The sequence below is a fragment of the Protopterus annectens genome, chromosome 2.part0, assembly GCF_019279795.1.
Source record: "Protopterus annectens isolate FY-2018-M chromosome 2.part0, PAN1.0, whole genome shotgun sequence".
Lineage (NCBI taxonomy): Eukaryota > Metazoa > Chordata > Ceratodontiformes > Protopteridae > Protopterus > Protopterus annectens.
The window spans coordinates 1,038,781,513-1,038,853,601 of NC_056728.1; positions in this window are offsets into that span (position 1 = coordinate 1,038,781,513).

The window sequence follows — 72,089 nt, forward strand, 5'->3', positions numbered from 1 at the left end:
TCCCTTCATTCTCTCTATGTATAGCATACAAATGCTCTCGTATCCTTTCTCTTAAGGTTCTATTAGTCTTTCCTATATAGAAACAATAACATTTTATGCAGGATGCTAAATAAATCACATTTCTTGACTTACAATCAGCGTATTCATTAAACTCATATTTAACACCAGTATCTGGATGTATAAAAACATTAGATTTCATTATATATACACACTGGTTGCAAGAGCGACATGCAAATGTACCCTTTCTCTCAGAGGAGATCTTATTTTTAGGCACTCTCTCATAACAAAGCATACGTTTTAAAGATTTAGTATTCTTATAGCTAAAGGATGGTTTTTCACCCACTAAGTCTTTTATACCATCATCTAACTGTAAAATGTTCCAATGTCTCTTAATAATGTTGACAATAGAAGCATTATTATTAGTAAAGGGTATCACTAGTCTCCTCTTATCATTATTCCTCACTATAGGTCTCTCATCTATGCTGCCGTGTTTTTTAATAAAAGGACGTCCTAGATGTGTACGTTCAAAAGTGTCCAATGAACGCATATCTCTATTGCAATAGCCTCTATGCCTAAAATCACTTTCTATAGTTTTTAATGCATCAGAGAAAACCAAATCATCACTAGTTATATTAGAAAAACGTTTCATTTGATTACTCACAATGTTTCTGTGTATATGGGGGGGATGCATGCTACTTCTGTGAAGAATAGCATTCTTCCTACATACCTTCCTAAATACTTCTGTTTCTAGAGTATTGTCTTTTTTCCTCAATGTCACATCTAAAAAGTCAATTGTATTTTGTGAATACATTTCAGTCAACCTAAGAAATGTGGTAGTTCCATTGATATATAGAACAAACTCTTTTAGGAGCTCTAGTGTGCCTCCCCAAATTAAAAAAAGATCATCAACAAAACGTTTGTAATATCTTATAGAAGTGGAGTAAGCCAAATGTTCTAAAACATATGTATTCTCCCAGTATGCTAACACAAGGTTAGCATAAGAGTTTGCACAAGATGCGCCCATAGCTACTCCTTTAATTTGAAGGAAGTATTCATTGTTAAAGGTAAAAACATTGTGACAAAGAACCATTTCTAACAGCATTGTGAGTTTAATAACTTGATTGTTGCTAAGTCCTTTGTTTAACAAATATAACCTTAAGAAATCTATCCCTACATCATTGGGAATGCAGGTGAAAAGAGAAACAACGTCTAGTGTTACCATATAATCTGTAGTTTCTAGAATATTGTTCTCATTGAAAGGTGCTAGTGTTTCCAAGATCTGTTTCGTATCACGTAATATAGATCTAGTAGATTCCACGACTGGTCTCAAGTTCTTTTCTAGAAAAATAGATATTGTCTCAGTTAACCAGCCTCTGCCAGATACTATTGGTCTAAGCGGAGGATTATGTGTGGTCTTGTGTACCTTAGGTAAACCTCTAATTACTGGTATCACAGGTTTCTCTATCAAAAAATATTTGTAAAGTTCTTCATCAATAATCCCACACATCAACATGTCATATAAATCTGCATGTACTGTTTTTATTAACTTATCTAGTTCTGACATGCTCAGTCTCTTATAAGTAGTAGTGTCTGAGAGCATTTCTAACATAGTATCATGGTAGTAGCTGGTATCTAGAAGTACTGTAGCTCCCCCTTTATCAGCTTGTCGAATGACTATACTAGTATTGTTCTTTAAATCATGAAGGGCTAACTTCTCTTCCTTGGTGATATTGTAAAAATCAAGTTTTATATTGTCAGATTCAAAAAACTTCAACAAATCATCACTGCAAGCTCTTTCAAAACTTTCCAATAAAGGATGTATAGCAGGCATATAAGTAGAAGGTTTTTTAAAAGACATAACATCAGTATTAAAAACATTGTTGCCAAACTGTAAACCAAGTGCAATATTTCTAACAAAACATTTGATGTTAAGTTGTCAATCTCGCCTTCATTCTTGCTGGATGGGTTCGGAGCTGATCCTCGGCTCTGACTCAGCACTTGCTTAGCTTGAGAACTCCTTTTACCAGCTCGAGGCAGCCCTATATCCCATGATGCAAGGCGGGACTACCTCAGATCTCGTTTGCCACTTTGCGGAGGTCTCCTTTTTTGCCAGCTGAGGTAAGTTTGAGTTTTTCAAACAGCTTAAGTCAGGGTTTATCTTCCCCTTTTCCTATTTTTTAGTGTGTAGTGTCCATACAATCACCCTATTCCCCTTATAGTTAAAAAATTTGTACTTTTTATAAAAAGTTTAAAAATTTTCAGTCAGGCCTAGGCCTCCCTTATTAATCCCTATCTGTGTGTCTGTGTTTGTGGGATTAATTGTGTGACTGTTTTGGGGTGTGTGTGTGAGTATTTTTGTTACTCTTTTCTTGGACTATGTCTAAGGAGGTAAAGGTCTCGGGCTTCAAGAAGTGTGACTCGTGCTGTCAGAAAATGTCTCTGACAGACGGTCACACTTCTTGTGTTTACTGCCTGGGGCCTTTACACCTGCAGGACTCCTGTGCTTTGTGTCACTCTTTTAGCCAGCGAGTCCTGCAGGAAAGGAGGAATAAATTAATCCTCCGTGGCTTGCTAAAGCCGGAAGGTTCACCCACTAAACCTGGGTCCAGTAAGCCTTCCAAGCCATCTAAGGGTCAGGCTACAGCTTCCAAGCCTTCCCCGGTGGCTCCGACTCCTTCGGAGTCGAGATCGGCTCCGGCCGGAGCCGATCTTTCTTCTTCTCAGGTAGGGTCGGTTCCGATCGGTTCCGACACCCAATCTGCTGTTGCCTTGTCGGCTCCGGCTGGAGCCGACACATTATCCAGTATCAGAGCCGAGAAGCCTTCGGCTCCATCTGGAACCCATAGGACACCGGCTCCGATGACTTCATCCAAGAAGAGATCTCGGTCCCCTTCTTTGGAATCTATCCACTCAGCTCCGGGGTCTCCTCTTTTGTCGGAGCGGAGTCATCGGAGCCGATCTTCGAGATCTTCCAGGCTGTCTGACCACGATTTAGAGAGGGTGGTAAGCAGGCTGTTAAAGTCGCAGGCACTGGCCCAAATGCTCCATAGCCCATCTCAGCAGACTTCGGCTATTGCTTCACCCCTTGAACTTCCTCCTCCGACTCCCCACCAGAGTTCGGAGCCGGAGCTTCTCGGGACAGCGACTGTGTCGGCGCCAGAACCGATACATCCTTTTTCGGCTCCGTCGTCTTCGGCTCCGATCTCCTCCTTGAGACCTTCCTTGGAGGGATCCGGTCATTGAGTTTCCCTTGTTGGCTCCGAGGGGGCTAGTGGCATCAGACCCTTGTCTGACCCCGCTCTCCCTCTCGGGGCTTCGGCTTTGGTAAGCTCGGCACCGACATCGGCCTTGGAGCCTTCCCTCTCAGTGGAGCCGGGAATTCCTATTTCCTCAGAACGGGAATATTCCGGTCTCCCGGGGAGGGGAGCCTTTGAGGTGATGAGGAGTGCCCTGGCACCTGAGCCAGGTCAACGGTCCATCCCTCTAGCTCCTCCCTCTTCTGTAGACGCCTCTTGCCAGCCTCCTGCTCTCAGGCCCAGGGATCCATTGCCCCAGGTTTCCCCATTGGGAATATCTTCCTCTTCCGAGGTTTCTCCTGACCCTGCAGGGGAACCCCCTCGGAAGAGGACGTGTAAGAGGAAACACACAGACTCCCCTGAGTCTACTACATCTGATACCGACTTAGATGAGTCGGAGGGTTCCCCACGATCCCCCTCTGAGGATGTCTCCTTTTCAGACATCCTTGAGCTCCTCAAACAGAGGGAGAATTGGCCCTCCATTGACCCCTCCGAGGATGAGTCGGTATACCTGGAGGCTTTTGGATCCCGACCCTCCACCTCCTGGTGTCTCCGCCTTCGACCCACTTATGCAGGTAGTGGCTCGAAGGCGTGGGCTCCAGATTCTGTGGAACCTGTCCCCAGGAGACCATCCAAATTTATTACGGCCCCTACAGACAAGCAGTTTCTTTCCAAGGCGTCTCTGTGGATGCTATGGTGGTGGCGGCCACTAAGAAGGAACTTGGCGGATCCTTCAGTACCTGTCCATCCTCCTAACAAAGATTCTAGGACCATGGACAGGTATGGAAAGCGGATGTTTTCTTCAGCGACCTTTGCTATGCGTTCGCTGAACTACCTTTGTCACTTCACTAGGCTTCAAAGAGATATTCTCAAGGAACTAGGTGAAGTGGTCCAGGATCCTTCTGCTGCTGGGGCTCAAGAAAAGATTGCCTCACAGCTAGCAATCCTGAGTTCCTTAACCAACTCCTCCATGCGGCTCATATCCTATGCAGCCGATGGAGCGAGCAGGGCCGCAGGCACAGGAGTGGCTCTTAGACGTCAAGCCTGGATGCGGCTTTGTAATTTTGCGAACCCCTTTAAGGCATCCTTCACCAATACCCCCTTTGACGGTTCGGCTTTGTTCGGACCTCAGGTGAAGGAAACCTTGACCAGGTGTGAGCAGGACGGTAAAACTCTTTCTGCCGTTGGAGTCCATTTTTCCACCCCTTCTAGACCCTATCCTAAGGGTCAGAAGGGAGGGAAGATGTGGTTCCGCAAAGCCCAAGGAGCTGCACCGGACACACATGGTCAGTTTACCCCCAGAGGCAGAGGGGGTAACAATAATAGACGCTGCCCTAGAGGCAGGGGGGGGTCCTCAGAACCAGGGCAACAGGGAGTCTCTTCCTGAGAAGCCCTTTCAGCACCCCTGAAGTGTTGCCCAACTGTCCACCCTTGGAGGCAGTCGGGGGAAGGATTTCGCTGTACCCAGTAGCCTGGCATTCCCTTTCACAAGATATGTGGGTACAGTGGATCATATCCGAGGGTTACAAAATCCCCTTGAAAGGTATCCCCGCACCTCAACAATCCCTTCCAGACATCTCACCCGGTCAAAGGGATTTGGCAGAACAGGAGGTTTCAAAGCTCCTAGAAAAAAAGAGCCGTCCAGACTGTTCCGGCAGACCAAGTAGGATCCGCGTCTACTCGAGATTCTTTTGGTCCCCAAAAGGACGGGAGATTGGAGACCAATATTAGACCTGAGCAGTCTAAACAGATTTGTCAAGAAGGCAAGATTCTGGATGGTCACGCTTCAGTCCATTCTGCCCTTTCTGGGCAAGGACAACTGGATGTGCTCTATAGACCTTCAGGACGCGTACTATCACATAAAGATTCACAGGTGCTCCAGAAGGTTTCTCCGCTTTCGGCTAGGGACCAGTCATTACCAATTCAGAGCCCTGCCCTTTGGCCTCACTTCAGCCCCCAGAGTGTTTACCAAATGCATGGCAGTGGTCACAGCTCATCTGAGACATCAAGGATTCCAGGTGTTTCCTTATTTAGACAACTGGCTCCTCTCTGCCACCACCAGGTGTCAGCTTCTTCAGACCAGAGACTACACTCTGCAGCTATGCAGGAGTTTGGGAATTTCAGTGAATTTCGAAAAGTCTTCTCTGCGGCCTTGCCAATCTATCACCTTTATAGGTGCAGAATTAAACACCGTCAAAATGTTAGCCAGACTAACAGATCAAAGAATTCTGGACATCCAAAAATACGTTCGGATTTTATTGCAGAGCAGCAAAGTCAAAGCCAGATTGATACTAAAGGTTCTAGGTCTTATGGCTGCGGCCATTGTTCTTCTACCACTGGCTCGCTTCCACATGCGTCTTCTGCAGTGGATGTTATTCACTCAGTGGTCGTTCCACAGTCTTCCGATGAGGCACGAAATCTTAGTCACACAATCGCAGGACTCATCTGAACTGGTGGATATCTTCCCCTCTTCTTCATCAGGGCCGACCTTTTGTTCCCCTCCTCCGGTTGCCACAGTTACTATGGATGCCTCTCTGATCTGGTGGGGGCATTATCAGGGCAGGATGGTCCACGGACGTGGCAACCCATAGAATACCATCTGCACATAAATGTCCTGGAGATGAGAGCGGTGCTTTTAACGTTGCAAGCCCTCAACGACTTTCTTCCCACGGGACTATTGCAGTACAAACGGACAACATGTCCGTGGTCTGGTACATCAACAAGCAGGGTGGGACCAGGTCCTATCCGTTGTGTCGAGAAGCTCTCAGACTTTGGCAATGGGCAATCTCCTCTCATCGGTTTCTGATAGCAACGCACATCCCCGGCAGGTCCAACCTCTTGGCGGACAGGCTGAGCAGATCCATTCTCATGCCTCACGAGTGGTCTCTAAATCAATCTGTAGTGGACCAGATTTTTCTGAAGTGGGGCACACCTTGTTGCGATCTTTTTGCTACACCCCAAAACAACAAGTGCCCCGATTTTTTCACCCTCTTTCCTACCAGGCCAACCCCTGAGAGACTCTCTAACCCAGGATTGGCCCGGGACTTCTGTGCTTTTCCTCCTTTTCCCTTGATTCCACAAGTCATTCAGAAAGCCACCATTTTGAGGGCCAAGTTGATTCTCATTGCCCCTTACTGGCCTCGACAAATTTGGTTTCTGTCTCTGCATCGTCACCTCCTGGTGCAGCCCTGGCATCTGGACCCAGTTCCGGATCTTTTGATCCACCAGTCGGGTCAACAGCACCGGGCCATCCATTCTCTCAACCTCACTGCTTGGTTGCTCCACTTCCTTCCTAGCCAGGCTTCCTATGATCTCTGATCCGGTCAGAGATATCTTAGTGGCTTCTTTGAAGTCGCCCACCAGAACCGTTTATGCTAGCAAGTGGCGGCGTTTTCCATTTGGGCAAATTCCAGAAATATTGATCCCTTTACTGCTCCTGTGCATTCTGTTTTAGATTTCCTGGCTGAAGTTTTCAGTCAGGATCTTCTTCATCTACAGTAAAAGTTCAACTGGCTGCTATTTCCAAGTATCATGTTGGCTTGCAAGATCATAACATTATGTCACATAGACTATGCAAGGCCTTTCTGAGTGGGGTTTTTCTCCTAAAGCCGTCAATAAAACATCCTCCTCCACAATGGGATCTAAATTTAATGTTAGCATCCTTAATGTTACCACCCTTGAACCGTCTGCTTCATGTTCATTGAAATTATTGACCTGGAAAACTATATTTTTACTGGCTGTCACTTCAGCAAGAAGGGTTTCAGATTTAAGCTCTCTGCATCCGTTCCCTTACTTGGTTTTTCACAAGGACAGGGTATCCTTAAGAACGAACCGTCCTTTCTCCCCAAAGTTGTTTCTCAAACTAATATTAATCAATCCATCGATCTACCAGTCTTTTCCCAAATTATTCTGACAGAGCTGAACAAAAGCTTCATTTTTTGGATGTCCATCGTCAGCTCAGGTACTATTTGCATAGAACGAAACAATTCAGGAAATCGGCCCAATTATTTGTCTCCTATGCAGAAAACAGGAAAGGTCTCCCAGTGTCTAAAGTGACCTTATCCAGATGGTTGTCTTCCACCATTTCTTATGTGTATTCACTCAGAGGCAAGCAACTACCTTCTAAACCGAAAGCACACTCAACCAGGAGTCTATCCACATCTGCAGCCTTTCAGGATAGACTACCCATTGATACCATTTGTGTAGCAGCTACTTGGGCCACTCCTCATACCTTTGTCTCTCATTACAAGTTAGATTTGGCCTCCAGAGACAGGGCCAGTTTTGGTTCCACAGTTCTCAAGAGTCTGTTCCATTGAGCCACCGGGGATACAGGTGCTAGGGACGCGGTCCCATCCAGCAAGAATGAAGGCGAGATTGACAACTTAACATTTAGAAGTTATGTACCTACCATAACATTCCATGTTAGTTGTCTTCTCGCCTTCTTTCTTGCGCCCCTCCCTCCTTCCCCCTGGCCTGGACAGATCTTGAAGAGTTCCTCTTCTCAGGTTGTTTCCTCCTGAGCCTTCTTTAGAGGACTCCTTTATTATGAACTTGGTTTTCCTAAGATATATTAGGTTAGTCCTTAGCAGGGTAGGTTAGCTACCAAATGAGATCTGAGGTAGTCCCGCCTTGCATCATGGGATATAGGGTTGCCTCGAGCTGGTAAAAGGAGTTCTCAAGCTAAGCAAGTGCCTAGTCGGAGCCGAGGATCGGCTCCAAACCCATCCAGCAAGAAAGAAGGCGAGAGAAGACAACTAACATGGAACGTTATGGTAGGTACATAACTTCTAAATATCAACAATTAAATCACTTACATCAGTCCCCTGAGAGGGAATGAAGGACAAACCTTTGTTCAAAATCTTTCTTTCGTTGTCCATAAGCATGTGACTGGAAAGATTAATAATCAAGTCCTGGTTACAGTTTTGAAAGTTTTTTTCTGAAGTTCTAACTGGCCTCCTGATATCTTCCTTTTCCTGGTTGTTTGTGGACTCCAATTGCGCCTCATCTCCTGTCGAAAAGGGAGTGGAAAACGAAGAGAAGTGTCATTAAATTCAGCTGAAACAGTTCCACTTGCTGAAACAGGAGTTTTTCTTCTCACTACAGGTGCTGACATGGTAGTTGTATTTAAAACATCAGAGTTCACTGTATTCACACTGGAGCATTGTTCATTGACTGCTGCTTCTACCTGAGAAGAGGAAGCAGGCATGGAAGGAGTAGGAGCAGATAAAGTGTTATGCTCAGAGAAAGGCATTTCAATGTTAGTACGCGTCGCAGCATATGTTGTCCTGGTGGATTCTCTCGGCCAGGAGAAGACGTTCCCCCTCGAGAAATCCATACAGTCTCTTTCTAATTTCTTCTTTTTTGCCAATAATAACTTATTATCTAGCGCTTGCATTGTAGTCGCTATATCAGAAAGAAAATCTTCTTTCTGTGTTTTGGTAAGGGCTGCAGTCAGTTTTTCTTCTAAAGCTATAGCTTCTTGCTGAAGTTCCAACTCTATTAAAGTATATTGTTCAATAAGTAGTCTCATCTAGGCATAGCTCGTATCTAAATTAAGTTGCTGCCACTTAGACAAAAGTTCAGGATAGGCAGAGCCAAAAGTAGGCATTTTTAACAAACGAAGACCTCTAGGGACAACTTTAAAATGAATGCATGCCTCCATATGTCTTTTTTGCCACTGGGCATTCTTAATTTTACTGAGGTTGTCCTCCAGCTTTCTCATTGTTTGTAAAACATCTACATGCCAATCAGTATCTCTGTGTGTAGAGGCTGCTTTTGCTAATTCAGCATAAGACAGTTTTAAAAGTGGATTAATACCTTCTGTGAAGATTTCTGTAAGACCCAAAGATCTGGATTCAAGTAACACATTACTGGTTTCTTCTGTCATGTCCCTTCAGTGAACAAAGTAGCAAAGTTCAGCAAGAAAAGAACACTGTCAGGGTAAGGTATCACCTCCCAAAAAAAGCACAAATCCAAAATAAGAAACGAAGCAAAACCAGATGAATGAAAAGACAAGTCCTTTATTCGAATAAGTAAGCGCTTTCACGTTGCTTGGAACGCTTCATCAGACTTCAACAAACCACAAAATTTAAATCAACTTATATATAAGTAAAACACCAATGAAAAACACATTAGCAAGTCACATGTATGTTACAAAAATACATAATTTCCTTTCCATAAAAATTATATAAATACATCATAAAGATCTCATGTTAATAAATGAATAGTAGAAGTAAAATATTAAAACATACTAAAACACATATTGCATAGTGAGACTTATTACTACTGTTTAATGTTTCAAAGGTTTATCTAATAAAAATGGTCTCAATGAAAATGTATCATTGAGACCATGACCTTTATTCGCAGATAGCTTAATAATCCATTTTGCCTCAGCTTTTTCTGTCTTATTGCCAATATTACCAAGTCTTTCAGTCTCTGTTAACTGTCCTATTACTAAAAATCTAAAGGCATGTGTGGTGTCATTTTGTAGTACATGCTTGGCTAGGGCATTCCCTTCATTCTCTCTATGTATAGCATACAAATGCTCTCGTATCCTTTCTCTTAAGGTTCTATTAGTCTTTCCTATATAGAAACAATAACATGTTATGCAGGATGCTAAATAAATCACATTTCTTGACTTACAATCAGCGTATTCATTAAACTCATATTTAACACCAGTATCTGGATGTATAAAAACATTAGATTTCATTATATATACACACTGGTTGCAAGAGCGACATGCAAATGTACCCTTTCTCTCAGAGGAGATCTTATTTTAGGCACTCTCTCATAACAAAGCATACGTTTTAAAGATTTAGTATTCTTATAGCTAAAGGATGGTTTTTCACCCACTAAGTCTTTTATACCATCATCTAACTGTAAAATGTTCCACTGTCTCTTAATAATGTTGACAATAGAAGCATTATTATTAGTAAAGGGTATCACTAGTCTCCTCTTATCATTATTCCTCACTATAGGTCTCTCATCTATGCTGCCATGTTTTTTGATAAAAGGACGTCCTAGATGTGTACGTTCAAAAGTGTCCAATGAACACATATCTCTATTGCAATAGCCTCTATGCCTAAAATCACTTTCTATAGTTTTTAATGCATCATGAACACACTGTGCCAGCCCCAGTAGGCAGACGGAGGCGTACCCAATATGCCTATGCCCTGGCAAAGAGGGAACGTATAGCACATACTCTGACAGCATAGGCCCCATGGACTGACACCTCCCTACCTGCACACACAGTGAAATGGATGGCACACAAACATGGCCACCCGTAAAGTGTACCGTATGGGTGGCCCCATGTGTGACTCCAACATAGGCAGCACCCAAACACTGTACACCCAACAGCCAGCGGAGCATGGAAAGCCAACACCTGAACCGTACGCGGGTCCTACAGCAGACGGCATTGCTGTATGCTGCCACGTTCGCCGCAAGGTGTATACATATAGACATGTAGATATGTGCATATGCAGATATGTAGACAGATATAATTACATATATAGAAATATATGTACACATATACATATAAGTACAACAGGTAAGACAGGGAATCAGAGGGATGTAAGGTGACAGAGAAGTAACACACGATATCTGTACATAGTATACATAGTGAAAGACAACCTGAGCATCCGGGAGGTTTAACAGAAGAGGAAACCGCCACCCATGGAAAGGTCAACATACCGAAATGCATAACCGTGAGTCGGAATAATCGCCAGGCCACAGTACAGTAACAGTACATGCGCGGGTAATACTATGATGATTTGAGGGGGGAGGTAGACACTGCCGCCGGTGATGTGGCCCACGTAGGTACTGTGTGCAACCGTCCCTGTGACTGCCGCAGTATGTGTATGTGTGCGGTGAGGGTGCCGTGTGTTTCGCTGTGCGAGTGTAATGTGTGTGCCACTGTAAAATGTGTATGTTGGTGCCATGTTAGAGGCGGAGTGGAATAACATGTGTAGGCATACAGTACACTAGCCACAGGCGTATGTACACCAGTAGTCCCAAAGTAGTACTGAGAGCCCCACCCTGGCTAGGTGTGTGGCGACGTATAACGATGCAAAGTGAAAATGTCCCAGAATGTACCACAGGAATATACCCCACATGAAATGGAAAGGACGTATGTACTAATCATGACCGTATGTATGACACCGATATGCTAATTGCAAAACGATACGTCGGCAAAGTTACACAGCAATAGGTATGTACCGCGGAAATATGCATGTGCTACCCCGGTACTGACCGTGGCCACGTATCGGCCCGTAAACACCGCTGTGTGTTCTACAAGTGTCAAACAAGCAATTGCCACCTGAATAGGTGGCAACCACTGGCAAACAGGCCATCCCAAGTACAGGACCACAATGACTGTAAATATCTGGGACAGAATGACAAGGGATAGTCGTCACGTACAAACAACCGCAGATATACCACCGATGTGATGGAGGAATACATGCAGGAAGCACACACGCAGGCGATACCAACACCACATGACAACAACACAACCTACACTCCCAGAACAACAGACAATTAACTGTCAACTCCCCAGGCAGGGATGGAGCACACAGACAAGCATACCGTGTATGTAGAGATGCAAGGCCCACAACCCGTATCCGTCACCTACAACCTCCGATATTCCCCATCGCACATATCAAAGGGATACAAGCCGTAATAGCAGCACAAACATACAGGCAGTCAATGACAGCTGCATAACCGCAACATCTTGCGTGGGAAACACTATCAACAGCGGATGCATACTTGCATCTGTTGTTTAAAGGAATACAACAGCTATGTTACACATCCGAATGCAAAACGCCATCAACAGACGCCATCAGGACAGGGACACCCACATGTCGAACATAATACCATACCCAACACACACAATCCATGGCTAACACCACTGCGAAATGTACCTGTCGCCACAAATAGCGGCTGCAGTTACACATAACATAACACAATACAGACCATCTCCACGAAGGTAGGGCAAATAGCCAACGCCCAGGTGAGGAATGCAACCATACCCTAGTTACGACGCGTAATGTATGAATGGAGTAGATGCACAGGTGATATGCGCACAAGTACACACTGAGGAACAGCTATTGGTGTGATAAACCCACATGTTGCAGGTATCGACGGATATAAGGATGACTCCCAGGATATTCAAACTGTATGCTCATACCGAACCAGTACTCCACAACGGAAAGAGTAACAAATCGGAATACCAATACACATAGAAAACGGAAGGAAACACTGACAAGGTATGTAGAACCCACGATATGTACGGGTGTGTAACGCATGATGTGTATGACGAAGCTGTACTGTATGTGAATGGTGTTTGTAAGTAATGATACTTGTCCATAATGCAGAGAGTGGTGAAAGGTGGTTATGTAGTGCTATCCTGCTGAGCATACCAACGACTGTGGACATCGTGTGCACAGCAGTGGGACATCATGTACACAGCCGGGATAACACAAGGGCTGCCACAGGGGCATAACAGAGAACAATGCCACACCACGCCGATGCTGGCAGTGGATGTCCAACAAGGAAGTGCCATAGCAGGGGATAGGACATGTATGTATACTGTCACAGCACACATGTGTATGGGCATATACCGTCGATGTCATACGTAATGTGCCCGATGCACGTATGCCTTGCAGTAGGGGATACTATGTCAACTATGTGTAATGTAAAGCTGTCATGGTGGATATGACAGACATCATACACAGTATCACAGGCATATCATGCATAATGGAGTTATTGCCTATTGGTATGTACAATAACAGGATACATATGGCCTGTAGATATGGGACAGAGTAGTAGCATAATAGCCATCTGAAATGGAAGGAACACCAAGTAACCATGGCCAAACGATCTGTAGCAGGTGCAATGTGGGCAACAATGAAGTCCGGCAGGTCCATGTGTAAACACATGTGCAGTATACACAGTAGTGTCACCTCCCCATGGTAGTGTCCAGTGAACAGCAGAGGTGGGTGTCAACTGCATGTCTACACAGTACTGCTGCTGTGGTGGTACCATGACTACGTGTCACTCAAACAACAAGGGAGCTATCACATGAACAGTGCCACTGTGTGTCCCTGTTGGATGTGCACAGGACCTATGTTCCACAGCATGGTGTGTGTTGTGTCTGCGGAAGTAACACAGAAGCCCAGCCCATGCAATGTGGCATGTGTGCACATATCCATGAGTGGTCCGTTCACACTGCCCACTGCAATTGCCATGTATGAGTACTACATGCATCAGTAATGCGGAGGACATGGTCCATGTCAGAGCAGAAGACACCCCTGTGTATGTGGTATGCAGATGTGTACAGATGTGTTTTCCGTCTGTCAGCCGCATATGTAAACTGTCTGTGCCTGGTACACATCATGGCATGACAATGCTGTGCCATGCAAAGTTGTAGCAGTTGTGGAAGGTACACCATGAATGTGGTATTGTAACCTTGCCTGTGTGTAGATGTGTGTATGCCACAGGTACAATGGCTACCTATGTACCAGCATCACACAAAGTACAGATAGGTGTGGCCCTGCAGATGTGTACCCATGCCACAGTGGAATACGGTAACCACAGCACCATGTGGGGCATTTGTGTGTACAGCAACCATGTACAATTTGATATGCATGTACGGGGACAGTATCCATGTGATACTCAGTGGATGAATGTTGCTATGCAAAGGTGATGTGCATGCACCATGTGTCATGCATCCTGATGCCATGACACCCACATGATGTATCTGCCACACCGACACCCGTATGGTTGTTATCAGTATGAGCTGGTGGAGCTATAATGGTGCCAGGTATGTAGATGTGGGATATCTAGGCATGGACAGTACTCTGTGACAGCATGTTGTGTATGTAAGCAAATAGTGAACATGAGGGGCCCCATGACTGAGGACTGTGTAATGCCATATGTACCTGACATGTAGTAGGTAGCATGATATGCTTGCACCACTGTGTGTCCTGTCCAGGAGTCATATAGCCTAACATCCTGAGACACAGGGTATGATGTGCAGGTGGATGTGTACGTTGCCAATACCAGAACGTGGAATGGTGCTGAAGGGCAATGTGAGGACAATGTCTGATCTGTTGCCCTCTGTACCACACCAACTACCCATGCAATGGTATGACAGGTGGCCAGCATGTGTATATGGCGTGCTGTGGCACACAGAAGCCCAACAAGGGTGCCAGTAAAGGCATGGAGGTCATCAATGAGTGCGTGAAGCACGTTTGTGAGGATGTGCCCCAGTGCCATACAGAATGGTCCAGTCATGGGTGTATGAATGCAGTCCCACACGTGCAATGCAGTGCCACCCATGTGTAGTGGGATAGATGCGGCAGTGTGACGGTCAAGGTACACAATGTCCGACAACAGGCTAGCAGTGAATTCAGTGGGCTGGTGTGGAGACACATACCAAACAGGTTGGCGGGACATAACAGCTAGGGAGATCAGAAGGTGACATTGGGACAGTGTCTTAGGACATAACGTGTGCATGGCAGTACCATGTATGTGTCCACAGGGACACTACGATGTCCATGTATGGATTGCAACCCTGTAGTGAGTGAGAGTGTGTATTGTTGGTAAGTACACCATTGCCTGGCATGTTGCCAACATTATCTCAGTCTGCAATGCCTGGGTGACTGTTGTACGCAACATCGAATGTGTATGTAGCCAAACAACACAGACATACCACCACACTGCCTGAGGACCCTCACTGCAATGTGCGGCAGTCATGTGTAGGTAGCTAGCCTTGGAGCATGTGATGGACCACGAGGACCCACCATGGCTGTCAAGTGATGCACACCACACATGTGAATATACACCACCGTGCAACAGCCTGCACATGTGCCCATACAGCAGATGTGCATGGAACATGACCACCACCGTGGCGTCTGTGAAAAGGCCAGTACCTCCATGTCTCTGTGTGGAATAGCATGGTCCCTACCATTGCGTACATGCTACAGAAGTGCACTGTGGTATGTGTCAGCATAGTTATGTACACTGTCCATCTGCCGGGGTGCCATGCCATTAACAACCCCTGTCAGCAGACGTCAGTAGTACTGGCTGTAGAACACATGTTCCATGTATGCTGCGATGGGTGTGTGTCCAGGGTGTGGCTAGCAGGGCCGTGAAGCATATATGTTCATCTACCAAAGGGGGATAACCCCAGGTTTAACACACCAGACACATGGAGGTATCGTGCATGCTGAGGGTAGTGTAGGTATGGTATGTGTTGTGTAATGTGTCACCCAGCTAGGTGGAGTGCATGCCTCAAGCATGTGTGGGTACATCGGTGTCCATTCTAGGGAAGTGTGGGTTGCTGTCAGCACATGGCAGTATCAGCTGTCTGAGGCCCAATGTACAGTATGACAACACAGACAGCATGTAACCTGTGGTGTACAATGTAAGCTCTGTTGCGTGTTACAATGTGTCTAGTGGTCACAAACATGGGTATCTGAACATGGAGCACCTATGATGCATTGTGTTCGGCAAATATCCAGTATGTGTGCAAAACACTGTGTGATGTGGGATCCCTCACCTGTGTGTGTTGCAGTCCAGGTATGTGCCTGGGAGGTATGATCCGTGTACAATCTGTACTTGCAGGTGTGCTGTGCAGAGCATGGAGGCAGGTCCCAGGCACTGCAGATAAATGTGAGTGGTGCACTAGTGTGTGTGCCTTGCTTGTGTGCAGCACAGTGGAAGGTGCAAGCATTGTCCCACATGACCCCATGCCGTGCCTGCCTGTTACAGCCCTGCTGGAGACAGTCATGTGACACCGCCACAGAGGCAGTATAGCATGTGAAGATGTACATGTGTGCTCCACACCCCAGGCAGATGTCCGCAGGTCATGTGTGCCACAGCAGTGTGGTCGACCAGGACTGTCATAGTGGTCAGATACCACATGCCTGTATAAGTACAGTATGAGCATAGTCAACAGTTGCAGTGACAGAGTAGGTCAATGTACAGTGTCCCTGTGTTCAGACCACTGCCTACTGTACACTTGGCTAGACACACACCCAGAGGGTGAATATACCGGTGAGCCATCACATGTCCCAGTACATGTAGCCTGTGTAATGCCATCACCGGGCGGTCACAATAACATGTTGTATGACAGATATGTTGTACCAGGTGATGTGTCATGTGTGCATATGTTGAGTTGCACAGCCGTTCACACGTCCGCAACATATCAGTGCATGATGCTTAGTGTAACATGATGTGTGGAACTGCACTGTGATCCACAACAGGGTCATCTGAGACAGGTGTGTTGTGAATGGTGTAACCCATGGTTCCACGGGATATACACTGGTGCTGTTGGCTGCCATGCTGGGGGCCACCAGTGGTGCCTGCACTGGTCATACAGACATACTGCACACATTGTTCTGGCAGGGATGTCCATTGTTGTAGATGATGTGTTACTATGTGAAGGTAGGTGTCTGTTGTGAATGTTACCCATCCAGATGTGACCATCAGGTGCAGTCATGGTTGTCAACAGCATCACACCCATCCACAGCTGTCAGAACCCTGTCCCCAGAATGGGTGTCAGCCGCCCTCGTACTGTGTGAGCTATGTGCAGATGGCGGAATACCTCCTACTGGCTGGCTAACAGTGTCATCTAGGAAGGCTATGTGATGGCTGGAATATGCTGTTATAATGTATAATGCTGGTATCCCAATGAAGTACATGGAATCACACACAGTAAGCCATGGCTGGCATGTAAACCATGTACAACAATGACTGTGTGACAGACACAAACAACGCGGAGCCATGTTGAACATGCACCCATGAGAACACCAAATGAGGTATGTTGCACATATCGATGTACAACTGTCAGCTATGGGCACAGCATGGATGCAGACGCATATCCCTCACAGGCAGTACCACGCCATGTAGGTAGGGGGTCATTGCACGACTACATGTGACAGTTGCTGTACCGCCACATGTACTGCATATCTGTCATGTAGGGGTAGCAGTGGTACGTGACTGTTGGACATGCCTGTACATATGACCATGTCCCACAGGATATGTGTTACGTGTGTACAACACATGTTGTACCGCCATCAAGCTGTGAAGTGTATGGCTGCCAGTGTACCTGTGTGACATGTTCTGCAATGGGTGCAAAGGTGCGGTAGTGCATTGCATGCCCACATGCCCCACACAGGTGCATAGCCTGAACATACAATACAAAGAGGGTGTTGGATCATAGCAACCCACAAGAGGAGATGGGTACGGGTGGCAACCCACTACCACCTGTCCGGGTAAGGTGTGCATGTCCTTGACACATTAGCACCCGAGAAGCTAGCAGTACAGCAGTACAGGGTGGCATGCATATATGTTCACTAATACCCCTGTGTGTCCCACCACTGGCCTGTGGACAGACAGACGCCAACACAATGTGCAGCATTGACATGTGCACAGCACATCACCGCTGGCTACTGTAGAACAGGCTTACTGTGTAGACATGTGCACAGAACATCTGCGCCAGCCACACTCAAACACATTATGTGTTGAACCCCACCATTATTGTAGCCCATGCCACAGACAGATGTTCACGCATCTGTGTATGTATGTCTGGGAATGTCCCTGGCCTAGCAGTATAGCTGTGTCAGTGTTGCGAACAACATACTGAATGGGCTGTGTGTGTGAGGTGTGCGTCATCGTGTATGGTCCGATGGATGATACCATCAGTGCCCCTGCTATGTGAACATCCCTGTCCCCATACATGGATACCTATGCTGTGCCCAACACCACGGTCCCTGTGGGAGGGATGATGCTGTGTGGTGCACCAGCTGACATGGGGGTGGCAGCAGGCACTGGATGTAGACATATGTGGTACCCATGTCAGGCCAGGCAACCATCCATGTGCACGGGATAGCAGTGTGTGGGCACATACAGCACTGTGTTGAACAATATCGCAGCACATAGCACCTGTCAGGGTAATGTGTATGCATGGATGTGCGATACCAGCATGCACTATACACACCCCCACCAAGCAGCATGCTGCCTACCTTGCAGAAGGCCATTGTCCACACCATGATGATAGACATGTGTAATGTCCATATACACATAGCAATGACATATGGAATGGACAGCCACCCTGCCAATATCAGTACCCCCCAGGTGGGACACATCCCTGTGCCATGTATGTGACATACCCTGCCATACCATGCAGCCCTGCCCAGCAAGGCTGCATGTGCTATCACAGTCATACATGGTGCGATGGACAAATGGCACTTGCACTATCAACCGTACAGAGCAGTAATGTGGCACTGATGCACCCTGTGGTGTCACAGGTGCTGTGTGTTGGTGTGTACAACGTGCGCGCACATGCTATGCATGACCTTCCCTGCTAATGTCATACGGTTACACAATGTCCCATGTGTATCACATGTGCAATACAGGTGAGCCGTGGCAAGTTGTCCAACACCCGTACAGTGCTGTGTAGATGTACATGGCACAACACATGCATGTACAGGTGTCCATGTGTATGTGTGCAGTGCCACCACTGACGTTCATAATGGCTGTGTACGTGATGCCTAGTGACATATACACAGCATCCAGGTGAACAGTAGAACTGTGTGCACATTGGGACACATGCCAACTGGTATGAACACAGGTGCAGGCAGGTACACATGTCCACAGCAGGTGACCATCAACATGGTGTGTGTACAGTGTGATGAGTTGACACACAGATATGATATGATACCCACTGCTTAATGGTGTGATGGCAACACGTCAGCTGTGTCAGTGCCATGATGCATCGCAGAGATTACTGTGCAGATGTCGTACATGTCATAGCAATGTATGTCCAGTGGTATGCCAGTACATCAGTGTAAATATGACCTGTCACCATCATTATGTCTTACAGATAATGCCACGTTCTCGGCTGCCAGCCTTCAGCTGCCAGGAGGATGACATAATCATACCGTTGCTCCATGACAACTATGACCTGCTATTCAGCCATGTTCCACAGCAAGCACAGCAGCGGGATGACCTGTGGCAGGATATGCGCAGGAGGGTGAACAACGTGGGTGGCAACAACCACACCTACCAGCAGATACGCCGACACTGCACAGCCCTAATACGGCACGCGAAACAGCGTGCCGCCGCAATCGCCAGAGAACAAGGTGGGACAGGTGGTGGGCCACCAAACCAGCACCCACTCACACACACGGAGGAGCTCCTGGTCAGTCTGGGGACACCCAGGGAACATCAAGCAGAAACACTCGCTGCCATCGTGGAGGTGGGTGTCTCCCAACCAATGAGCCTGGAGCTGCCTGGTAAGTCAGTCTTGCATGTGTGTATGATAACTGACGTAGGTGTGGGTGTCACAGTACACCACATAATGTACCAACACATGCCAGGTATATGGCCACACAAGCTGCATACTACAGTATGCTACGTTGTGTTTGCAGACATATGCATAACACATGCTACCACACAGGTACATGATGTGACATGCACAGTGCTTACTGTGGCTACAGTAATGGATAATGTGTATACTGTTGTGTCGCCCCTATACAGGTACCTCTGGTGTGTCGCACAGCCATGGGTCCGTCGCAGGTGAGACTGTTGCTAGTAACAGGCATGTTACAGTGTATAGATATTAAGCCATGTGGCCAGGTATGACATGCACACCTGGGTCTGCTCCAGTCACGGTATACAGGTTGCACCACCTGACACACACGCCACCCATGTACAGTAGATACAACCGTTAGTATACACCGGCATGACACCACATAACCCATCGGTGTGATATGTGCAGTCAGCTATGCATACAATGGTGGAGGTGTTCTACAATGGCTGCATATGTAGTATGCATCAGAATGCCATTTGCGGTATGCACACAGTACCACATAGTGAGCTGTGATCTGGCCAGCACACAGGTGTTACCAATGTGACCTATGCCCCTGCATTGTGTGCACACGTTGTGACATAGCACATGACATGTCCCATGCACGTGGTGTTCTGTCTGCAACATTGTCACACCATGACATGACCTACGCCCGACATAGCAGACATCCACACTGTCTGCATAGCTCTCGGGATTGTGACACCTCAGACTAGTATGGGTGTATGTCACATGGGCCACCACAGGGATGTGTACATGATGCCCATCACACACAATTGTCCATGACCCAGTCAAACATGGCCATGGGTGATACCCACAGGCATGTTGCCACACAGTACATCTGGAGTGGGTAGTCACCGTTGCACTTTGTCCACACATAGTGCGATCATAGCTGTAGTGGACCACCTGTACATCTGATGTGGTACACCAGACAACCACAATGCCTGTCTGCAGCCACTGGAGGTGCCACCAATGTTTACCATATACGTGCTGTGGAACAGCATGACTGTGTTGCAGACATGGCAATGCAATGCGTCCATGTTACGCATTGCACAGAAACATGCCTGTGTCTTGCTGCCATGCAGTGGCACAGTGCCTGTACTCCCCACTGTATAGCTATGTACACAGCTCACACCAACCACACCTGCACAGACATCTTTGTTACACATGCATTCTATCTGTAGCCTGTACACATAACACTGCACTGTGACGTCCAGTTTGATGTGGTGCATGTGGTGGGACACCATTGTCACATGTCCACATGTTATCGCACATGTTGGCGGAGTACATGACAAAGTGACGCCAGCCATGTGTACTGTTAACCTGCCTGTGGCCACACGGTGTATCATGGTGATGCATGCAAACTACCATGAATGTGTGTACTGCATGCCTACTGAAATGACACCTGCTTGATGTAGTGTGCACCCCAGGGCAGTATGCATACTACCACTATTAATGTCTGGCCTGCATTCACTGAGCTGTGGTGTGGGAATGCTGCATGCCATCTGCAATATCACATGCATGATGTGTCTGCATGTGTGTGTGTCTGCGTGTGTGTGTCAGCATGTGTGTGTCTCTGCATGTGTGTGTCTGCGTGCGTGTGTGTGTCTGTGTGTGTGTGTCTGTGTGTGTGTCTGCATGTGTGTGTGTGTCTGCGTGTGTGTCTGCGTGTGTGTAATGTATCTTACAGTATGTCTTTGTATTCACAGGTGGTGTAGGTGCGTTCCCCTCCTGCGGTCCATCTGATGCTAGTGTCCCCACAGATACTAGCGGTGATGACCATATGCATGAGGCACAGGCAGGGTTGTCACGGGCAGAAGCTGTGCCATTGGTTAACATCCCACCTATGTCCCCTTCATCTCCGCACACGGTTCTGATGCCGACACATACCACATCACCGTTGCCCATAGAGGAAGGACAGTCAGCGTCTGTTGGCATTGAGCAGGAATGTGTGGTGGCTACAGAAGGTGCGGGTACACACCATGTTGCCAGTGTAATGACTGGTGATGTGCCACACAGGCATGTGGCTTATGCTGCTCGTAGGAGGAGTTCTGGTAGACATGCACCTGCTGTACAGGGTGCAGCAGCTGGTATCACCAGACGCATGTTCTAGACTGTAATGACGGCACAGGCACGTGCTGAACAGCAGAACCAAGAAGGGCAGAGGCTGCAGAGGGCCGCAATCCATTCCCTAAATGAGAACATCCAGTCATTGGCGAATGCTCAACAGCAGCTTGCTGATGTTCTGGATAGGCGATTAGGTGAGATGGTTGGAATCCTTGACCGAGGCATGTCAATCCGCGAGCGTGAGCTGTCTGTGCTGGAACACCTGGTAGGGGTGAGGCGTAGGACACGTGGCCGTAGGCCAGCAACACCACCTAGTGCAGGTCGACGTGTGCGTGCCACCTGTCATGCCCACTCACACAGTGCCGGTAGCAGCAGCAGTGCAGCTGGTGCTACACCAACCACACCAGGACACAGCAGGCCATGTGGACGTGGCCCTGGCTGGTCCCAGCGTGGACATGGTTCCAGCGGACATGTGTCATCGGAGAGTGGCCACTCCATACCTCCACCCGGTAGTGCCCGTGCGACCCCAGGCAGGCACGGGTCACGTGGCCACAGACGGACACAGTGAGCCGTACAACCTGCACTGTACAGTCTGGGGCTGCCAAGTATACCCCGTGTAGGCATCACAGATGGCTGAACTGTGTCCACACATACCCACACACAGCAGACACAACTGTAGGGCTCCACCACATCCACATGCATTCTGCACAGTCATGCCCAGTAAATGCACCGGCCCTTACACACAAACATGATGTCATCCATTGGTACAGCCTATGCCCCTGGCACACATATCACCCTGTGCATATGATGAAGCCTCTGTCGCAGCACTGTCATCCACACCATCGGTGCACGGTTATGCAAATATATTCTGATGCACAGGGTGGACAGGTTAATGAGAGGTGTATGTGATACCTGTGTCCGCATAGTGCGTGATGTGTATGTTGCAGTGGTTGTGTATGACAGGTGACAGGTGCGTATGTGACGTGGGTTGTGTACTGACATCATGCAGCAGACATACCATGTAGTGCAGGTGCAGCATACATTGAGCTGTGTACACGGTATGCATGACGGTTACATGTGTAGCACCATGTTGGTTCTGTTAACCTGTATGCCTCATATGGTGTACTTGCATGTGCCTACTGGGAGCACTGTTATCAGTCCCCCAAGTGTAGCTGTGGGTTACCCACAGGCACATCTGGCAATATCAGCATACCACAGGTACCCGCAACCTGCATGGACTCCTACATAGGTACATAGGTGCATAGGTACATACCAGGCTATGTGCCCTACGGCATGTGTAAGCCTAGCCAGAGTGTGTGTGGCTTTCACCACCCCTTAGGATGAGGATACTATATCCATTGGTCCGCTGTCCCTCTGTCCAGCAGTGACACAGAGATGATGCCTGGCGCATACCTACGATCACCCATTCACACGTCAGGATTACTCTTGGACAGGTTCAGTGAGGGGCTCTGCTTCACATGGGCTGGGAATCTTTTCCATGTTGTAGGGGGTCTCTGGGCGATGACCCTGTCCCTCCAGCACGTCCTATTTATGTCCGTGTTGAGGTTTCTGTCAGTTGCTTCTGTGCCCGTGGTTGTTTGGAGCCTAGGAGGTGGAACATGTCCATGTCACCCAGGTCGGACATGGCCGTGTATGTCAGGCACAGATCACCTCAGAGCAGACGGTATGAGAAGGTATACAGCCGGAGTCCCCTCAGTCGGGCAGCGTGTGACATATGTTTCAGCACCTTTATCCCTGTGTTGTGGAACATTTGAGGTCCTTCCGACTGCTGCAGGTGTCAGGTTAGGTACATTCCAAATGTGGCGTTGTACCCAATCATTGGTCTGATGTGTGAAGAGTACAGGGGTACAATGACCTCCCCTGATGTGGATGTGAATCCCTTCATGACCAGGTGGGCACAGTGGAATGTCTTCCCAACCACATTGGCAATGTGAGTGTCGAGAGAGGTTACCGACAGGTTTGGTACCCAAGTCCCTGATCACGTCCACCATGTTTAATGGATTACCACCTATATGGTAATTCGGGGTGAACATGTCTTTCCCAAAGGGTAGGTCTATACCTTCCCTGGCATGTAGCATCAGGCCATGGCTCTGGCACCAGTTATCCATTTCTATGAGACCCCAGGTGGATGTCCGTGTCTGATGGGGTGTTGAGTATGGTGGCCAGTGTGCAGTCATCTGCATACCTTGTCTGCCACAATCCCCCTATGTTTGCATGCACATTGGAAAGTTGAATGCCGAACAGGAGGGGGCCCAGGACTGAGCCCTGTGGGCCACCACTCGGGACCAGCTTGGATTCTGACATGGCACCAGGAACACAAACCCTGTGGGGTTTGACCTCCATCCAGTTGGCAAACCATCGTGTGACATATGTCTCTACATCTACGCTGGTGAGCCTTTCTATGATGCCGATGTGGAGTGTGGTTTGAACGCTCCCGCCAGGTCATGGTAGTCTGTGCAAACCAACGTACCCCCATCAGTGGCCTTAGTGACTCCTCCAAACAGGTCAACCAGGTTTGGGAGGCAGGATTTGCCCTTGACTAAGCCGATGTGGGTATGTTCCGGTATTTGCCATACACCAATGTCTTTATTTATGGGCTCCAGTACGGACCTCCCCACAGCTTTGCAGACAAGGCTTGTCAAGCTGATAGGGCAGGGATGTATAGAGTCCATAAGAGCACTACCCTGGTGTAGTGGGACCACAGTTGCCGTATGCCATCCATCGGGGACGTAGCCCGTAGTAAGGCTAAGATGAAACAGCAGCCTTATGTGCGGGGTGAGGGCCTCAATGAGGTTGTGTAGCACACAGCCGGGGACACCATCTGGTCCCATTGATGCTGTGTTCACTGCTTAACAGATATCAGCTCTCTCCTGGGCATACGGGATGTTTGGGAGGCTGGACTCTGGTGGGATGGATACGTCCCCTCTTGGGGAGGGAGGGTAGATGTATGCACGGAACCTGTCCACTGGTTTGTTGGCAATGTCTGTGGGTTCAGTGATCATTGTACCATTCTGGAGTAATTCCGAGCATAACTGTGTGCTTCCACCCATGTTCCTACCATAGCTAAGGAAGGCCTTATGGTTGTCTTATGTGTCCTTTGCAGTACCAGTCCCACAGGCGGCCTTGGATGATTGTATGAGTGATCGTATGTTAACGCCGGTATTAATCAGTGATGCCTTCCCTGGTACTGATATTGCTCTGTCATGTATTAGTTTTCAACTCTTGTTGTACAGTTTGTCAATGGCTGGGGTCCACCAGACCATGTGCCTGCCTTTGGTGGACAAGGTCCTGATGTTATCAGGATCGCTTGGTGCAGACATTCCTGGGGGTGTTCATAGAAGGCATTTGTAAGGGTTTCATCAGTGTGGCCTGTGTTTACCACTGGCATGGAGGCCTTGTAGGGTACCACACCAGTCGTATGACATGTGTGGTTCGCTGTGGAGAGGTCTTCACTGTGGTCTCCCATGCCGGTGTTGGGTGCAGGATGCGGATCTCCAGTGAGTTCACTATATGGTCTGACCTCACCATTGAGGGATGTACATCCTGTGTGGAGCATGTCGTCCCCATGTGTGATGATCAGAACTAGTATAGTTCCCCCCCTTGTGGGTATGGTGCATGGTTGTTCCACAGCATTCAGGTGTATGAACACCTGGAACCTTTGGTGTAGGGTGTTGTGTCCTGGGTAATGTTCCCGGTCTATGTATGGGTGGTTGATGTCACCCAATATGACGGTGTTGTGAGAGCATTCATACTCACCAGTGTCTTCAGGAAGGCTGTGCAGGTATCCTGGGTTTGGGAGGGTGGTCTGTAGCATGCAACAAACTGTAGGGCAGTCCTACCCATGGTTAATTGCACCTGGATATTCCCCGCTGCTACGTGCATTTCTGCCAACCTGGAGGTGTGTGTATCCTTCATGGAAATGGAGACTCCCCCTCCTTCTGTGTTAGGTCCGGGTTATGGTCCTGAACGCGTGATATGGGGTATGACCTGATAGTGCTGGGGTGCTCTCAGCAGCCCTGAACAATGTTTCAGTCACAGCATTGACATCGATGTCTTCCATACTGAGGAGGGCATTTGAGGGTGTGCAGCTTGGGCGTAGACCACTGGCACTGAGCAGTATTACCCTGTCTGTTCTCCAGGTTTGTAGTGTAGGGTGGTAGGTTTATCATTCCAGCCTTGCCTGCAGTGGGCACTGTGGGGGTGGCAGGTGCCTTAGCCAAACCCTTGAAGACCAGGGGTGACAGGTGCGAGCCATCCCTTGCGAAGGGGCTTGGCATGCCAAGCATGTCATCCCAGGTATGAGGAGTCTGAATCCCCTCAGACTGACACCGGTAACCAGGCACATTATCAAGGGTGACCACTTGGAGCCAGTATAGTGGCATCATACTTGATGAGGGTGGGATACTGCCCAGGGTCAGGGACATGCTGGCCTGGGCTACACAATCTGAGTGGCCCTCTATGTCTCCTTTAATGTATCCCAGGATGGTATGTCTCCAGTCGTTGACACCAGCATGGGCAATGACCACGTCATACCTGTACATGCTGCGGAGTGACCTGAGTGCGTGTGTTACATGGCGGATTCCAGTGCCCGACAGGCAGCCTACTGTGATCATTCCCTTGTTCAGTCTGGTGGGTGGGACGTCGGTGTGTCTGACAGTGGCGTCACCCATTACAAGTGTGTCTGGCATTGTGTGTGTTGCCTTTGGGGCTCTGACTGTTTAGCACACTGACGTTGAGAACTATGTGTTGCATGTCCTATGACTTGTGGAGGCAGTTGCTTGGGTGTCTGCTTCAGAGGGCTCGTTAGGTTCGTGACATGTTTTAACAGTGCCTCCAGGTATGTCTTAGTGTGTTCATGTGTTTGATTAGCATTTGCAATAGTCACATGTGACACTGGGTTTGTGGTGTGCATCGTGTCCTTCCCCTCCCGTTTGGTCTTGCCGGTCATGGTTTGAGAGAGCACAGCCCCCTGTCTGGCTATATAGTTGCATCTGTCACATGTATTATGTTCAGTGGGGGAGGTGCGGCTTGTCCGTGTCCATGAGGCACCTGTAACAGTGCCCAGGATGCCCAGATTCACCATCTGAACAGGAGAGGTCACTAGCAATTGACCCTTCGACATGCCAGAGAAGGTGAATGCATTTGCTGTGTAACTGGGTCAGAAGGCACCTATAGGGAAGTGGCTACACAAGGGGATTCTAGGCCAGTGTAGTACTCCATTTAGTATACATGCATTTTACCTATGTAGGAATATTATGGGAGCAGGTGCAGAGCTTTTGTGATATAGAGAACAGACAGTCAGGATTGCAAGAAGAGAGGTTATACACATAAACCTGCGGAGCACGGAGCCAGATACAGTGTAACGTTGCTTACATGGTACATGACGCACATGTCCACACATACACTGCACCTGATGCCTGTGGTCGGTGCCACAGGCTACGGTGGACAGAGACATCACATACATGGCATGACACAGTACAGGTATGGTGACATTCTGCAGGTGTCGTATGCAGTGTGCTGGCTACTGACCGCAGGTGTCACCTGTCAGCTGTGGTGCACGGTGTGCAGCAGTCGGATGCTGTACCGGTACAGGAATATGTCCGCAATCGCGGTGTGTACACCTCTATGGCACACACCCCATTGTGTGCAGATGGGGACACCTGTCTGTGTGGTCAGCACCCTCACAAGACAATGCACCCACGCGCCATGTCACAGGGAGTGGTCTTGCACAGGTGGCCAGTAAGGCTCACAGGTATGGCATTGACAGGGCTGTACAATGCAGCACCAGTACGGGATGGTCACCCTTTGTGGTCAGTGTCCAGTCACAACACTATATCTGCATACACCCTAACAACAGGCAGCAGACATACACACATGTTGACACACTGACATGGTGGTGACCACACATGTCTACATGGAGGGATGACGTGTTGCATGTACTGCACCATCCACATCCATGCACCCCACACTGAGGTAGGTACAGATCTCTACCATGGTGTACAGTGATGTGTGTCACGTGGCACATAGTCCCCCGATCTGTGGCATACATGGGCACACATTCCTGCACACATGTTGGTGCTAGGAATGCCACACCTGCTATATGGGATATGTGCAGGCGTGCAGCGGTATGTAGTGCATCCTGCATACTACCACTGTATCTGGCAGCTGTGCCAATATTTGCACTTGGGAGGTGGTAGGGGTTATAGTGGCCATGTGACATATGGTCGATGGCGCATGGCCGATGGGTATGCATTATGGCAGCGCTGTCATGTAAAGGCGACATAGCAGACTGTATGCACATGGCAGGGTAGGATGGTGTGTGACACACCTGTGACCAGCACCTGCACACATGCATGTGGACAGGTGTTTAAACACATGGTGTACACACAGACTGCCATGCGTGCTGTTACTATGCCACCATATGACGGCCCCCATGATGGGTATGCATGTGGTAGGGGGTTGCAACTGTGTTATGAACACCGGACAGCACTCATGCACGGCTGCACCGTGCACAGTACACGTGTCACATGTATCCCCTGTTGCCATGTGTGTATGCATTGCTACGTTGTGACATGTGTGTCGACATACATGGAACATGGACTGTGGTATGGTATCACAGCTGTCACAGGCAAACTGTACAAGGGTATGTGTCCCAGTGAACACCGCTACACCCTGTAGGGGGTGCATACCACAGACATGTGTCCGCCTTCCCTTCATGTGTGTATTACCGCGTACACCTGTGTTATGCATGTGGTACATCACAGGCTTCGTATGTGTCCTGCGTGCAGTCAATGCACACAGCCAGGAAATCACATATGTGACATATCCGGACATTGTTTCACTGTGGTACAGCTGCAGTCATGTGTCATATCTGTGTCAGGCCCGTGGTATGTGTGGAGCATGCCTGTCCGTGTATACCGGTATGGGTGGACTACATCACACCTGTGGGATCATTGATAGTACATGTGTACTCTGCATGACGGACGTACACTGCCACATAGTCTTGTGGACATATGTCACATGCTGTTGCTGGACCGTGAGGCATACTGCTGCACCGATGACATGGTGCTGGCATGGCAGCTACAGTGTTCACTACAGTGTGTACATGTTCAGCCTGCACCCGTGACGCCTGTGCTGTCATCTGTGTGTGTGTGTAACTGCATGTGTGTCCACCCTGTGCGTGTGTACGGGTTTACCTGGCCGTGACTTGCGGTGTGTGCACTCCATCTGCATGCCGGACGGCGCGTAGCACATACTACGTGTGTGAGCATGGCCGGGTTGCTGTTGTGTGGGTGGACACACGATGGTCCACATTCTGCCTCCCATGATTTCGCCCCATGTGTATGCATGTCTGCACTGTGCAGATTCTAAGTGTCTGAGCATGCCCAGTAAGCAGCTGTGTAGATGGACACACAGTACAGTGCACACCGCGCCCGTCTGCGTTGATACCCCGTGTGCATGCCTGTTTCCCCTTCGCAACCGCCACGTCTGTGGCATGGCCGGGTTGCTGTTGTGTGGGTGGACACACACGATGGTCCACATTCTGCCTCCCATGATTTCGCCCCATGTGTATGCATATCTGCACTGTGCAGATTCTAAGTGTCTGAGCATGCCCAGTAAGCAGCTGTGTAGATGGACACACAGTACAGTGCACACCGCGCCCATCTGCGTTGATACCCCGTGTGCATGCCTGTTTCCCCTTCGCAACCGCCACGTCTGTGGCATGGCCGGGTTGCTGTTGTGTGGGTGGACACACACGATGGTCCACATTCTGCCTCCCATGATTTTGCCCCATGTGTATGCATGTCTGCACTGTGCAGATTCTAAGTGTCTGAGCATGCCCAGTAAGCAGCTGTGTAGATGGACACACAGTACAGTGCACACCGCGCCCGTCTGCATTGATACCCCGTGTGCATGCCTGTTTCCCCTTCGCAACCGCCACGTCTGTGGCATGGCCGGGTTGCTGTTGTGTGGGTGGACACACAAGATGGTCCACATTCTGCCTCCCATGATTTCGCCCCATGTGTATGCATGTCTGCACTGTGCAGATTCTAAGTGTCTGAGCATGCCCAGTAAGCAGCTGTGTTGATGGACACACAGTACAGTGCACACCGCACCCGTCTGCGTTGATACCCCGTGAGCATGTCTGTCTCCCCTTCACAACCGCTAGGTGTGAGGGCATGGCCAGTGCACCATTTGGGGGTACACACTACAGTCAGCACCGATGTCTGCTACTAGGCGTGTAGCCATGGCCAATGACATCCTGCATAGCCATGGTGACCATCCAGGTGAGTCATATGTGGTTGTTATGCCACAATGGCTGCCTACATCATGCACGCCGGATGCCCTCTCATAGGGTATACTGTATGTGGTGCATCCCGTATCCATGTCGTGATGTACTGCTCCGTAGTTAGTTGGTATTCCCGACTGCAGCACTACCGTGTTACTGTCCGCCCACCTTGGGATGGTAACATGCTGTGTGACTGCGCACTCTGTCTTCATTCCCTATCGGCTGCCTTGCCTCTGCGGATGATATCACCCACCTAGGGGTATGCCTCCTGACAGTGCTGTGCTCAGTAATCTCGGTAGCGCGTTCTGTAAATGCATCATGCTGTAGTGTGTTCATATAGGTAGGCGTAGGTTTGACTCCCGGCCCTTCCCTGTGTGTGTGTGTGTGTGAGGTGTGTGTGTGTGTGTGTGTGTGTGTGTGTGTGTGTGTGTGTGTGTGTGTGTGTGTTTGTGTGTTTCCAGCTGCCTCTGCGGATGGACATGCTTTTAGACGCTTTGCAACACATACCTTGGCTATTGCCAGCTATTCCCTTACGGATGATGTCACCCGCCTAGAAGTATGCCTCTGACAGCGCTGTGCTCAGTAATCTCGGTAGCGCATTCTGTAAATGCATCATGCTGTAGTGAGTTCATGTAGGTAGGCGTAGGTTCAACTCCCGGCCCTTCCCCGTGTGTGTGTGAGGTGTGTGTGTGTGTTTCCAGCTACCTCTGCAGATGAACATGCTTTTAGATGCTTCGCAACACATACCTTGGCTATTGCCAGCTATTCCCTTACGGATGATGTCACCCGCCTAGAAGTATGCCTCTGACAGCGCTGTGCTCAGTAATCTCGGTAGCGTTCTGTAAATGCATCATGCTGTAGTGTGTTCATGTAGGTAGGCGTTGGTTCGACTCCCGGCCCTTCCCTGTGTGTGTGTGTGTGTGTGTGTGTGTGTGTGTGTGTGTGTGTGTGTGTGTGTGTTTCCAGCTGCCTCTGTGGATGGACATGCTTTTAGACGCTTCGCAACACATACCTTGGCTATTGCCAGCTATTCGCTTACGGATTATGTCACCCGCCTAGAAGTATGCCTCTGACAGCGCTGTGCTCAGTAATCTCGGTAGCACGTTCTGTAAATGCATCATGCTGTAGTGAGTTCATGTAGGTAGGCATAGGTTCGACTCCCGGCCCTTCCCCGTGTGTGTGTGTGTTTCCAGCTGCCTCTGCAGATGAACATGCTTTTAGATGCTTCGCAACACATACCTTGGCTATGGCCAGCTATTCCCTTATGGATGATGTCACCCGCCTAGAAGTATGCCTCTGACAGCGCTGTGCTCAGTACTCTCGGTAGCGCGTTCTGTAAATGCATCATGCTGTAGTGAGTTCATGTAGGTAGGCGTAGGTTAGACTCCCGGCCCTTCCCTGTGTGTGTGTGTGTGTGTGTGTGTGTGTGTGTGTGTGTGTGTGTGTGTGTGTGTGTGTGTGTGTGTCCAGCTGCCTCTGCGGATGGACATGCTTTTAGACGCTTCGCAACACATACCTTGGCTATTGCCAGCTATTCCCGTACGGATGATGTCTCCCACCTAGAAGTATGCCTCTGACAGCGCTGTGCTCAGTAATCTCGGTAGTGCGTTCTGTAAATGCATCATGCTGTAGTGAGTTCATGTAGGTAGGCATAGGTTCGACTCCTGGTCCTTCCCGGCATGTGTGTGTGTGTGTGTGTGTGTGTGTGTGTGTGTGTGTGTGTGTGTGTGTGTGTGTGTTTCCAGCTGCCTCTGCAGATGAACATGCTTTAGACGCTTCAACACATACCTTGGCTATTGCCAGCTATTCCGTGACGGATGATGTCTCCCACCTAGAAGTATGCCTCTGACAGCTGTGCTCAGTAATCTCGGTAGCGTTCTGTAAATGCATCATGCTGTAGTGAGTTCATGTAGGTAGGCCTAGGTTCGACTCGCGGCCCTCCCGTGTATGTGTGTGTGTGTGTGTGTGTGTTTCCAGCTGCCTCTGCAGATGAACATGCTTTTAGATGCTTCGCAACACATACCTTGGCTATTGCCAGCTATTCCCTTACGGATGATGTCACCTGCCTAGAAGTATGCCTCTGACAGCACTGTACTCAGTACTGTCGGTAGCGCATTCTGTAAATGCATCATGCTGTAGTGTGTTCATGTAGGTAGGTGTAGGTTCGACTCCCGGCCCTTCCCTGTGTGTGTGTGAGGTGTGTGTGTGTGTGTTTCCAGCTGCCTCTGCGGATGGACATGCTTTTAGGCGGCAACACATACCTTGGCTATTGCCAGCTATTCCCTTACGGATGATGTCACCTGCCTAGAAGTATGCCTCTGACAGCGCTGTGTTCAGTAATCTCGGTAGCGCGTTCTGTAAATGCATCATGCTGTAGTGAGTTCATGTAGGTAGGCGTATGTTCGACTCCCAGCCCTTCCCCGTGTGTGTGTGAGGTGTGTGTGTGTTTCCAGCTGCCTCTGCAGATGAACATGCTTTTAGATGCTTCGCAACAGATACCTTGGCTATTGCCAGCTATTCCCTTATGGATGATGTCACCCGCCTAGAAGTATGCCTCTGACAGCGCTGTGCTCAGTAATCTCGGTAGCGCATTCTGTAAATGCATCATGCTGTAGTGAGTTCATGTAGGTAGGCGTAGGTTTGACTCCCGGCCCTTCCCTGTGTGTGTGTGAGGTGTGTGTGTGTGTGTGTGTGTGTGTGTGTGTGTGTGTGTGTGTGTGTGTGTGTGTGTGTGTGTGTTTGTGTGTTTCCAGCTGCCTCTGCGGATGGACATGCTTTTAGACGCTTTGCAACACATACCTTGGCTATTGCCAGCTATTCCCTTACGGATGATGTCACCCGCCTAGAAGTATGCCTCTGACAGCGCTGTGCTCAGTAATCTCGGTAGCGCATTCTGTAAATGCATCATGCTGTAGTGAGTTCATGTAGGTAGGCGTAGGTTCAACTCCTGGCCCTTCCCCGTGTGTGTGTGAGGTGTGTGTGTGTGTTTCCAGCTACCTCTGCAGATGAACATGCTTTTAGACGCTTCGCAACACATACCTTGGCTATTGCCAGCTATTCCCTTACGGATGATGTCACCCGCCTAGAAGTATGCCTCTGACAGCGCTGTGCTCAGTAATCTCGGTAGCGTTCTGTAAATGCATCATGCTGTAGTGTGTTCATGTAGGTAGGCGTAGGTTCGACTCCCGGCCCTTCCCTGTGTGTGTGTGTGTGTGTGTGTGTGTGTGTGTGTGTGTGTGTGTGTGTGTGTGTGTGTGTGTGTGTGTGTGTGTGTGTGTGTTTCCAGCTGCCTCTGTGGATGGACATGCTTTTAGGCAACCGCAACACATACCTTGGCTATTGCCAGCTATTAAACTTACGGATTATGTCACCCGCCTAGAAGTATGCCTCTGACAGCGCTGTGCTCAGTAATCTCGGTAGCACGTTCTGTAAATGCATCATGCTGTAGTGAGTTCATGTAGGTAGGCATAGGTTCGACTCCCGGCCCTTCCCCGTGTGTGTGTGTGTTTCCAGCTGCCTCTGCAGATGAACATGCTTTAGATGCTTCGCACATACCTTGGCTATGGCCAGCTATTCCCTTATGGATGATGTCACCCGCCTAGAAGTATGCCTCTGACAGCTGTGCTCAGTACTCTCGGTAGCGTTCTGTAAATGCATCATGCTGTAGTGAGTTCATGTAGGTAGGCGTAGGTTAGACTCGGCCCTTCCCTGTGTGTGTGTGTGTGTGTGTGTGTGTGTGTGTGTGTGTGTGTGTGTGTGTGTGTGTCCAGCTGCCTCTGCGGATGGACATGCTTTAGACGCCAACACATACCTTGGCTATTGCCAGCTATTCCCGCGGATGATGTCTCCCACCTAGAAGTATGCCTCTGACAGCTGTGCTCAGTAATCTCGGTAGTGCGTTCTGTAATTGCATCATGCTGTAGTGAGTTCATGTAGGTAGGCGTAGGTTCGACTCCTGGTCCTTCCCCGTGTGTGTGTGTGTGTGTGTGTGTGTGTGTGTGTGTGTTTCCAGCTGCCTCTGCAGATGAACATGCTTTAGACGCCGCAACACATACCTTGGCTATTGCCAGCTATTCCCGTACGGATGATGTCTCCCACCTAGAAGTATGCCTCTGACAGCGCTGTGCTCAGTAATCTCGGTAGCACGTTCTGTAAATGCATCATGCTGTAGTGAGTTCATGTAGGTAGGCGTGGTTCGACTCGGCCCTTTCCCCGTGTGTGTGAGGTGTGTGTGTGTGTGTTTCCAGCTGCCTCTGCAGATGAACATGCTTTTAGATGCTTCGCAACACATACCTTGGCTATTGCCAGCTATTCCCTTACGGATGATGTCACCTGCCTAGAAGTATGCCTCTGACAGCACTGTACTCAGTACTCTCGGTAGCGCATTCTGTAAATGCATCATGCTGTAGTGTGTTCATGTAGGTAGTGGGTTCGACTCCGGCCCTTCCTGTGTGTGTGTGAGGTGTGTGTGTGTGTGTTTCCAGCTGGGTCTGGGGATGGACATGCTTTTAAAGGCTTCGCAACACATACCTTGGCTATTGCCAGCTATTCCCTTCGGATGATGTCACCCACCTAGAGTATGCCTCTGACAGCACTGTGCTCAGTAATCTCGGTAGCGTTCTGTAAATGCATCATGCTGTAGTGAGTTCATGTAGGTAGGCGTAGGTTCGACTCGGCCCTTCCCGTGTGTGTGTGTGTGTGTGTGTTTCCAGCTGCCTCTGCAGATGAGCATCCTTTTAGACGCTTCGCAACACATACCTTGGCTATTGCCAGCTATTCCCTTACGGATGATGTCACCCGCCTAGAAGTATGCCTCTGACAGCGCTGTGCTCAGTAATCTCGTGCTGCGTTCTGTAAATGCATCATGCTGTAGTGAGTTCATGTAGGTAGGCGTAGGTTCGACTCCTGGCCCTTCCCTGTGTGTGTGTGTGTGTGTGTGTGTGTGTGTGTGTGTGTGTGTGTGTGTGTGTGTGTGTGTGTGTTTCCAGCTGCCTCTGCGGATGGACATGCTTTTAGACACTTCGCAACACATACCTTGGCTATTGCCAGCTATTCCCTTACGGATGATGTCACCTGCCTAGAAGTATGCCTCTGACAGCGCTGTGCTCAGTAATCTCGGTAGCGCGTTCTGTAAATGCATCATGCTGTAGTGAGTTCATGTAGGTAGGCGTATGTTCGACTCCCGGCCCTTCCCCGTGAGGTGTGTGTGTGTGTGTTTCCAGCTGCCTCTGCAGATGGACATGCTTTTAGATGCTTCGCAACACATACCTTGGCTATTGCCAGCTATTCCCTTACGGATGATGTCACCCACCTAGAAGTATGCCTCTGACAGCGCTGTGTTCAGTACTCTCGGTAGCGCATTCTGTAAATGCATCATGCTGTAGTGAGTTCATGTAGGTAGGCGTAGGTTCGACTCCCGGCCCTTCCCCGTGTGTGTGTGTGTGTGTGTGTGTGTTTGCAGCTGCCTCTGCAGATGAACATGCTTTTAGACACTTCGCAAAACATACCTTGACTATTGCCAGCTATTCCCTTACGGATGATGTCACCCACCTAGAAGTATGCCTCTGATAGCGCTGTGCTCAGTAATCGCAGTAGCGCGTTCTGTAAATGCATCATGCTGTAGTGAGTTCATGTAGGTAGGCGTAGGTTCGACTCCCGGCCCTTCCCCTTGTGTGTGTGGGGTGTGTGTGTTCACAGCTGCCCTAGTAGAGTGTAGTTATTTTAGATGCTTGGCAACACATACCTTGGCTTTCGGCGGCTATTCCTTTACGGATGTTGTCACCCACCTGGACGTGTGCCTCTGACGGTGCTGTGTTCAGTGGTCCATGTAGCGCGTTCCATACCTGTGTCATACTGTTGTACGGTTTGGTATGTGGGGGTGTGGTCGATCACCATGCCTGCCAGATGTGTGTGTGTGTCTATGCTCCCAGCCGCATGGGTTCATAGGGTATGGCTTTAGAGTTTCTGCAGAACACTTATATCCTGCCGCCATCCCTGTGTTTGTGGATGGTGAGACGCAGCTTGTGGACTGCCTGTGTGCCTGCTGTGGTTGGCGACCTCCGTAGCGTGTTCTCCACGTGCACCCTGCTGTGGTGTGGTGGGGTGGTGCTGTGTACGTTACACTCACGGCCTTGCCACATGTGTCCGTCTGTATCTCTCGTTGTATATATACATACCTATGTTGTGCCCATAGCGCTGCTCTTGCATGGACAGCTGTCTGTCCCATGTATCGCATATTTGCACGGCTGACACATAGAACTGTGGTACGATGCATATCCACTCATTGTCCATGCAACGTCCGTATTCCAGAACGCCCTAGAGACATCTGCTGGATATCGTGGCAGACAGCTATCCTTGCTGTACTGACACTGTACCCGCACGCCATAAACCTTGTGTATAATTCCCTGTTTATGGTGTGTGTATGTCTATCTGTGCTGTATGCATGGTCGTGTGTGTGTCCCGCTATAGCCGTCTTTGCAGGTGTCGCCACTATGGGTAATCCTTGTAGACCACTGTTTCATGTGCACTTCAGCACATACCTGCAGACCGTTACCCTCCTCGGCAGCGGCCTTAGATCGACCACTGCCTTAGGCTATAGGGCTCCATGGCGCCCACCACCACAACACATGGTGCCCCCATCCTGGTGTACCTACATGACATACCTACTAGACAGGTGGCCCTACTAGTGCGGCGCCCTAGGCAGCCGCAGGATTGGCGATGCCTCACGGGCTATGAGCACATCACAAGGCATACGTTTACATTCAGTGTTTTACAAAGGCTAGGTTATAATACCAGAGGGGGGACCTCATCAACTATGCTTTAGAATGCAGATTGAGATGGATTATTAGGTGGAGAGTTGACCACACACCAGGGCTGACTGATGAAACACTGATTAAGCCTCTTTTGAGAAGCAGGTGGCTTAAACCCAAGTAACAGGGATGTAGTTTAGGTACAGATATACAGTTAACACACATTAGTCCACTCTTTCAGTTGTTTACCACTGTATTACATTGATATGATATACATATCTTCTATATATATTGTTAGATCTTTAATTGATGAGTATTAGGCATAGTACAATATCATATAATACATGTTTTAATAGGATGTTTTTGGAGATGTTAATATATGTGTGTGTAGTTAACATTGCGTCTGTGCTTTATATGCTGTGGTTAATTGTTCATTGTTTGCTGAGAAATTGACCAATGAAAGTGTAAGGAGGGATATTTAAAGCCTGGATGCTTTTATGTTATGTGTAAGTCTGACGGAGCCTACGGGTGAAAGCACTTACTTGTCTATGAAGGAACCTTTGTATACCATTTGGGCACTGTCCTGGACAATTTCTACGTTGACTGTTTCATCTACCTATGTCTGTTTTGGATTGTGTGCCATAAGGTGCCAGCGGTTCTTTGATGTTGATTAGGTGTATTCCATGGTCAATTGACATTAATCCTATTAATTCACTGAAGGATGTTCTTTATAAGTGGGAACGCCATAGTTTAACCATCCTATGACCTTCCTAGTTGAAGCTGTTAGTGTGCCATTGGTATGTGTTACACAGGTCGCCCATTTGTTCCGCAGTATGGAAGCGAGTGATCCCCATTTTGGTGCTGGCAGATTGAGTGCTGTATGCGCGGTATTCGACGGCGGTCTGACTTTGTATGGGGAGTGTCTACTGTAGTCCCTATCTGTATTCCCTGTGTTATGCCTTACTGCAGCTGTGTAATTCCACCAGGTTTCCAGTTATGGGTGCCATCTTGGTCGTACGCTTGTCCATCCATGGGAATTGCCTACTGGACACTGGTATAGGGCTGTACACATTTCGCACCTGCATTTAGCATTATCCGGTGGATGCTTTGCATTCTTAGTGGGGAGTAAGGCATGTGCTATACCCACATCCCTCCCACTGGGCGGGACAACGGATTATCTGCCAAACAACACCGAGCCCCATTTCTGCATACCCAGGATCCCATGGCTGCAACCCTCGATGGTACCCATTACACATCCTTCATGTGTGCGGGACTGGGATGTGGACGCACTTCTATGGACTCGACAATCTGGGGATTTCTGTTCATATGTCCTGCATTTCATGGACACTTGTCATCAACCTTAAACACGCTGGTGGTGCATATGTCTAGCTGTGCCGTAGTCACGGCTGTCGCTTCTTCTGGGTAGATCGATCGCAGCTGGATGATATTGCGTACGGATCAATTTTTGGGTCCTACAATGGACACCAATGTGCATATGTAAAGTGTAGAACTTGTTGGACTGTCTCCATCTGGCCAGTGGTTTTGACTGCTGCTGTATGTTCCCCAATCACGGATGTCTGTTTGACTACCCATATTATGTAGTGCTACGACAACCAGGTTTTTCAAAACTGAACCCAAATGGTGTACATCCAAAGATGCAGGTTAGCAACTGCTTTAAATAATCCTCAGAAGTCCCAATAGGACAGATTCGCCACTTTATTGTCAAAATAACACCACCAAAACAAGTAGATCACGAGCACTTTCGCCCGGTCTTACTGGGCATTTTCAAGTGTAATTAGCTAAAACAATAACTCTAGCTTTTATAGCGCAAGTGCATTCTGTTAATTAACTAATTGATTAAAATATCACCATATTGTAAATAAATTAAATCCACTTCTACAAGCATTAAAGAGACAAATACATATTTAAAAATGCTCGACACAATAAATGCATTGTTAAAATGTATGTCTGCAACTTATATGAATTCAAACAAAATTCATTCTTTATGTTCAAAGTTGTTTGTGAACCATTTGAACCAAATAAAACATCAGTACCATGGTGATATTTTAATCAATTAGTTCTATAAAAGCTAGAGTTATTGATTTAGCTAATTACACCTGAAAAAGCCCGGTAAGACCGGTGACAGCCATGATCTACTTGTTTTGGTGGTGTTATTTTGACAATACAGTGGCATCTTTCCTATTGGGACTTCTGAGGATTATTTAGAGCAGTTGCTAACTTGCATCTTTGGATTTACACCATTTGGGTTCATTTTTGAAACACTTGGTTTTCGTAGCACTACATTGTGTTTGCTTGGTGCTCTCGGTTTAGGACCTGGTGGGTCCTTTTCCTAGTTTTTTCTTGGTAAACTGTTCCTTTCTTCTTACCCATATTATGTATTACTTGGCCTATCTATATCCATGTTCCAGTAAGCGGAAATACAGCAGACCCTGAGTCCTGCTCATCTTCATAAAATACATTCTTGAACATAAACCATGCCAAGACAGACGATGACAAAAACGATACACTCCACTGTCATAGGATACTGAGCTCTTTCACCCACTAACATGGGGCAACGTCGGAGTATGTGATACATTAGATAGTCATCTCTTATATACTTCCTTCTGAGTCAGTTTAATGTCAACTAATTAATAGACTTGCTCATAGTTCAGTGGACCGTGCTCCAAGTCCTGATGATAAAGTGACATGTAGAACTTGGTGTTGCATACATTACTGAATGGAAACAATGATACAACAACGCTGTGTTAATATAAATACAATATTGGTCAATACCATCAGTATATTGAAACATAGTTGATAATTGTTGTGAGTAGACCTTAGAATGTAGTGTGTTGGTAATGCCTTTGTTTATCAATGTGTATAATTGTTGCATTAAGATTCCAAATCATGGAATAAATAAGTACAATTACATGCATATTTTGTATAAATATGAATGTAAATAAGGGTCACAATGTTAAATATTGATATGACTGTATTATTAATATATCAATATGATATGGACTAAACTGTAATTGTTCACATCTTGTTTTCAGGTGACAAATCTATGTCCATGCGTCATATATACGGGCCGTCGGACTGCTGTGTGTAGATATATACATGTGAACCCCTCGTTTCATACCTTGCTTTGTTACTGTCTGTGGATTACCTGTGTACACACATCAATTACCATGCCATACCTTTCCACTGTACAGGTTCGGGCATGGTGTACGGCTGGTTGGCCCTTAATGTTGCTGTGTGTTACATTGACCTGTGTCTATCTGGCAATTCGCTGGCGTGTCATGTGAGACCTTCTTGCTTCTATAGGGACATGATCCCATAATTGTGACGTGCTTCCACTGGCCATATATTTCTCTGTCGTCTGTGATCTGTGTGTAATCAGTCCTTTCAGGACACTTTCTATTGTTGTTCTTCTTTGGTACATATATGAGTACTCTGGTATGTTGTGCTATTATTGTGTGTGGAGCATTTCTCCATGGGCCTCTGCTGACACTGGACATATATCCAGCTAGCCTAGCCTGGTCAACAAGTGTGAGCCCACTGAACACTTTTGGTACGGGTGCACCTTCTGACAAGTGGGTCGAGTTACAGATGCATAACCGTCGTCTATCCATACTACTAACGCACACGTTATTCTATCCACATTCTATGTTTGTCTTATCACATAGCGTGTGTTTCTCACTACTTCTAACGGTACTTTACATGGCACTGTCCGATTCCATACTTTCAGGGGCTGACAGTTTTGAGACATGTATGATTGACGTGGAGGACACGGCCTTAACATTCCCTGCTGTGAGCGGATCACACACGCACACGCACACTTGCATTTCCTAATTGTGGGTTACGCGCAGGCGCACATGCATATCCGTATTCTGGTTACATATGTTTACTGGGCCTGTGTGGTTACGTGGCCTGTGTTAGTTGTGACTGTTCCGGTAACATATCTCTGATCCGGTTGATGGACGTGTGCGAAACGCACTTTCACCTTTACACATGTAACAGTCTTTGTGGCATGGACGCATTACGTACACGTGCACATTTATATGTTCTATAGTCGTAATTCAAACGGGACTGCATTCACGTTTGCCGGTTACTGTGACCACTACACATTAGCTGTTCAGTCTCATTTACATGCATACCCATGGTACTTAGCTAAATTTACATATTCCCCCCCCCCACACTCACGTACGTCACAGGCATCCATTCTCCTGCTGGGAAAGGTGCGGTACTACATGTTAAACATTCCTCATTCCCTCCCGCTCATGGCCCAGGATGCATATGTCGTGACTGCAGGGATATTCAGATCACAGGGGCTTATATCCCCTACGCATACAGGCCTTCGATTGTCAGGGTGTTCCTGTGGTGCTTTGGGTTTGGTCTTGTCCGCCTAGTGTACGGAACTGCCTTGACCGTGTATGAATGTCAGACGAGTCACATGGGCACGGTTTGTCCGTGTCTATGATACCATATCCCCCCCCATTATTCCTAACCATGTGCGCTGATTGGCCGGCGTGCCCGTTGTAGATCTTGTTATAGTAATTGCACACGGTCTGGTCGAACGGACCTATTTCCATTACTAAACTTCGGTATTTATAACCTGTATCGCTATATTACATGGGTTTAACATTGCGTGACGGCTTCCACCGAGCCACGGACATGTCCGTTGCTTAGTTTGGGGCAGTCCCGCTCTGCTACACACATTTAACATGGCGGAATAGGTTGTACAGCTCAACAACGGGGACATCGGGCTCTCCGTCGCTGTTTAGTATTGAATCGCTATGTTGACATTATTTCACATAGCGTGACAGTGTCGGCATTGGTTACGGACATCTCGCGCAGTACGTCCGCACCGCCGCGGGTGCCGTATGTCTGCTTTGGGCGGCGGACAGGTATTATGCTGTGCCATTATGTCTGGGAATATATGGTTTCTTTCCATAGATGATATAGCATATTAGCAATGACCCGCGTCTGGGTGTGGGTACTGTAGGTGTGGCCTTGGGTCAGGTGGTGCCCTAGGCAGAAGGACTCCATGGTGCCCCCACCACATCACCCGCTACCCCCATCCTGGTCTACCTACACCGAATAAAGGCTGGTAAGGTGCCCCTAGTAGAGCGTCGCCCTAGGCAGCTGCCTACTTGGCCTATGCCTAAGGCCGGCTATGTGTGTGGTCCCTCGGGCGTCGGGCTCGGGAACGCACCACGTCTGCCGTGGGTATGTCTAGCATTACCCACATCCAGGCGTGGTTTATTGCTATGATGTTCCATGTACGGACACGTGTGTTTGGACAACATACAATAGCTTCTGCTATTGGCATACAATGCTGTGGGTGGTGCCGGTTACCATACATATGGCTTTCTCAAAAGCCAACTTCACACTTCTAAACACTAGTGTGGTCTCCTTTAAGGCCCCTGAGCCAGTGGTAAACATTACTCAAGCCACTGAATCACTTACATATGCCTTCTACCAGCACCTACAGGACTGCATGGATCAGGCAATCCCTTACACAACTGTGAGTCTTTGTACCAATGCCAAGCATCCAGTCTGGTGTACCCCAGCCATACACAAGCTCTACAACGAAAGGAGGTAGCTACTACAAGACAGACCAGAATCCTTGTAAGGTATGACACCCTTGCTCATTATATGTGAAGAACTACAAGCTCTCATGACATCATCCAGGGCAAATCCAACAGATATATCACCAAGGACTCGACAGACAATCATACGGCCTTCTTTAGCTATGTTGGACACCTGGGAGGACACTCTCAGATATGTTCGGACTGGGTTCAGAATGATGTGAAGTTTACTGAAACTACACACATTGCCAACATACTGGCTGACAGGTTCGGTGCAAACATCTCCCCCCCCCCACATGGAGAGATGTCTGTACCAGAGGATTGTGGCCCCCGAAACTTCTGTAACACACAGGTGGGACATGCTCTCTCCAAGGCAGTGAACACAGCATCCATGGGACCAGATGGTGTCCCGGCTGTGTACTCCACAAACTCATTGAGGAATTAGACCCACAGTTAGCACAGCTGTTTAATCTTAGCCTCACCTCAGGTAACGTACCCAAGTTGTGGCGCACGGCGACTGTAGTCCCACTTCACAGGGGCAGTGCCTCCACTGACCCTGGTAATTACCGTCCCATTAGCTTGACAAGCCTTATCTGCAAAGCCATGGGGAAGGATCATAATGGAACTCATAGATGAAGATATAGGGGACTTGCATACTTTGCATCCAACCCAGTTTGGCTTGGTCAAAGGCAGATCATGCGTTTAAAACTTGGTTGACGTTTTAGGAACAGTCACTGAGGCCATTGATGAGGGTCAGGCAGTCCATACAGCCTACCTCGACCTGGCAAAGGCCTTCAACACAATACCCCCCTCAGGTATCATTGATAAACCCATCGGCTTGGATGTGAACCCGTACATCGCAGGATGGGTTGCAAACTGGCTAGGTGACAGAACCCACACGGTCATAGTTGCTGGCACCATGTCAGACTCACAGCCGGTGTCCCACGGGGCTCAGTCCTGGGTCCACTCTTTTTCTGCATCTACATTTCCAAAGTACAAGCAAACACAGGGGGGTTATGGCTGACAATGTTTGCAGATGACTGTGACTGGGTAACATAGTGGGACGGACATCTGACACAGATATTCTTCAGAAGGGCCTCACAGATATGGATATCTGGTGCCAGGGACATGGCCTACGGCTAAATGCCGGGAAATGCATAGTCATACCCTTCGGGAAGAACAAGGTTACCCCTAGCTGCCATATAGGTGGCAATCCACTGAGCACAGAGGGAGTTACCAGGGATCTGGGGACCCAGGTTGTCAGTCACCATTCGTTCGACACACACGTTGCTAACGTAGTTAGGTAGACCTTCTACATTGCCCACCTGATCGTGCAGGGATTCACATCTAGATCAGGGGAGGTCATCGTCTCCTTGTACTCATCACTCATTAGACCTATGATTGAGTACATTGCCCCATTCGGAAGGTATCTGACCCGACACCTGCAGCAGCTGTGAAGGCCCCATAGGTTCATCGTCAAACGGATGCAAGGTGTCAGGAATTTGTGTTATGCTGCCCGACTGAAAGGACTCCTGCTCCATTCAGTCACATACCACTTGCTCAGTGGTGACCCGTGCCTGACATACAAGGCCATGTCGACCCATATTTGATGACTATGCTTCACCTAATGGATCTACATCCCTCAGAACCACAGGGGCAGGTGACGTGAACCTTGACACGGTCATTAATAGAATGTGTTGGAGGGACAGATTCATCACCCAGACACTCACTATGCTGTGGAACAACATCCCAGTACATGTGAGGCAGAGCACCTCGCTGGCCTTGTTCAAGGGGGATCTTGACCAATGGATGGGAGATTGCAGATATACCCCTGGGATTACTTCATTGTCACTGCTTGACAGAGGTACAGCAATATAATAGGCATTGTTATCTTCGGACTGGAGGGTTGGCAAAGGCAACATAACTATGGGCTAGGGTTATAGCTGCCCTTGGGCAGATAGCCTACTATGTACCTATGGACCTATGAACCTATGTTCATAGTTTGTCCCATTCACACTTGTCTATCCCCTATCCTCATTCGTATGTGTATATTTCTGTGGCACATGATTGAACTATGTATTACCTGCAGGTATGCTGTGTACAGTGCACATACGTCACAGTTGATTACAGTGTATCTGTGTACCTACCTCTGTGATACTGAGGACTACCACACATCCTTCACAGCATTACATGCATATGTCCATACTATTATTTGTTGGCCTGTGGGGGGTTGTTAGGGCAATGGTTACACGTGTCCCTGTTTGTGCACGCGTCATGGTGGTCTTTGACCAGCCTCCATTGCTATCGTGGGATGGACCGTAGTGTTGGTGTGTGTTTGGGATGTGTTTCCACTGTCGGTACATCTGTGGGGGGTGGGGTTGGCACATGTTCCTCTTTGCAGGGAGCCCCATCCTGGACATTTGTGTCATGCGTCAACACTTGGCACGTGCCATATGTCCTGTGCTATTCCCACAGTCGTGTATGCCTTCCTGCATTACTACTGCGTGTTACTGGCAGTTTGTATCTGGTATGCATGGCTATTATGTTGGATAGCTTGGCCTATTCCCATGCTATGACATAGCCATTCATCCAGGCATATACATGTTATTCCATCCTTTGCATTGGCCGTGGGTGTTTGGCCATCCGGCAACTCTATTCTCAACGTGTGATGTCCCACCTTCACCTTCTGTGCATGTGGCACCCTGTTGAGGCGTCCTGCTTGGTGGGCAGATGTTCCGCCATATGTGTTGTGTTTGACATGTCTGCATAGCTAATCATCGGTACGGTGGCTGAACATACTGCCTTGTCCAGATGTGTACAGTTATAGGCACCGTGGCGTGTGCACGCCTATGGGGTTTCGACAGGTCCATACCACATGCGGGATGTACACATTCTGCCGACACATTCACATGCAGCCATTTGGATATCAGTACCTGAGGTGGGATGTTGACATGTGGGGTACATATTTGCCCGCGTGGCACTGCCTAGGACAATACTTCTTACTACATTTCAGGTATACCCATTGTGTGTAGGTGTGCAGCTGCGCAAGGCTGCTAGCTGGGTTGGGTGCACGGTCGTACATGGGTGTGGGTTACGTGCTATGACGGGGCTGTTGTGTATTACATTTGCATGCATGGGTTCTGCTTCTGGATATTACGCTTAGGCATACGCCGTCCTATGTGTATCGACGGCACGTTGCTGGGTGTAGTACATGTTGCTATGCACATGTTTGTCTGTGTTTAGGGTATCTGGTTTCCTTCTGGTTGTTATATCGACACGGCTGCCTGGCTGTGTACTCTCACTACTGCTGGTGACCATGCCCATGTGGTTACTTGTGTGTAGGTGTTGCGCGCTGACATGCTGCGGTACACCTTCACTGGGTATGCCCACTGACAGTGCATTGCGTGATGGACACGGTATTATGCGTATCCTTTGTTCCTTGGACGGGTACAATTTGGACTTCGTGGGTTAATGTTTGGTTCTCCGTTTTGTGTGAACGGGTACTATGTTGCATACTCTGCATACGTTTCATTATCCACGGACCCTGGCTGGTGCGGTTACTATTGCAGGCGGCCTGTGACAGTCAGCACTTTAGGTTGCTCATCGCCTGCCGGCTTGGCCACGCCTCGGGCGCATCCTACTTGGCTCGCGCGTGCCCTCTGCACGTGTCTGTGGTTGCGGCGTGCACTCATTACTATGCATATGGCGCTGCTACGCCGATTATACACTGCACTGCCGGCACAAGCCTTACACTGGCCTTGTGCCGAGCTTCATGAATCCCGGGGCAGATGTATAAAATATGACTGTAGAACAAAAGAAATGGCTTATAAAGGTATTAAATGAATGGATAGAAAAAGGTTTCAGGTATAAAATGTTATGTAGAGATATCATTAGGTTTATATGGAAAAAGTAGAGAAGGAAGATATACAGAATAGGAGACCAGTTGTATTAAATAATAGAGAATATAAGATTTTTATGAAAATATTACAAAACAGGATGGAAGAAAAGTAGGTAATGTACATGAATATGTGCTTGACATAAAAGGAAAGAAAGTTCAGGATTTATTGTTAATAATTAGGGAAATAATACATGATATATTAGTTAGAAATGTTCAGGCAAAAGTAATGGTAGGAGATTTAAGTAAAGCATTTGATTCAATTTGTCAGTTATTATTATGGGATATGTTTGTATATAAGTAAGAGGCTTAAAAACTTGTGTATGTCAGCATATAAGTATAACATTTTGAAGATTGTGATAAATGGATTGTCAAGTGAAGATATAGAGGCAGAAAATGGTATTATACAAGGCTGTCCATGGAAGGGTCAATATTACTTCATCAAAGTTTGTTTCCACAAATACTTAATCATTGACCCCTTTACATCAAACATCCATTCACCGAATGTTCATATCAGTGAGCAGTTTTCATAGGTAAGGAAATTACTTTTCCACTGCAGTGATTGGTACACACACTACATTATTTCAAACCTACCAAGGTGGGAGGGTATGCACCCCAAACCCCCTAATGTGAAGGGATGTGCCCCCTAAGCCCCCCTACTTATATATGCCAACTCCAATATCACACTATAGTGGGGAAAAAGGCAACTTTCTAATGATGGTTAACTAACCCTCTTCCCTATGAAAAACTACTTGCTGATGTGAGCACTTGATGAACGGATGTCCGATGTAAAGGGGTCGATGATTAGGTATTCACAGAAATAATACTTCAATGAAGTACTATAGAACCCCATTGAGTGGTACATTATTTGTATTAGTAGTGAAAGCAATATCCTCATATATGAATAAGGAGATGGATATTATGGGCTGTATTTCAAATGAAGGAATACAAATGCACATTTTGTTAAATTATGCAGATGATATTATTGTTATAATAAACAATGAAGCAAATATAGATATAGTGATAAAAATGAATGCAATACATTATCCAGGTTATTGGTTTTGTATTAAATAAAGACAAAAGTCAAGGTTTAAGTTTTGAGGGAAAGATTACTGGTATAAATTTTAGTAAGAATAAAATTAAGATCCTCGGGATAAACATCTGGAAACAAGAAATTGTAAATTCCATGTGGAAAGAGAAAATATAGGAATTAAAACGTGTGTTTTCTGGAAATATTTTAGGCTTTTCTTTAAAAAAAAGTCTATTTGATAGTCTGTGTTGTTAGCAAAAATTGCTTATCCAGCTGGCATGTATAGTCTTCCTTTAAACTTAGAGAAAGATGTATATAACTTAATATTTTCTTTTATTTGGTGATCAAGGTTGAAGGTTGAACCCTGCAAAAAGAGGGATACTGAGTGTGAAAAAAAAAAAAAAAAAGTTAGTAAACCCTATAACCCAATATCCATATATAACTTATATACAGTAATGACATGTTTAAAGAAAATGAAGGTTCATTATTAACAAAAATATTAAGTTTAAAATATAAAACAGAATTGTTGATTTTTCCTAGTTCAAGAAAAAGAAAGGTTTCTTGTAATAAAGAAATGGAAACCTATCAATACACGATTATATTGTGGAAAATAAATGTGAATGACATTGATGATAAGAGAAAAGAGTGGTATGAAAAGATTATGGAAAAATGTTATGGGATATATCCTTGGAAGGAATTAAACATTGAAAAAAGGAATGCTATCATTGCAAGAATGAAGAGATGTAAAAGATATATAAAAAGTCAACATTTTTATGGAGACTGTCTATACAAAAATTACCAGTAAAGGCAAATATGCCATATAAAAGTAGAACATATAGAGTATGTTTATATTGTTAGGAATTTGAAACTTGTGAACATGTTTTTTTTTTTTTTGGAATTTAATAAATAAAAAATGTGGGTCTATATCAGTCGGTCGAAATGGCTGACGAACACCAGGTGTTCAAACTGTGATGTTTGAACACTGATTATTGTGAAGCCATGGAACACCACATTCTTTCCCAGGGAAGGAATTTGGTGGGCCTTTTCTGTGGCTTCACAATTATCAGGACTGTGGTGGGAAGTTATGGGTCGGCTTTAGGTAAGTGTGTGATTGTGTGGACGTTAGGGTTAGTGTGCGGGTTAGGTGGTTTAGGGCGTGGATGAGGTGGGTGTGTGATAGTGACAGACTTTAAAGTTAGGGCGGGATAGGTGAGCTAGGGTTAGGGCGCAGGTCATGTGAGTGTGCGATAGTGACGGACCTTAGGGTTAGGGTTTGGGTTAAGGTAAGTGGATAGATAGTAGTGTATGTACAGTTTAGTGTAGGGTTAGATGTAGGATGTTTGTGTGTGGATTGTGTTTTTTTGGTGTGCTTGTGTTGTGTGTGTGTTTCTTGGAACAATGATTCTTTTCCCAGGGAAAAAAATTGCTGTTCTAAGACTTTGATGTTTTTGTACTTCGTGGTTAGAAGTTTGAACATATGGTGTTCAAACTTCAGCCGTTTTGGTGAACTGATATAGAGCCCAAAAATGTTATAGAGAAAGATTATAGAAAAGAAATATGTGAATGAATTTAAAGATGTGTATAATTTAAACATGGATATAATTGAATTTGAATATTATAGAAGTAAAAATAATGAGGTCGATCGTCTTGATAAAAAATATTTGTTATATTATGGTTGATATGGAATCACAGGGTTAAGGACATTTTGTTTAATGAAAAATTGGACTTGGCAACAATGTTGAAAAAAATAAGGTATTGGTTGTTGAAATTGGAGTGGGGGTCTAAAAATGAAAAAGTATGTGATTCATAAGAGGATCTGATTTGTAAATAGTATACATATATATTGTAAATAATTGAAAAATATGTATATATTGTAAATAACTAAGAATGTAAAAAAATATTGACTGTGTAAATAATTATGGTTTATGTAAATAAAGAACCGCTACTTGTTAGGAGAGTGGTTGATCCTTTCCTAGTACAGTGATGGCTGCGAGAACAGCACTCAAGGAGATCCAAGATGGCAGATAGCACAGAGGCAAATGCGGGTGCAGGGTTTGAAGCTCTACAGGATTCTGAGGATCTGTTTCAGCAGAATGTGTTTGTTTCAGAAACAGACATTCAAAACAATGATTGATATATGATTACACCCTCCAGTTAACAGGGTTGTGGGATGATATTTTGGGTGAATTGTTGCAGAACAAGTCAGAGTGTGGAAAAGATGTTTCTTGGGGTGAAACTATGGACAAAATTAAATTGGAGGAATAAGAAGCTATTTTTAAAGAAGATTGTCAAGACAAAGAAATTATATGCTGAGACTGTTAAAGAAACCACAGAGAAAGTGATGAGAGATTAACAAAGAAAAGAAAATGTCAACAATCAAAGGAAATTTATGGTGAGAATTCAAAGTAAAGAAGAAAAAAACTTGACATGCATGACATTTGGGATAATGTAGTGGTTCATTAGGATTGAAGGCTGAGGAGGTAAGAGCTTTTATTGTTAGTCACAAAGAGACATTTTTGTGATAGTAATTTTAAGAATGGTTCTGTTCAGGAAAGTTTTTTTGGGGGGAGTATGAGAAGAAAAGAGCTGTAATCCATGAAATTATGTTGCTAAAGTATTTCACAGAGGAACAAATAAGAAAAGTCTTGTTCAGTTTCAAAATTAAGTTGAAACGTTAAAGATACATTGAAGCAAACTATAGGCTGGGGATGCGACTATTATATTGTACTGAAAGTGCAGAAAGAAAACAATGTTCATGTCCCTAGTATGATAAATGTAAAGGTAACAGAGGTGTTGCTAAATATTGGGGACAACCAAAAACATTTTTTTCCTGTGGAAAGGATGATCATTTGATAAGTAACTGTGATAAGAGGAAGTATTATATTTGTAGGGAAACAAGTCATGATGCAAAAAAGTCTGAATTGAAATGTTATAAATGTAACAAAATTGGACATTTAGAGATGAATTGTAATCTAGAGTAAAGGGATGAAGAAGAAGAAAACAAAAGTGAGGACAGTATACAAGAAGAAGAAACAGTTCTAATAAAAAAATAAAAATGATGCAGGAAAGAAAGGTCAGGGTAAAATAAAAATAGTGATAAAGAAGAAAATGAAGCAGAAGATAATATAGAAAAAGTTTCTGAAATAAATGATGAGGAAGATAATTGGGAAAATGTGAAAGGCAAAAAAGAAGTTTAAAGGAATAAGTGTAAAAGAGAAAGAGAGGAAACTGGTAATGTAAATGTGATAAATACTTCAAATTTACACCATTTCTGGTAAGCTACAACATATACATAATGTCAACTTTAGATTGCTTTCAGTAAATGTAAATAGTATAGTATCAAAAACATAAGCCGAAGAATAGGCATCCTAAATTGGTGTAGTTAGTGTGAAGTAGATGTAATATAATTGGAAGATGTAAGATTTTTGATACAAGAAGAGAGATTACAAACAAAGAAACTTTGGGGAGGAGATTCAATATGGAACCTTGGAAAGGAACTATGTTTAGGCATAACCATACTTTGTAGAAAGTCAGTGAAAATATTGAATATAACATTGGCAGTGATGGGTAGATTAACTGTTGCAGATCTCAGGTGGCATAATCAGGTATGTAGACTTATAGCACTCTATGTGACTATGTTACAAGTAAAGAAAGGACAAAATAATTTCATACAATTTTAGATTATCTAGTAATTAGTATGAATATAATAACAGGAGATTTTAATTGCAATTTAAGAGGTAAAAAGGAGACAAATAATGTTAAGGAATTTTTTGAAGTTATAAAGTGTGGCAGTTTAAAGATTCAGAATAATAATTTTGTGGACATATAGTCAAGATATATGTATAAGACAAATAGATTGTTTTATTATATCACAATGTTTAAATATAGTTAAGGAAAGACACTTAGCATGCTTTTCAGATCACTTAGCCATATGGATAGAAATACAAAAATAAAGAGTATGTCAGATTAGGAAAAGGAATAAATGGGAAATTATGGGATGAAACTGAAAAAATATATATGCATTTATGAAGACATCACATTCCCACTAGAGTGTGTTGTTAAAACTGGTCTAAGTGGTAGTTAGCTTTAAAAGAAAAATATAAAACATGTTTTTTGAATGTCAGTCATATGTAAGCAAAGCAGAAAAAAAAAAAACAAATTATAAGGCAACATGTATACATACTTGAAATTATTTGGAAAAGAATGATAGAGAATATTGTGATCAAATGGAGAATTTATTTATGAAAAGATTCAAGAAGAAATTAAATAATTATTATTTAAGCAAAGATATTTATAAGATAAAAAGAAGAGGTATCAGACTAGTATAATGAGAGAAATGAAAGATGGTGGAGGAGTGGTAAAAAGATCTCAGGAAAATATATGAATATTGCAAGGAATTATGTAAAGAAAATGTTTCAAGATAGAAAGCAAAAAAAAAAAAAAAGAATGGCACATTAAAAAATGACAGAACAAGAAAATAAGGAATTAGAAAATGAGATTTCCTTATATTAATTAGATAAGGTACTTAGACAAGTTGATTTACAGTCAGTTTCAGGATCAGATGGAATAGCATAGCAATTTTATAAGAATTTTACCGATTGGTAGAAAAGATGTTTCTTAAAAGTTATGAATGGTTAAATGAAGGTTTTACATGTAAAGATTTCTGTAGTGGTATATTAAATTTGAAGGGAAAAGGAAAATAAAAATAAAATTGAAATTAAAGACCTATAGTATTGAACAATACAGATAACATTTTTATGAAAATAATTCAGAAGAAATGGTAAAGTAAAATGAAAATTATTATGGAAGATAGTATATACAGTTTAAAGAAAAAGGATGTCAGGAATTCTTTTTCATAATAAAGGAAACTGTAGATGATATTATAATCAGGACTGATGAGAATAAGATCATGATAGGAAATTTAAGTAAAGCTTTTGATACAGCACAGCATGAACTTTTGTGGACAATTATGGAAGAGTATAACATTAGTAAAAAAATTAAGGATATATGTTGTTCTGCATATAATAAAAATAAAGTAAGAATTTTAGTAAATGGATTGTCAAACAAACTAATAGATATAAAGAGTGGCATATGTTCACATATGACCATAATGTGTACAGACATAGCTAGGGTAATGGAGTCTATATTAAATAAGTGAACGCTTAGAAAGGTGAATGCTTATTCATCAACCCTAGTTCAGTGAACGCTGAAAATACCGAACACTTGGAATAGAGATTTCTTTTCCCAGAGAAAAACATTGCTGTTCCACAAAAGAAAAAAAAAACTTAAAACAGTATTTAATGTGGGGGGCTTCACTCCCCACACCCCCCAATGTGGGGGTCTGTGCCCTCCACACCCCCCTACTTAAATATACCAACTCCGAGATTGCACTGAGGAAATGGCAAACTCCCGAAACCGGACCAGTGTTTTTTTTTCCCTGAGAAAAAATTCGCTGTTCTGGGTGTTCTGGATTTTCAGCATTCACTGAAATAGGGTAGATGAATCAGCATTCATTTTTTTAAGCATTCGCTGATTCAATATAGACCCGATAATAATTATCCCACTTCTATGATACTAGATGCAGATAACAGTACGGAGCAATATCACTCTGCAGATCACAGATACTGTTCAACACAAGCCTAGTTTGTGTAATGCAGCAGTACTGTGCCTGCAGTCACATACACAACAGACTCAACCTGTGGTGTGTACAATACATATTGTGATCTACAATGAATAAGACTAGATAAGTATGGGTTCTAATCTCACTCCAGACTACTTACTGTGTGTGTGTGTGTGTGTGTGTGTGTGTGTGTGTGTGTGTGTGTGTGTGTGTGTGTGTGTGTGTGTGTATACACCTGCAATGGTTATACACTTTTTGGACCTATAAACTGCTGCTGGATTCCACACTGCCCTGTTCTACAAGGCCTGATGATGTCATCCACCTTAAGACTACCAGCTGACAGTATAGTATCCTGACTTAAGCCGTGGCATGTGGGATAAATAATGTGATCTACAGTGTGTAAGACTTGGTAGGCAGGGGTTCTAATCTCACTCTAGGATCTTTGGTACATGCATGTATGTGTGTGTGTGTGTGTGTGTGTGTGTGTGTGTGTGTGTGTGTATGTGTGTGCTTATCCCTGTAAAACAACTGCCATGCCTCATGGGCTACTCACCTGCAATGGTTATGCTCTTTTTGGCCCTCTAACCTGCTGCTGGCTTCCACACTGCCCTCTTCCACAAGGCCTGATGATGTCATCCACCTTAAGACTACCAGCTGACAGTGTAGTATTTGGACTTAAGCCATAGTGTGTGCGATAAATACTGTGATCTATCATATGTAAGACTAGATAGGCAGGGATTGTAATCTCACCCCTGGCTACTTTACGCGCATATGTCCCGATGGCATGAATATGATTATCTTGGCTACATAGTAAGAGGTAGGGTTTTGCAGTATTTTATTTGTAGAGTGTGATGTGGCCCCCACAAAGTACTGACCACGACAAGGCCTGCTGATGTCATCATGCACAATTTGTCCTGAACTGATAGTAATAGCAGACATGAGGTGTGTTGAGTGCATCACGTACTGTGATCTGTAGTGTGTACCATTACATAGATTAGTGTTCCCATCTACATACAGCCAACTTACATTACGTATGTGTCTTGGCATGTCCTGTACACAGTGATTGGAAGTGGTGCTAGCCTCAGTGTAGCATGGTTGTGTGTGAGCCTGTTAGAGCATTTTACATCATGTAATGGAACCGTAGGATGTTTGAACTTCACTGGCATAATGGCCATACAGCCCTCACAATCATAGACATCTTTATACCCATAGTTACAGGATTAGCACATATTACCCTAGTCCAAGAGGGACACAGGCACATGCCCTGTGTTGAAATAATAGTCGGCCAGCCAGTCAAACAGATGGCATGTGGTGAGGTGCACTGAGGTGTGCTGTGTGCCATTAGGCAGGGTTCTGTTTCAAGGGTGTGTGTAAGTCTGTTAGACACATCTCTCCCACAAGCATGTAGTACCAACGTCACATATGAGGTTAATGTCTTTACAGTGGGTTATCCATCTAATATGCCTCCTACAGATAGGCAGCATATATATTCAAGCAGGGTCACACATTGCCCTGTATGGAAGACACAGATCACCTCTGAGTAGTCTATAGGCCACTGGTGATAATGACACTTATTGCAGACTCTCCCATTTGAACACATATTGAAGATGTGAAGTGACCTTGTGAGGGACCATACTGTTGTGTGCAATTGCCAGTACTGCTCAGAAAGGTACATCACCAAATGACCATTGCACTCAGATTTTGGCATGCTGAGGGCTTGGAGGTTATGTTTATGTCACTTACAGGTGACTGTGGCCTCAGGTATACCATATGATTCCTGCCATACCACTGTAGAGACATGGTGATCTGAGGCACATTAGGTGTAAACCTGTGTTGCCAGTTTGTTCACCCCTGAGTATGTACATCACATGTTGCGACTGATGTGCTACTTACCAGATACATAGTTCTAACTGATGGAACTGATACTACATAGATATTTGCAGGGAGTTTATGGCCATTACTATGTAAATAGGCATGTGTTCACAATACCCTCTTGCAGGATAGTAGTATACCACAGAGACTCTGAGTGCTTACAATTTGCAAGCATTAACCAACATTGTTAGCCATAGTCAGTCAGTAGTCATGTGTATTGTGGTTGAATGGATTCCAAGCAGTAAAGGACCCAGGACTGCACCCTGTTGAGTACTGCTGCTGACAGATCAGCTACTGGAGGTGGATGTCCCTGTCTTGTGCTTGTGTGCCAGCAATGGGCAACTTAGTGACCCCTACAATAACAGTATTGTGGATGCCTAAGTGGGTGCTTTGTAAATGTTGCCTGGCTGAGCAGAGGATATAGTCAGATGGCTTTGCTGAGTGTAGGGGGTTGTGTGCTCCATGGTGACTGCCTTGGAAATGTCCAGCACATGTAACAGTCATGCTTCCCCTGTCACATATCCAAACTGTGTACAGTCAACTGTATGTAGAACACACACACACACACACACATATATATATATATATATATATATATATATATATATATATATATATGTTGATCTGCTCCATAATGATTGCCCCTATGGGCATACAGATATGGATACTCAGACAAGGAGGTGTATAGTTATGCCAATCTGTGTATGCACCAGCTCTGTGCAGGGGTATAACAATTGCTGTTGTCCACTCAGCTGGTGTGCAGCCAGTAGTATTGGTATGATTGCAAAGGTGTCCCAGTGGTATTAGTAATCCTTGTCAGATCACATGTGGGATGCATCCTGGAATGTTAGCATGTACAATAGATGGTGTGTATCTTTCACTGAGAGGCCAGTTACGAACTGCTCTGTAAATCTGAAAGTTATGGGACAGATTGTAGGAATGTCATGTGTCACATGTTGGGGGGGCAAAGGAGTGTAGTTGGTGCAGACAGTGTGTGTGTACATGTTAGATATGAGTCCAGATCCATCATATGTGGCATCATAATGTATGAGGTCACCAACAATCTGGGCCTGTTCTTTGAGGTCACACTTGTAACTACACTGTTCGTTTTTCTGCTTTGCATGGCTGGCTACTTTTGTCACTTACTGTGTCTACAACATCACAACAACACTATCAGCATTTTTTAGCTGAGGAGGTAGTGCTTCCATGTTGGGGGGGCACCCTCATCCCAACTCTATCGTAGCACTGTCCACCTGTTATTGTACAGCCTGTTAATGCCAGTTGTCTACCAGTCAGGTTAGCTGAGCCATGATGAGCCTGTGTCCTTCCTGTCATGTACAGCCAAGTTCATGCCGTTATAATGCTGCTGACATAATGTATGGATGTAGAGCTCTGCATACTTGCCTGTCCCATCTGAAGGGGAAGTTGCAGTCACTCTATGTCAATCATCCCACAGGAGGTAATAAATGGCTTTCTCAACAAATATGTCTGTATTTTCTGCAAGGGGGGATACTTGCCAGTAGTTCTAAGGAGACTAATCTGTGGACAGATCCCACCAGGGAGGACTTCACATTAGGGGTGATGTATTGGTCACCCATATTGGTAAACACATTATCAATACATTGGTTCTTCAGTGAGGATATCACAACATTGCTGCAGGGCATTGCAGTTAAGGAGCTGGACCATCCTTTGGGCAAGTGAGCCACAGCATGACTAAGCAACGAAGTGTGTACATATTACACTTCCCTAATGTGTTTGTCTGTACTCTGCATAGACACATTGCATGACTCTCTTCCTGCAACATGTTGGAAGTAACTGCAACACTGACTTGCATGGAGGACAATTGGCATATAGTGCCAAGTAGTGTCCACAGATCTCTGAGTCATGTCACCTGACATGCCATGATAGGAGTTAGCATGGATACGTGCACTGACACTGTCATACACCAGTGTCACTGGACCAAACACTTTTACTTTTGGTGAAGGCCCGATCATGTCTACTGACTGTAACTGATGGAACCCATTGACTGTTACAGTATGCAGTGGATGTCTGACATATGTCTGACCCTACCAACCATTGCCTGACAAGGTGTATGACAATATTAGGCCAGCAGGCCTTGCTGGAACTGTGTACATAATGTACAGAGTGTTATGTCAGCTGGTGGGTAGGCAAGTGTCTGAAAGTCATACTCTGGGAAGATAGCATTGGGAGACCTGTGCTGCAATGATGCCAGTCACCAGTGGGGTTCACCATCCTCCATTATTGGCATACCCCATCTACCTATTCCTTGTCTGCAGTCACAGCCAGTGTCAGTGACCTATGACTGAGTACATTAGCAGATGAATGCATACTAGGAGCTGTCACAGACTCCCACACAGAACCAGCAGTTATCCAGGGTGGCGTAAGACACAGTCAGTTGTACTTTGAGCCACTGGCAAAGACTAACTGCCAACGACTCCACAATACTACCCCATGGGAAATCATCCACCCATGCAAAATATTGTAGTGTCTGCACACCACACACAGCAAGTAATGTAGCCTTTGACTCTCACTGGTCAATAAAATGTGGGGATGCATTCACTGTTTCCCTGTTGTACAACCTACACCGATAGGTTTTGGATGTAAATCCCAGACTGTCACTGCTATACTGAATTTGGCCGTCATCACAGCTATCATTGTGTACAATGGCACCCTTGCTATGTCACTATACAGGCATATTGTACAACTGTAGCAGCCACACTGGTTCCATGGTACACCAATGCACAGCATAGAAAAAATGTCACACCTATACATGTGTAATCTGTCTCCTAAATGCTTTGGAGGGGATGTGTATGGCTCCATACAGGGAGGTGTTGGATCACATTATGTACCTCCTGCATATCCAAGTCAGGACTAACACATGTCTCACCTGTTCTACACACCTACAACATCACTGTGGTATAAATCGTACATTCTGCAGAGACAGGTATGTAACACAGACAGTACACCGCACATAAAACAGGCCCCTCAAGCAGGTGGAGCACACATCTATTGTAACACAGCATGTGCAACTTACAAAATGGGATATTGAACATGACAACCATAGTGGGTGTTGGACAACTGTCTGTACTAGACACAGGATATTTGTATATGTGTCATCTCCATCACCACAGCTTGTAAATGCATGAGTTCCCAAAACCCTGGTGACACTTATCAACGGTAGCAGACGTGTTCACAGATTAGAAATGCATGAGTACTCTGAATGCCACCATTCTCCTTATTAGCCTGTTATACACATATGAACCTATGGAGCCATGCACTTATAGTGCTGTACCTTGCTGAAGACATATTTCTGCTGTACAGAAATGCTGCTTTATTGGTGCTATGTATTCATAGGTTATTCTAACAGACTCTTGAAACATAAACAGGTTCATGACACACCTGTCATTGTGTAACTGTACAGCCAGTACAACATCATACAGCATATTTTTGGAGTTACCTCATATGCTACTACTCAATCATCTACTGCTCACAAACTCTACTACTTTCCCAACCTAACCCCTGCACTACAGGAACTCATACAACCACACATCCCCACTAGAACTCTTAGATCCAGCAACCAAAGCCTCGTAAAAGTCATCAAGCATAGAAAATATGCTGGTAAATCCCTTTTTGTCAGCACCAGTGCCAAAAAATGGAACACCCTACCAAGATATACAACCTCTACCACTGCCACTACTCAGTTTAAAAGAACCCTGAAAAAACATTTTCATAATAATTGGCTATGCTCATGCCATTCACCAGGCTAACCCTTAAAAAGGTAACTACTCTGTACCCCAACTACTCTCAGACAGTCTGTTTCATGAATACATAATACTGCCTCTTTTCAGGTCTTTTGAGTAGATGTCTTTTGATACTGTATACCTCAATGTTTGCCTTTTGTTTGAACTGTTAAAGTATTCCATACTGTATGTATCATCTCCTTGTGTGTATGCAATGAAAGCTCTCATAGCATGAAACAAATGTTACATGTAATTTCCTGTTATTCTATGTGTGTTGTTTGGAGCTTATCTCTCAGGGCCTCCACTGAAAATGGACCTGTGTCCAGTCGGACTTTCCCAGTTAAATGTAAAATAAAATAAATAATAAAAATAAGGTACACAGAAGTGTAAAGCATACTCCTTACAAATGGTAACATACAATATCTATCATTAACCACTATAAGTGGCATGGCAAAACAACACTGCATTACACAAGTACATGTTAGCTAATATAGTCACCCTCTGCATCGGACACATAGCTTCATTTCCCTGCATTGATGGCGAGGATGACAGGCATGTGGCACAGGTATCATCACTTGCATGGGATGTTGTGTGGAAGTGCAGGAGGCCTAGGCTGACCCAATAGGTTGACAGCAAGTGTGTGAGTGTGGAAGGGAAGCAGGTAAGATGGACCATGGAAAGGTGCTACATGTGCCTGTAAGTGACCTGCATTTGACAGTTGTGTTTGAGTGTGTGCGTGTACACAGTCAAACTCAGTGGTATCCCTACATGTGTGTATATTGGACAGCTTTGGACTATACATGGTAGAGTTGACAGTTCACCGTCTCTGCCCTGAACACAGGAACTGGCTCTACCAGGAGTTGCAATGGCACCTCCATGCCCAAGGTCAGAAGCGGTGCTAGTACCTAACAGTGACATGGGTACACCCAGGACCATGAGCCTATGGCCTGCCATGTCGTGGTGTGGACAGCACACTTCCCTCTGTAGCACTGGGTGTACTGCCACTATGACGAGAACATGATTGTGCACTGCCACGTAGACTGTCAGCAGATGGAATTGCAGACCTATGTCCTTGAGCTCAACTCCAAACACATGTTCCATTACAATGTGTGGTCCAAGACAGACAGTGTCTCAACCCACCTTTATCCATTGCATCAGTCAGCCGATCCAGGGTGTCCCCAATGTGGTGGAGGCAGTCATGGATGTCAGACTGTGCTGCATCCATAACTCTAAGCATACATCTGGAGTTCCATTCAGAACATGCCTGTGTCTCCATGATGGCCTGAAACATGTGCCAAGTGACCCATGATGTGACACCTGCAATGGGTGGTGGACGGACTGCAGGCCTCCTATGAGCATCCCTGTCAGTCTGCTTGTGTGGGACCTCACCAGCTCTCTGGCTATGGCTAGTGTCTACACTCACAGGAGTCATAGTTGCCACACTTTCCTGTTCAATACCCCCACCCTCTGACTGTCCAATATCTGTGGTCTCTGGGGATTGGGTATGTGTGGCTATACTGACTGTGTGCGGTGACAAAGGAGGCAAATCCAGCCCCTGCACCCCCACCTATGCCTCACTGTGGCCACCATCATCATCAGAGTTTGAAGAGACACTGATGTCAGTTTGTGTAGAGGACAGAGATAAACCTCCCCCCAAGTCACCTGTGATAAGAAAGAAAAAAAAGCAGTACATGAATACCTGTACTATTATGTATGAACAATCCACTAGTACTCATAATAACAAAGACCCACAACTGGATTAGCGGTCAAACATTTTACTTCTCCCCTTTCATCCAAAATTAGACTTCCTCAGAACAAAATACACATTCAAGTCAAGACCTTTATAACAATCACTTCAAGTAAATCAAGTAAAATGTGACCAGTAAAATTTACCTTTTAATTGAGCAATATGACACGATACTGATAAAAGCACACTTAAAAACCCAGTACACCTATCTTAACAAATATAATGAAATACACGTTTCACTACCTAATTTAATGTCCTTTCAACCTTTGTTTTTTTAAAGGACATTTTAGAGTAAATGCCTCATTTAAACCAAGAGGCTTATCTTTTCGTAACTGTCACTGCCAAAGTGCTTCTATTTGTTCAGCTACACTCCTGTGACTACCCCGTCTAAGATCCTTAGGTACCTGTTCCAGAATGGAAAATAAAAACATTCTACCCTGTTTACACTTGACATTATGTTTAAATAGGGCATTATTCTGGCCCTTAACTTTAATAGAATATAAATGTTCCTTACAAAACAGTGTCGTGCTTACCATGAGCAGGACCACGGTCTTGACCAATACCTAATGGGCCTGTGAAAAGTTGAGGGTGAGATAATGTTAGAACCAGCGCATGTTGCAGCACAACAAGGTAATACATCCATATATCTCAGAATTTACAGTAGCTACTGTGTTACTTGTTGTATTGGTCACATTCTGAGTATGAGAATACAACTGAAGTAAAACCCTCCCCAAAGAATAAAGACATGAACCCACGTAAATGTATGTACAGCCTGACACAGTGACTGCTGAAATATTACAATGCTGATCACTGTAAGCCTACCTGCAGACTCCTTTGCTGTGGAAACTTTTGCACCCACCTCCACAATGTATGGTGTGATGATGCCTGGGAGCTGTCATGTGTGCCTAGGTTTGCCAGGAATTCCTCAGTTTGCAAAAGTGGTTGTTCCACTGCAGGCCCTCCACTGGCGATGGCATGGTCCCAGGCTACATCTGCTGTCCTTTGTCATACAGCATTGATCATGTTTGTTGCATGGTGTCAAACCTGCTCATATGTCCTGCCCTGATGGCCCATGCCATTCACATCATGGAGAAAGTCTGCCCACAATGCAGCTGTCTGTTCCCTGTTTTGCCTCCCCGTGGACAAAAGGATGTGATGATCTTGCCTTAGTCCTTCCAGTATAATTTCATTTTCTGCAACAGAGAAGGGTGCATGGCATCTAGGATATATGATTCCTGAAAGACAACAAAAGGGGAACACATTACATGATCACATATGTGGAAGTACACTATGTAGAGATACAGCAAAGACAAAATGGCTGGCACTATCCACTGCTTGCTCACGCATGGCATACTTTACAGTGTGCAAACATACTACGGCAGAGAGTGTAAAGACTTTGGAGGACAACAGCCTGTAGGATTAATTGTGGGAGTTGTCAGCCTTGTAGAGGGATAGCCAGATTAAGGCTACCCTTTCACTCCAAATAAGGCATGTGATTAAGGTATGTTAGGGAATAGTATCACTAACAGAGTACTAGGCAACATGTTTGCCATTTGGGCAACTACCAGGCCATGTGTTACATTCTGGTAGTAATTTGCACTATGTACGAGGGCAGGCCTTGTTACAAACAGGGACTTCCATTGTGTATGCTAGCTGTGTAGATGTGATAATCTGCACATTGACTTTGGAAAGATTGTATGGTTCACTGTGATATTAGTAGCCCTTATTTGCAGTACCTGCATTGACATTCTGTGTGAATGCATATTAATGCATGACGTGACACTTTATGCACATATAGTTTTGCTGTAGGGATATGTGAAGTGTGTTCCTACCTGCAGGCCTCTGACCTCCATCAGTGAAAAGCAGACATGTCATTTGAAATACATTGTGTGGATAAAGAGTGCATCACTCAGTCATTAATTGCTGCCTTCACAATACTGTAAATTCACTTCTACACACCACTGGATTTGAACCCAGGACTGTGTGTGGAAAAATGTATTGTTTGCAAAGTGATTAATAGTGTGAGCTACTGAGTCACTGCTGCAGCAGGTGTATTTGCAAGATATATTTGTACACATACAGGCTGTGACATACATTTTCTACATCCGTCAGTATGTGCATGCCTTTATTTGGATGTATGTGTGTACCAGGGTACCAGTTGAGATTGTATTTTGCCATTAATACCTTAGCAAGTGTCTTTCTACATGTTGATGCTGAAGAGCACATTTACCTGTTATCGGAGGCCTCACTTACATCCATAATTATGTCTTTGGCTTGCTAGTAGTGTACTATTGCATCAGGGTCCATTTTTACTCTTTTTAATTTAATTATTTTTTAATCGAGTTTCTGTGGCGCAGCGCACAGCTTCTCTGAAACACACTTAATGACTTTAATTGGCAATTACTATGTTTTCTTTAAACCACCTGTTTTAAGTAAGAGTTGTGTGGTGTGGCAGGTTAATGCAGTTGTCTGAAGATGCGATGGTTTTGGGTTCAATATATGGGACAGATGCTTATTTTGTAAGTGTGTATTGTAAGTTTAAAAACACATATAGTCAATATAGCTCTATTTAGCTGAGCTTAGTGAAGCTAAGTGGTGCAGCATGTTGCGCAGCAAAGTGCTAAAAAATACAAAGAAAAAATGGTGAAATAGGAAAGTGGTGAAATGGGGTGCAGGCAGGGGGAAAACATAGTGAAAGGGAGGTAGGGATGTGCAGGAAGTGTGTAGGAAAGAACCACAGCTGTCCATTTCTTGTACAGCAACAACTGTGGACTTTGACAGAATTTGTACATGACTTTGAACTCTCAACCCCATAGAGAGGGGTAAGGACAACATAACTGCAGTGTCAAGCCAATTGGACCAAATTGTGTGTGTCCAGTGGACACGTCTATGAAATAGAGAGCTATGTATTGGACAATATTTTTTTTTTGGGACAGATGTCAATTTTTTTTAAGGTGAGAGTGGAGTGTTGCGGAGGAGACATAGGTACCTGTGAGGGAGGTAAGTTGGATAGGTGAGGATGCATTTGCAGACAGACAAGACAGATAGTACAGCAGACAGGTGGTGTGTGATACATGAGCAGTGAACACCTTGGATAGGGAGGGTGTTGTGGAATCCAAGTCCCATGTGCCTCCAGACGTCAGCAGCAGGACTCACATCTCCACCCATGGGACTGTCGGCACTGGTCCTTCACTGCCTGGAGGGTGGCAGTGCTGGAGACTGGGCACCAGTGCAAGGCTGTCCTACCAGGTTGACCAGCATTCCCTCAACCTGGAGCAGGCAGTGGTCAAACCCATGGTAGACTATCCTGCACACCAAGACCGGGAGCTCATCCTGCGTGACAACACCCCTTCCACCAAAGCTCCCAGAGGGGAGCCAGGCCCCTTCCTTTGAGGCCATACTACCAACCACCACAGGTAGAGCAGGGGCAGCAGAGGGGAAACCACCAGTCTGGGTCCCAGATGTGCTGGCACCCAGTGCCATGGCCGGTTGAGGCAAGGTAGGCAGATCAGCTGGAACCGGCCTACCTTGACGTGCTGTGGTAAATGAGGTGTACCAATAAGGTAAGGTTAGTAATAACTAAACCATTGTTAGTATTAATAGAATGGAACATCATTTAAATTAATCCAAATACATATTAATGTATAGTATGTGTATCACAACAGTAAATAACATAACAGTATGGCAACAGCATGCCTATAAGAAGTAAACCATAAGGGCAACAAAATAGTTTAACAAAGTATGTTACTAGTAAATTATAATAACACATAATATTGCATAACATTTTACAAAAATATAGCTAGTTTAACAACATATGTTAATATTAAATCATAATAATAAATAGCAATAATAAATAAATAGAAGATAAGAGGTGGGGAGAGAGAGAGAGAAAAACAACCCATTACTGACAATGCAGACTATCTATCAGCCGCGGTAGTACGGTGGTAGTGTTGTTACCTCACAGCAAGAAGTTCTCCTGTTCGATTCTCGGCTTGGCTTGGGTGGGCCTTCTGTGTGGAATCTGCATGCCCTCTCCGCAGTTGGGTAGCATTCAAAAGACAATTGTGCGTAAATGGGCATGCCTTCGTTGAAGGTTGGGCATTGAGCTGGCACCTCAGCGTTTCGTAAAAATCTACTGCCAATCATTAGCGGACCGGAGTTCTGCTGTGGTGACCCCTTACCGGGAAAAGCCGAAAGACAAACAACAACTGAAAATGCAGACTATATCCCTGGTAACACTGATAGTAAATACTCTACAGGCACAAAGTTTCTGTTCTGAGCACAGTGACTACAGTTCTCCTATAGCTGATGTAACATGTAAATACCTCTCAAGCTGTTAGCATGGGTCAGTATGGGCCAAGCAATAATAAATGCAGGTACACAACTACACGGAGCACTTTCTCATAATATGGACTTCTATAACTAACAAGGGTGTTTTGTAAGCAGATTTGGTAATACATTGCAGTAATTTTTCTGGTGATCTTGTTACAGCTGGATTAGGCAGTTTTAATTACATTCTGTGAAATCATGACACTGGAGAGGCATGTTTGTGTACAGTACATAAATTAGACATCTCGTGCCTTAGTTGGCAGGCATGGGACTATAACCCAGCTGTGACTGCAGGGAACATCTGCAAAAAACTTAACTTTATTGGTATTGCTAACTGTGTGAAATGTTCATGCAATCATATCTGGTCATAACATGGGCTACCGCAACCATATACCATATACCATTTTTTCCTGCAATGGGAGAAAAAGACAACATTATGTGACTGAATTCATTCTGCATTCCAGAACTATTACAGTGTTATACTTGATTGCAGTGACAGTAGAAGACACATGCATAGAATACAGCCATACTGCATTATATTAAAACAGATTTCTGTAGGAATCAACCATGCTGCATAATATGTTATTGGTGTTGGTGATAAATGTGAAATCCACACAATATCTGCCCATAGATTGGTCTACCTCACCCATATACCTTTATTACCTGGAGTAGGAGGAACAGAGAGTATTATGTGACTGATACTGGCTTGGAGACAGCTTTGGACCATACTACAAGTTAAACAATACAGCTTGCAAGCCATTAGTTTTGCATTCTACAGCTATTACAGTGTTACACTTGACTGCAGCAACCTTACCATAGACAAGTAGTGCATACAGCTCTACTGCAATTGGTATGACAACACAATCCTGCTGTACACCATTTTGTTTACTGTTATTAGTATTGTTTATTGTAATACAGTTGTTAATGTTCATTTGTTGCACTACATATGTACTTGCCCATTTATTGCACTACAGTTCTACTTGCCCATTTATTGCATTACAGTTTTTTATGGTGTATACTTTATTGCAGTAAATGCTTTACTCTTTCTTGCTTATTGCACTACAGTTAGCATAGTAAATCTGTACATACCACACTCATGGCGATGCCTGACGAGGTCCAGGCATGGGGCTAGACATTGTGAGCCCTCTCAGCTGTAGCTGTTGGGAGAGAAGCATACCAATATGCATATCAGTTTTGCAGACATTCAGCTTGCTTACTGTCAAAACAGAGGAAAACATACTTACATATTTGTGGGGGATTCTCAGCTCTGGCTTCTTGGACCCAGGTGTCCAAGGTTCTCCTCTTTCTCCTCTTCAGGTCATCATAATGGTGATACAACTGCTCATCTGTGCGGGGGATACCAGTAACACTGATGAGTTCCCTGGCCAACCAGTCCCAGACCTCACATTATACTACGAGCCCTGGAAACAACCCTGCAGCAGCCTAGGTTCATATTTTTTATCAGGAGCCCAACAAAGACCCTGGACTCCTGAACACCCCATCTCTGCCCCTGAAAGCATGCACCTTCACCAGCACAACCTGCTATATCACCAGTTGATCAGACTCCAAAGACTGTTGCAGAATTCCCGTCTATTGTGCCTAGTATAGGATGTTTTCCTGCCCTTACATGTCACTGAGCAACATTCAAAAAAGCACAGTGTTGCTTAGCATCATGCAAACAGCCAAGTGCAGGTAAGCAGTGTGAATTTCTCACACAACAGATTTTAGCTCATCTTAGCACTGTACAAAAATGTATCCATTAGCATGTTTAAGCAGTGTTCAGCACAGCGCAGCAGTGCCATATTTCACAAATTTGTTTTTAAAATTTAACATATATAATAAATTATAGACATCTTATTACGGCTGTGGACTGGAACCCATGACCTACTAAACATTAGACTATATGTCTACCCATTTAGCTAATTGGTTATTATGAAAATTAGTATACCTTCACATATACTACTGGGCTACTTGTTAGTGTTGCTAAGCACAGTGGCATGCTGCATAAACATGCTTAAATAAACCCAGACATAAATAATGAATTACATCTGGTTTCTATTTTTAAATGTCTAGCAACTGTCGGCTGTGTATGTATGAGCTCTGCTTGGCTCTGTGGCACTCCGGGCCATGCAAACAGCAATTAAAAAAAAGAACTGAAAAAACACAAATATTTAAAATAAGCAGTTTCTATTTTTAGATGTCTGGCTAGTGTCAGCTGTCTATATGTGAGCACAGCTTGGGATTGCTGTACTCTACTCTGCACAAACATCCAAACAAAAAATGGAAAAAAGGAATTAAAGTAAAATATTACAAATGTGACCCAATTCACAGCATTTCAACAGTGACATGGAGTAGTACAGGCCATCCACAATCACCGGTAACCTCTACACTTCTCCCTACACTGATTCAATAACCCTGTTTCTATACTGTCCCTTGGCAGCACGCCATCATTAATATGCATGGTGTGCTGCCGAGGGGGAACTGTGGCTGTGTATATGGATACATTCCATGTAGGCTCTACACGGTGCCTACACAGAGTTTATTAAATCCTGGGGCATGTTTTCTTACAATGTGTACGGATTGCAAAATTGTTGGAAAAATTGCGTAAAGAAAATTTATTTGAAAATATAAAGGAGGTAAATGAAAACAATATGGATTTGAGTATGTATGGATGTTATAGCTGTAAAATAAGGAATATGTTAGTGAAATAAAATACTATTTTATGTTGTGTGGACCATTTGGAATGAAGGACTAAATGAAACTATGTTAATAGTAAATGGAGACTAGCAGTAATTTTAAGAAAAATTAGATGGAGGTTATGGAAAAAGGAGTGGGGGTCAAATTAGATCATGCAGATAGAAGTTTAACATAATATGAAAAATAAGATATCTATGATTGCACAGCAATAGTGGAAAGAAATGGAAATTTGTGCATTGTAAAAATTTGTAAATATGTAAATAGTATTGTACATAATGATTTTTAAATAAAGAACCCCTCCTCTTTTTTCTTTAGAACTGTTAGATGGCACTAGAGGGCTTCTGTAACAGCAAGAAAGAGGTCTAACAGAAGCAACAGTATGGAGGAGGAGAGAAAAGCTATGGTGAGTTTGGAGGTCGAAAATATGAAAAAATTTTGATATGGAAACTCAGGATGCAGATAAAGATTCCTGCATAGTGGTTGGTACAATTTAGCAGCATTTAGCCGTCTCAATGGAAAATGAAGCGAGTCTGTTGGGGTGGTGCATATAATAGAACTGGCATCAGGAGGGCTTGCAGATGATATTCTGTTGAAAATAATTGAGCAGGATGATCCAGGTTATAGTTCAGCTGTTTTCTTGGGTGAGATGGCAGATAACCTTTTTGGAAGTGCTGAGAATGGCAATGTGGAGAAGGAACCAGGTGATGTGGCAGCAGGGAATGCAGCAGTTAAAACTTATGCAGCAGTGACAGCAGGTAAAATCAAAATGAGTGCAGCAACAAACTCTAAGTACATTTTTTTTTAAAAAAGAAGAGGAGTCCAACTTTGGAAATAAGAGCAAAAAATGAGACTATAGTGGATGGATATTATGTATGTGACAATTTGTTAACTGTTCTGGGATCTGAAGTTCAATAAATTTGGTCTTTTATACATATAGGGACAGAGAGTTTTTGTGACTTAATATCTGAAGCTGAGGGACTGATGATGACATTTCTGGAACTGTGTGACAAAAAGAATGACATTTACCCATGGAACATTGTTTTCTGGTAATAACTTAAATGTTAAAAAATGCTACTTTGCAGTTTAGAAATGATGAATTGGAAGAAGATGTTTAAAAGTGCATGCAAGATTTGTGTAAAACTGTTGATAACATTGTGAAGGTTAGAGATGAGAGAAACTTGTGGAATGTAGGGTGGATTTTGGAGGCTGGAATCTGTTTTAATTGTAGAAAGCATGGTTAAACACTTGCCAAGTCATACAGGGACATTAAGATATGCTGACCAGCCTAAATTATGTTTCTATTCTTGACCACAAGATAAAATGTAACCACTGTGGGAAGAAATGACACTTTTGGATGGACAGTAAAGAGCAAATAGTAAATACTGAAAAAGAAGATGAAAGGGAAGAAAACAAAGATGAGCAAAGAACAACAAAAGACTGAGGGAGAGGGTGAAACTAGGTGAAGAAGAAAATGTTGAAGAAGCAAAAATATTGAGGGGGAAAGGAGAAGAACATTTATATGCAGGAGGAGAGGTCAGGATACGGGTTTGACACTAAGATTGTTTGAAGTTCTAGCCAATGAAAACTCTGATGCTGAAGATCAGTGATTATTTGTACTCAGAACAAGGAAAATATTCAGTAAGGGAAGAAGTAAAAATAAGAAAATAAAAATGTAAAAATATTTATTTGTATTTATTGACATTTGTTGACCGGGAAAGTCCACTGGGTTAGAAACCATTTTCACTGGAGGCCTGGGGAGAAAAGCTCCACAGTTAAACAAACAAACACAATATTATACAGGAACAGGTACAAAAGCAAATACAGAGTTGAATAGATGCATATGGAGTACTTAATATACTTTCAATCATAGAAAAATAATAATAGACATTAGAAAAGTATAACATACTTTCAATCCACATGAAAGTAGTCAATGAACTTAGTACAGTGATGCATATCATAGGTAGGAGAAATAAAGATTCAGAGTAGGAAGAAAGATATCAGAGAGGGTTGAAAGCAGGTTCTGAGTAAATTATGTTTGAGAAATTAGGGGGGCTTACATTGTATTTTACAGGTACAGCTGGGATTTTTTAAAAAGTGGGTTTTTAGTGCAGCTTTAAAGGCCATTAGGGAGTCAAGTTGAGTAATATATGAGGGGAGGCTAATCCATAGTTTGGTAATGTTGTATGAGTACAGGCATTGTCCTGCTGTCTTATTGGGTTTAGCAACATTTAGAAGGGTTCTTTCTGAGGACCAGAGGGTTCGAGTTGGGGTGTATGTGCGCAACATAGACTGGGAAGTGGGACAGCAGTCAGGTTGGAAAATTAGTTTATGGGCAACTGTTAGTTGAGTAAAGTACAGATATTGGTGAAATTCTAGCCAGGACAGGTTTGAGATAGTGTTGCAATGGTGTGAGCGGCTGGACAAGTTAGAGGTAAAATTTGCTATCTTGTAGTAGCATGATTGCAGCTTACTAATGATGGATGTATTGAGATTGGTGCAGATGGGGCTTCCATACAAGAGGGATGGGATAAACAAAGCATTAGCTAGTTTTATCTTAGTTTATCTTTGTGTCGGTATAATTTGCCCAGTTTGAAGTGTTTTTTTTTACTGTATTAAGTATGTGTTGTTCAAATGTTCAAAGGAGAGTTTATCATCGATAGTAATTCCTAGACGTTTAGCATATTGTACTTGTTTAATTTCTGTTTTGTTATGGGAGAACATCTTGAATATAGCTGGAGGTTTTGATGAGAATATTAACAGTTTAGTTTTTGTTGGGGTTCAACATTAATTGGGCATCATTTAGCCAGCTGTCTATGGAGGAGGAGAAGGCATCCTGGGTGATCTTTTAGAGGTTAGTGAAATTGTTGGAGGAAATGATAGTTGAATCATCTGCATATTGAATCAATATGCTTTGTTGGGAGGCTTTATTTAGATCATTAATGAATATATTGAAGAGTAGTGGTCCTAAAATGGATCCTTGGAGGATACCTCTGTTGATTGCCAGGTAATCTGATTATTGGTTTTGCCATCTAACTGATTGCTGTCTACCATTTAGGTAAGAGGGAAATCAGGTTATTACAGTTAGAAAGCATCCACACTTTTCTAAGTGTTGTAATAGCTTAGGGTGTGATACTGAATATGAAGCCTTTGATAGGTTCAGCTGGAGTACTGAAGCTGAATATCCAGTCCAGCATCAAGAGCTTTATTCACAGTATCAGTGAAGGAGAGAAAAGCTGTGGTCATACTATGACCAGGCAGAAACCATGTTGAGTGGGAGCTAGGAGGTTGTTGTTAATGAGGAGCTTTAGCAGTTGGGTTTGCATGCATTTTTCCAGGATTTCTGATAGCAGGGAGAGAATGGGAGTTAGTCCAGTAGTTTGAGAGATCATGAGCATTACCCCCTTTGTGTAGTGGGGTTATAATGGATTTTTCCATAGATGGTACACATTGGATTCGGTGCTAGAACAATTTTTAAGAATGCTAACAGCGTAAGCTATAGCTCTGGCTGCAATTTGTAAGTATTCTGGTGGTATGTTATCAGTGGAAAGTGAGCAGGGCTTTAATTTGGTTATCAATTTTAGTACTAGGGAATGTAGGTACAGGTTGTAGTGAGAAGGGTGGATTGGGAAGAGTACTATTAGATGGAACTATGGTGTCTATAGAGGTGGATATGGGGCCAATTTGTGTAGTATTTCTGAAAATTGGGTTGGTTTTTGAGGATGAGTCCTTGACTAGTTTTTGGATGATATCAGTGAAATGGATATTAAATATTTGTGCTATCTGGAGAGGGTTTTTGTCAGTAAAGGGTGATGGATTTTCATGTTACCAGGGTTAAGAAGGGAGGATACAGATTTCCAGAATTTTTTGGATTATTACTTTGGGAGGAGAGTTTTGAGGAGAACTAGGTTTTCTTATCAGTTATGATAAGTTTTTTAAAGTTTTGTTTGTTTTCTGTAGTCCTTCATTTTTGTTCCAAAATTTTCAGGCTTTGTCTCAAGACAGGAGGGTTTGTTTGGAATGCTTTGATAACCAGGGGGCATGATTTAGTTTTGTTCATTTTGTACAAAGAGGTGCTAGGCTACTTAGTGTGCTAAGAAAGATGTTATTAAAATATTGAACAGCGTCATCTAGGGACAATGATTTTAATGGGGAACCAGCTTGAAGGGTAGTAATAAATTTGTCCTGGTTAAAGTGGGTGAGGTTCCTGATAGATTTGTATGTGTAAGATTTGGGGATGTTTAGTTGGGTTCTATGGGCGTAAAAAAGGTAGGTGGTCACTTAGGGTGTTTGGGATGGTACAGGTATTGGTGTAGTAGTGGGTGTGGGATACTAGAATCCAATCTAATGTAGTTTCAGCTTGGGTGTTTAATGCATGTGTAGGTTCTATGCTGAGTTGTGTGAAACTATGGAGATTAATGCTAGTATTAGGAGTTTTGGACATTAAGTTTTGCCAGTTGATGTTAGTGTCTCCTAGAATGATAGTTTCTTGGGAGATATTTTGGTTAATCTAACATAGGAGGTCCTCTAAGTGAGGGATTTTTTGACCGGGGGGATATAGATGGTGACAATACAAAGCTGTTTGTCAGGGTTTCTATGGAGGGATGCCATTAGGATTTCCATACTATTGAAAGTGGGGACTGGTTTTGGATGTATATTTGTTGTTAAGGAGTCTCTATAAATTAGGGCTTCACCTCCTCCTTTTTATGGTTCCTGTCATTATGAAGAATGTTGTAGCCTGGTGGAAGGATTTCAGAGTCA